Source organism: Macrotis lagotis, chromosome 3 (genome assembly GCF_037893015.1).
Source record: "Macrotis lagotis isolate mMagLag1 chromosome 3, bilby.v1.9.chrom.fasta, whole genome shotgun sequence".
Taxonomy (NCBI): domain Eukaryota; kingdom Metazoa; phylum Chordata; class Mammalia; order Peramelemorphia; family Peramelidae; genus Macrotis; species Macrotis lagotis.
Genome location: NC_133660.1, coordinates 286,303,269 through 286,373,220, shown reverse-complemented (window position 1 = coordinate 286,373,220; position 69,952 = coordinate 286,303,269). Strand labels below are relative to the sequence as shown.

The window sequence follows — 69,952 nt, the reverse complement described above, 5'->3', positions numbered from 1 at the left end:
AAAGAACCACTCTAAGGCTTCCTTAGGAGTGTTTCCACCCTGGAAACTTTTAGGGAACTCAGTTTAAGAGAGGAGGGTTCTTTGTCCACACTTCAGAAATTCTAAATCTTTCAAGTGCAGAAGAATCCCAGGAGTCCCAAAGAAACTTCCTGAGGAGGCTAGATTATGAAACATATCTCCCTCATTTTGGTAGAGAGGTAGGAGCAGGAGTGTACCTATAAATGCCTCCCTGGGGGGAAATGTCCATATGGCACACTTTTAAATTCAATCCTCATCAGGAACATTTTCTCCATTACTTTCTTATATCTAGAGACAATGCACAGAATGATCAGTTGAATTCCAGTGTATAACCTTTGCCAACTGGAGGTGTGAAAGTTCACTGAAACCGTTAACAATGGAGCTGGTTAGAGCTGGCTCCAGCACAGCCCTGGCTAGGGATCAATGAGAATAGAAGCCCTTGCCTCGTCCTTCTGACAGTGCCATTGGATCTGCTGTTTATAGTTAGCTAATTTTTTTATGTAAAAGAAAAATGCGATGGCAGAGTGGCAGATAGGAGGAAAGGTGTATTCAAAACTGAGAATTTATTTGTAAAAAACCAAAGATTTCAATAAAACATTTTTTTTAGGTTTATTTGGGTAAACACGGTTGTTTTCCTTTTCTGAACTCCCATATGGCTTAGAGTCAGTCCCACACAGTTCAACCTATAATTGGTCTTTAATTGCTTTCTTGTGAATTAAACTAACCTTGTCTCCCCAACTAGACTATGTCTGAGTTTTATGAGGTGAAAAGTCGTCTATTACCATCCCCCAACACACACACACACACACACACACACACACACACACACACACACACACAGGCACATTCACTTCATTGACTGCTCTAAAGACACTTGTTCAATGATTAAACTACCAAGAAATATTGAACAATCTCAATTTCTAAAAAACTGATAACAGAAAGCAAGAACATTGGTTCTTGACTCTCACTTCTGCTACTTACTAGTTGTGTGACCTTGGCTAGGTTATTTGACCTCTTGGAGACTTAGTTTCCTCCACTGTAGATGAGGTAGTTGGACTGGATTTCTTCTGAGGTCCCTTCTAGCTCTGTCTTTTAATTCACCCCTCAAATCATAGAGTAGTGTACATACTCAGAGCCTAATGATAACTGGTTCACATCATCCAAGCCCTGTGGCTTCTTTGAATCTCAGCTGTCTCATCTGTAAAGTGAGGGGCTTGGACTTTATGGTCCCTGAAGTCCCCTACCAGGTGCCTTGGTCACTGAATACTTCAAACACCTTCCCTACCCATTCCTCTCTAAAACAAATAAAAGAATGAATCTTGGATCTAGAGGCTAACTTTCAGACAGAGGGACAACCAAAAACTTTTGAATGAAAGTCATTTCATAGAATGAAAATTCCATTCAAGCAATGGCAGAAACAGGAGGGTCCAGACTGTTCACCATATGTGAGCTCTCCAGAGAGAGGGCCCTTAGCATCTTTCCATTCCTCAGCCCACAGAATCATAGAAGGGAAGCTGGGAAGAACTCAGCTCTTTAGTTTTTAAGCTGAAACAAGAAGCTTGTTAGAGATGGGAGGTGAATGGAGAAACCATCAAGGAATTTGAGATCTTTCTCTTCAATACTGACAATATCCTAATCCTTCTATGTTTTCCTTCCTGCCGCCATCACTACTGGGCAAGCCCAGTAGGCACCATCTCTAGGAGCACAAATCTTATTACTGGGTGACTATATTGTGGCACTGGTGGATGTTTTTCCCAGAGGGCCCTGGACTGAGACAAATTCTGTCTCAACTCGAGAGCTTTGAAAAACTCTAGGGTGTAGCTTCTATAGAAGGGAGATTGAGGAAATGAGGTTGAAGAGGGTCTAACCAGTGTACTAACTGCTTGGGCTCCTAGATTCAGAGCTAAATGGGACCTGGGAGGTCAGCTAAGCCAAACTTCTCATTTTACAGATGAGGAAACTGAGCTCCCCTCTGAATCCAACGTCTGTCAGTAGTTGGGTGTGTGACTCAGCATGTCACCCCTTTTCTTTGGGACTCCCCATATGTAAAATGAAGGGCTCAGACTAGGTTTTTTTCAACTCTTAAAAAAAAAACACTCCCCTTCCCCCAGCCCCCACCCCACATGCAGAAAAAAAATTCCCCCCAAAGCAAACAACAAAGAAGAGACACTCTGAGCTATCCAAGGACACAGGTATTTATTTGGTCCTTGCAGCCTCTCACACATCAGCTCACCTGCATAATGGTTGCCATGGGCAGCCTTCCAATTGTGAGGCGGGGGCTGCTGCCACTGCAGCCGCCTCACAAGCCACAGCTCGGATTCTGTTTCCTTGGCAACGAAGCCACACTGCAGATTTACCATCGATTTACATTTTCTTTCTAAGCAGCTGCTCAGTCAATTAGGGGCAACGCCCAAACCTCTCCCTAAGGAGAGGCCATCTCCCACTTTGTTAAGGAGCCCAGAAAGCCCAGAGAGCCCCAGGATTGGGAAAGGCCAAGGGGCTAGGATCCCCAGTCACTTTAACAAGGGGCCTCCCCCAGGAGATGCAGCACCCCATTTTCCCGCCCTGCCTTGGTTTTATCAAGGAACTAGAGACCTATCTTGTATCCTAGCCTTGGGTGACTAAACCTCAGCCCCCCCCCCCCCCCCGTTTGATCCCCTAGAAGATGCTTGGGGATTACTGGAGGCTTGGATTCACCTCCCTGCTTCACTAACAGTGCCTGGCCTCTGCCCGTTGTGTCTGGCAGATGTCGGTAAAATTCAATGAGATCTTTGGAAAATAGTAATAATAGAAAGCATTGATATATTTAAGATTAGCAACCGCTTTAAAGATAATGTTTGATCCTCACAAGAACCCTATAAAATGGTCCTGGGTATTATCCTCATTTTACAGATAAAGAGACGGAGGCGTGGACATTTATAGAGCATCAGATCCAAATTCCAATCCAGCCATGAGCGCTAGCTGTGTGACTGCCGGCATTAGATGGCCTCAATTTCCTTCCCTCTAAAATGGGAGGATTACAAGTTTATAAAGCACTTTTCCTATATAAATACTCTCTGTAATGACCTATAATATCCCATGACCTAGGATTTACTTCAAATATGTGTCTTCATATACATACATATATGCATATATGTATGTGTCTCTCATGTCTATATGTTGACCCTCCTAGCCTTTGGCTTTCTTGAGAACAAAAACGGTTTCATTTTTTTTCTTTTTTAGATTTTTGCAAGGCAATGGGGTTAAGTGACTTGCCCAAGGCCACACAGCTAGGTAATTATTAAGTGTCTGAGGCCAGATTTGAACCCAGGTACTCCTGACTCCAGGGCCAGTGCTCTATCCATTGTGCTACCCAGCTGTCCTATTATGACTCAGTGACTTCTGAAAGCACATCCAGGTCTAGGATATGGGAGAAAGTTTTATGTGGGATGAGACTTCCTCTGGAAGCAATTTGAGGCCAAGGGATTCTTTTCCTTCCCTCCTTTTGTATCCCAAGCTCTTGGCCTGGGTTCACCATGGCTCCCTTCTCTCTCCTGGATCATCTTTTTTGTAGATAAAGGATCCCTTAAAGGAAAAAGCATAGCCCAGAATTAAGAAAGGCTGGGAGGGGCGGATCATTGACTTTATTTTCTCACCCCAGAAGGCTTCTGTTCTGGCCAGACTGGTTCAGATAGCATCTGGCATCTTCAGACCCGGGCAAAATGAGCCAGAGCTGGAGGCAGCTTTGGAGCTCATTTAATACAACCTTCCCCTCTCCTTCAACCCAAGGAACTTGATAAAGTCCCCAATGGGGCGGTGACTTGTAACTATAGCGGCATCAGGGTGGAAATCCAGGGCTCCTGGCTCCTCTTTTCAAGGACCGTAGAGTTGGAGCCAGAGAAAACCTTAGAAGCCTCCAAAGTCTAGTCTTCTCATTTACAGATGAGGAAACTGAGGCAGGGAGAAGTTGAGTCTCTAGAGCAGAGTTACAAGTTAGCAATTATTTAAGGTGAATTTGAACTTAAGCCTAGCTGACTCCACCAAATCTAGGACTTTGCCTAATTCAAGGTTTTTTGGTGTATATTTTTCATGGCTCTACCTCCACAAAGAAAAGCCCCCTATCCTGAAAGGGAATAGAGCACTGGCATTACCAGGGGTCAAGACCCGCCCCCCAAATAGCCAAGCTATAGCCCTTAGGTCCAAAGAAAATCTCTACTACATCACCTGGAGTGGGTGTCACCTACTATTGAAGAAATGACTAGCAGGTCATCTGTGACCCACATTTCCCAACCACAGATATCATCAGTGACACATCAACCCTTGCTCCCTGTCCTGTTTGTGTCCAACCTGGACACTGGGCTCCTCCTTGCTTCCATCAACTGAGTCAGCTCCAGGGAGACAATGACAGAATAGAAGGATGAAGGTGAGACCCTCATTCCAATTCTGGCTCACACCCTTGATAGCTCCATCACCAGGGGCAAGCCATTGAATCCTCCTCTAAAATCTGTCAACTGGGTCCTAAGAATGCTTAGGAAACCTAGTCCCAAGTGGTGAATACCGTCTTTTCCTTCTCTGCCCACCTCCCCCATTACTGTCTTTCCTCATTTACCTACACTGCCAAAACTCTTCTCTTCGAACAATCAACAAACCTTTCTTGAGATCTGCACCAGGGCTGCCCGCCAGGCTAAGAAAAAGAAGCAGAAGACAGACCCTGCCCGTAGACTCTTTAATAAGCATATAGAAAGCAAGGGTAATTAGGAGATGACAACAAAAGGGAGGCGTTGGAACTTAGATTCCAATCTTCTAGAGGTAGAATTTAAGCTGGGACATAATGGAAGACAGGAGGATGAGAAGAGAGTGTTTCAGGCCTGGGGGGCAGGCAGAGAACATCTGGAGCCCACGGATGAGGTGTCTTGTTCTTGGAACAGCTAGGAGGCCCGTGGTCCTGAATCAGAGAGTATGTGGGGGAAGTAAGGTGTGAGGAGACCGGGAAGTTGGAAGGGGACTAAAGTATAAGAGTTTTGAATCCCAAACAGAACAAATTTGTTCCCAGAGCTTATTGAGTAGGGGGTGACATGGTCAGAGTTGGGTTTGAGGAAAATTACTTTATTGGGTGAATGGAGGATGGAGGGCAAGCAGACCCCTCCCACCTTGGCTCACCTCCCCCACATACACCATGTGCATAGGCTATTGAAATAGTCTAGGTAGGAGGTGATGAGGGCTGGTACCAGAGTGGGGTCAGGGGTCCAAGGAGGGAAGAGGGTGCATGGGAGAAATGTTGACAAGGTGAAATCACAGGCCTTGGCAACAGATTGAATAATGGGGGTGAGGGATAGTGAGGAGTCCAGGCTGATTCTGGGGTTGTGAATCCTGAGGACTGGGAGTGTGTGTGTGTGTGTATGTGTGTATGGAGGGGCAGCTAATGAATTCTGTTTTGAACATGTTGAGTTTAAGATGTCTATTGAACATTCAGACTGAGATGTCTGATAGGCAGATGGAGGTCAGGAGAGCAGGAGACAAGTTATGTGAATCCTAGCTGAAAATTCTTAGCAAAAGGATAATTAAATCCACGAGAGCTGATGAGATCACCAAGGAGAAGAGATGACCCAAAACAGAGCCATGAGGGTTCCTTTTGGTTAGAGGGCATGATCTGGAGGAAAACCTAGTGAAGGAGACAGAGAAGAGGTCAGAGAGGGAGGGTTACCATCCCTTCAATGGGGTGACCATCATTGCCCTACCCAGACCTCTCCCTGACTCAGTCCAATTACTTCCCCACCAAGACAGTCTTCTCTGTTTTCCCTACCAATTATTCTCTGCCTTACTGCCCCAATTCCCAGAGTAGAACCTGCCATTGAGATAATCAGATTTTCTTATATGACTAACCTAAGCTTACTTTGAACCCCAAGATCGCCTGGTATATTCCTCAAATTATGCCTAAAGGAACCCCTTCATTATAATTGCATAGAGACTGGTCTGTGATTCCATTGGCATTGGAACCTCCCAAGTGAAGAAACTCACAGGGAGGCACTTTCTCCAACTTGCAAAGTCTCAGAGATGCCTGGGGCAGAGAGGACATGGACAGTGGTTCAGAGACCCTCTATGGTCATCAGAGATGGGACTTGAACCCAGGTCTTCCAGATTCAGAAAGCAACTTTCTGTTCAAAATGCCAGGTTCTTTCTTTTTCAAAATCCCAAAGACATCTCCCAATTCCACCCTCTAAAGCAGATCTAATACCAGTCCTTACCCCACCCTTCCATAGCTCTAAAGCTTCCAGGGAAAGATATCTCATCTGTGTCTTCCAAGGAATCCAACTTAGACCTTATCTCTGGGTTTCTTCAGGGTAAATTCCACTACCACCCTCCCATTTTTTGGCCTGAACAGGTTCTGCAAACAATGTTAATGAAGATGATAGTGGTGGTGGTGTTTAGATCCTCCAAAGCAAGAAGAATGTCACTTTCCTTTTGACTTCCTTTGCAAGCTTCAATCATAGTCACATGCCACCCCCCCCCCTTCTGACTCTATCTGCTCCTTTTTCATTTCTTATGTCAACTTGGGCCCTCTTGACTTTTCTCATTCAGAAGCAATGGGGGAAGGTAGGGAAGAGGATGACTATCCCTTCCTTCCAGTACCATACCCCTGGTTTCTTTACCTGGTCCCCCCACCTTGCTCTCTTCAGGCTGTCCCACCCACCCAAAGTTTGGGAAGGGGGCAGGGTCAGTGGCCTGAAGGGAGAAAAGATAATTTCACAAAATCTCCACAAGAATGCTCCTATGGTGTAGCCTTTGGAAGAATTTTAGCGCCTTCTGGGAGGCCCCCAAACCCCAAAGAATGTAATCAACTCTGGAGGAATCCAAAGGATTCCATTAGAGACACCTGAGAAAAAGGTGGCCCTTTAAACAGATGAAGTTCTCTAGATTGCTGTCCCTAAGACAGGCAGGAGGGACACCCTTCATTTCTTATATGTTGAGATCTGTCTTCCAGCAACACTGAGATACCAAGTAATTGGTCTCCTAACAAAAGCCCATTTTCTGTTCCCTACCAGGAGACCTCTATTTCTCCTTGAATTTTCTCCTTGTCCCACCTTCTTGGAGGTTCTTTTTTCTCTTAGTTTCTTCTTTTAGGAGAGCTCCCTGGAACTGTTAAACTCACATGAACATTACATTGTCTTCTAGGAAAGCCCGGTCAAGGTGTGAGGCACCCACCTGGGAGATAGGACACACGGGTAAGGGCTCCTAGTCAATGTAGCTCCATCCTTAGAGCATGCCCAGAGTTAGGGGAAAGAAAAAAAGACTAGGGTAACCAGATGATCTCTGACTAATTTGATTTTTGGTAGTTAGTCCGAGGTCAGCCTAGGCTCTGTTTGGCTTGGTATTGTCCTGGACTACCCAGATGTCCAGAGGCATCTCTGACTGTCTCTCTGTCTCTCTTGTCTCTGTCTCTGAAGGCTTGGGCGAGGCTCCAGGATTCTTTGTTTGAGGTTAGGAAGCAGAGCTGAGCTAAATCCCAGCTACCCTCTTAGCAGTAGCCCGTACTTAAATGGCTCTGCCAAGTCACTCCACCATTGCAGACTACAACCCTTCTTTGCTCGCCCACCCTCTCTGATTCTTGTCCCTGTTATCTCCAGTGGCCTTCTGGAACCCCAGGTCCCCCTCTGGGCAAGTAGATTGTCCTGACTCTTGCCCCAACCCCATCGATTGGGGAATGACTAAACAAAATAGCTGTGTGTGAATGTAATTACTGTTTTTATGACTATTCTTAGAATGCAACTAAGCTGCTAACAAACATGAGGAATTCAGAAAAACAGAGAAAAATTTGGATGAACTGACACAGAGGAAGCATGAAACATCATGACGTCAGTAAATGAAATGAAAACAACCAGCATGAGCTAGAAGGAAGACTCCTAGTTCCAGAGAAAAGAAAACGGAACCCACGTTCCTCCTTGGGAGAGGGAGGCAGAAGATCGTAGGTGTCAGCCATAGTCAATGTTATTAGTCCAGCTTGTTTCGTTGGTGACTTGTGCTCAGTTGTTTTGCTTCCTTACAGGAAGGGTTTGATGTGGGAGGTGTGTGGCAAATAACTGGGATGTTTGAAAAAGAAGAAGGGTTTTGTTTACAAAATATTTCCCAGCTGTTGGAGGGATCCAGAAAAAAGATGTTGTTCTAAAGGGAAACAGCTGTAATAGAAATAACGAGGCCATGGATGAAGAGTCTATAGCTTTGGTTTTTAAAAACTGGTTGGAATTTGGAATCTGGATGCTTTCTCATACTTCTTTCCCCAAGATTGGGCTTCACCAGAGTTTAATGATTTACAAGTTCATGGCGAAATAACAGTTTCATGTGTAGTTTAGCTGATGATTAAACCCCGTCAGTTCGGACTTTCAGGGATCCTGTGTTTATACTACTCAGAGAATCGATGCTCTTGGTACTCTGGGGCACTAAGGCAGGTCATCTGTCTGGATGGTCAGACCTTTGGAAATGTCACAGGCTAGAAGAAACTACTTCCCCCCATCACTGCTCTGGGAGCTACCACCATATCCAGGATACCATTCCTGCCCTAAAGGGATCTCACATTTCACTAATATTTTCCAACACACCCAGTTTTACCTACTACTCTGATTTCTTATAGCCTCAAGCCAACATTATAAGAATAAAAGTCACATTTATTCTGCAAGAAACCATTGGATAGGCCACATCTTATACCATGCTAACGTCTATTGGCAGCACTGAATTCAGAACTATCGATAAAAAGTAAATAAACATTCATGACTTTAAAATGTCAAAACCTCTTTTATGTTCAGTGGTATCCAACTCTTTGTGAACCTATTTGGGGTTTTCTTGGCAAAGATACTGGAGTGATTTGCTATTTCCTCCTCCACCTCATTTCACAGATGAGGAAACTGGCCATCAAGGTGAAGGGACTTGCCCAACATCACACAGCTCCTGAGTGTCTATGGAAGAATTTGAACTCAGGTCTTCTTATCTGCCTGAAAGCTACTTGTTTAAACCAAAATTTGGCCTGTGGTTCAACACAGTTTGAGAAAAATGGTCAGCCAAGGCACAAACATTCTAAATCTACAATCTTGTCCTACATTAAAACAAGTTTGATGCTTCTGCTTATTCATTCAAAAAAGGTAGACTGCTTCAGTATCCCAAGTCCTTGGAAATGGTAGGCACTTAATAAGTGATTGTTGAATGAATGAATAAATGAATGGTCCATGATCAGGCTCTGAGGACGTAGCATTGTTCCTGTTCTTTAGGTCTACTGGGTTATACAAAGGGGTCGACTTTAGTCTTATTTGCATTTGGTAGCCAATTCTACTCATTTCTTCTTTTATCAAATATAAGTTATATTCCCTTGATGTGTCCCAGACACCGAGGTACAAAGATATAAGACACAAAGTTCCTGCCTTCAAGGAATTCACACTGCTTGTACTCAGGGAAATAGAATCCAAATTGGAAGTGAGGGCAAAGTCCTAAGGGGTCAGGTGAGCAGTAACGTACTTTTAAGAACAAATAAAACCAGCATGGAGATTACATTTTTCTAGGCAACTCGGTGGATGCTCCCAATGTGGGCCCAAGCCCAGACCAAATGGCCAGCTTCCAAGGCAGGAGGAGCAAGCAAGCCTAGGAATTGTGACCCAACTTTCTGGCTAAAGGGGCTAGAGGCAGTACCGCCCTATTTAATACTGAACTTGGACTGGCAGACTTCTGTCCTTATCTTGTTTATGTAAATATACATAAAATACTTTAGGATTTTCAACGTTCTTTATAAATCTAAGTCACAAGATTTTTCACAACAGCCTTAGGAGGTAGGTTCTATTATTATCATTTAACAGATGTTAAAAACTGAGGCAAACTGGATTAAAGGACTTGCCCAGGGTAATCTAAGGTTGGATTTGAACTCAGGTCTGCCTGATTCCAGGCCCAGAGTTCTATCGACTGTGTCCCTTGTTGGCTGATGGAAAGACCTCTGAGTAGTCAGGTAATCTGGGTTGCTTCAGTTCTGTCACTAGCTAGTTGTGTAATCTTAGATAATAGAGCTAACAATCTGTAACTCTACTTCTTTTGAAAAATGAAACAAAATAAAACAAAACTGGGACAATCTTTTATCCTTTCAATCCATTCTTATCTGTTCTTCCTTGGTTGCCTAGAAACCTGCTCAGGTCAACCACCATCCTTGATCCTTCCACGGTCCTGGGTAGCATTCTCTAGCTCTCCTCCACTTTAACATTAACTCTCACTTAAAAACCATCTGTGTTCATCATTTTCATTTATTCAAATAGACTCATTTTGCAACCCCCATTGCCTTCACTCATCCAATACCAGCAGTTGACTGAAATTTCTCTAAAGAATAACAGTTTTGGGGGCGGCTAGGTGGCTTAGTGGATAAAGCACCGGCCCTGGAGTCAGGAGTACCTGGGTTCAAATATGGTCTCAGACACTTAATAATTACCTAGCTATGTGGCCTTGGGCAAGCCACTTAACCCCATTTGCCTTGCAAAAATCTAAAAAAAAAAAAAAAAAAAGAATAACAGTTTTGTGACTGTTGTGGTGGCAAAGAATTCGAAATCAAGGGAATACCCATCAATCAGGGAATGGCTAAGCAAGTAATGGTATATGAATATTATGGAGTACTATTGTTCTATAAGAAACTATGAATGGTTGGACTCTAGAGAAGCTTGGGATGAATTATGAACTGAATGAAGGGAGCAGAAGCAAGAGAACAATGTACACACTAACAACAATATTGTGAGTTGATCAGCCTTGATGGATGCAACTCCTCTCAGCAGTTCAGAGAACTAGGAGAAGCCTAGGAGACCGACTATGAACAATGCTATCCCCATCCAGAGGAAGATAAGCAAAAAAAAAAATCCTTTAGAACCTAAATGAACACTACATTCATTTTTTAAAAATTTCTCTTATGTATTTCTTTCTTATCTCATGGTTTTCTTCCCCCTCATCCTAAATCCTCAGACCAAAAATGAGTAATCTGTAAATATGTCAAACACAAATATATTATATTCACCTGACTGTTTGCCGCTGAAGGAGGGGAGTGGGAAGGAAGGGTGGAAAGAAATTATGTAACTTATAAAAATATGCATGTGCATGTGGATGAATGTTGGAAAGACTTTCATAACATGTAATTGGAAAAAAGAAAATATCAAATAAAAAAGAATCTTGTAACTGCTCTATTTCAGTGACTTACTCTTAGTTCTCATCTTTGTTGCTTTTATATTGTTACCCACCCCTCTCCCCTGGTTTCAGTAATGCCATTTTCCTCATTCTCCTCCTAATTGTCCAGTGGCTCCTACCCTACAAATCAGAAAAAAAAGGAAGAGTGTTCTGGTCTAAGGAGAGGAGGAGATTGGACCAGAACACTCTTCCTTCTTTCTGTTTTTTTCTTCTTCTTGTGATGTATAGAATCAATCAGATCACAACCCCCATAAGATTTCCCTTGCTTTCCCTGGCTGTGCCTGCTCCCCTCCTTCCTCCCCTCCCCACTATATTTATTTCTCTGTCCCTCCAATAAAGTTCCACCAATAAAAATGTAAACCCTCCAAGAAGAGAAATTTTTTCATTTTTGCTTTTCTACTCTCATCTTGAGAGACCAGTAGATAGAGAAGTGACCTTGAAATCTTGCACCCCAATAACACACTTGTTGGGTGACCTCTGGGCACCCCCTCAGAGTTCTTAAGACTATAAATTGCACAGAAGGGTCCAATTGCACTTAGAAATGTCCTCAGCCAGGAATACTGATGGTCTAAGGGGTTTGCATTAAAAATCCTTTAATGGTGCCTTAAGCTGTAAACAAATACCCAGTGATGTTACAATTAGATTTGGGCTCCAAGAGAAGAAGCAGGTAAAAACAGTCCAGGATTTGGGGGGCAAAAGTAAACACTTAATAATATTATGAGGAGTGTATTAAATTAGCCTAAGAATTCACTACCCTTTTGTTGTTGTTAATGTTCAAAGAACACAGAATGTTGGGAACCACTTCCTTTGGACCTCTGAAATCACCAAGCCAATGGGCATTGGTACCAACCCGGCGGACCCTGGTACAGATCCTAATGAATGTGTGCTGAAATAAAGTCCCCATTCTGGGAGAGAGAGAAGGGGAAGTGTTGTAAGGACCCCGAGAATCTGAAAGCCACAGTCCATTTCCTACTGTCTGGTTTGTGGCTTTTTTGTGATTTGTGTGAGGATTTGTCTGTCTTAAAGGATGTTGTAATTGAGAGTCAGCCTTTCCCACTAGGGAATACAAATCAATTGATTTTACCAGAAAATATGAAAAGGCACACACCACTTAGGCTAGTCTATGGAGGTCTTCCCCATCCCCCTTCCTCCAAGTTCTGCACAAATAGGGAAAGCTGGGAAGTCATTTTGGTCCCAGCCACCCCAAGACCCCCTCCTCTGCCCCTAGCCTCCTAAGATCTAGGCTACTGGACAAAGCATCCTTTTAAGAAATCTCTTCTGCATGGGTGGATCTCAGATTCCGGGCTTGCTCCTTTTCCCTTTGCTAGAGCTGAAGTCCGCCTCATCCATCACTTGTGTGGAGGCAAGCAAATTTGGATCTGAAATGGGTGGGAGGGGGAGAGAAGATACCTTCTGGTTCTTCATTTAAAAACTCTTCCATGTGATCACTTGCAGGTGTGAAGGAATTACCTGTAGCAATGTTTAAAAATAAATGATTGGGCAAGAACCCTTTTGGTGAAGTATGGATAGCACTGCAAGACTGGTTACAAGTCTGCCATTGCTTTGGGCCATTGTTCCATCTGGTATCTTTGCATACTATCTAAGCCGAGAATATTTGTCTTATCGGTTCCACAATGGCATCCACAACATTACAACCTCTAAGGATATGGGACCATGTGAAATCTCAGACTGGAGGATGATGGTGCTAGGAGCTTTAGAGGTAGCTTACCTACCATCCATAGATTTTAAAAGAAATTTATTACAGAGAGTAATAAGTTTTTTCAGGAAAAAAAAATCCACATTTCTGCATTTCCTCAGGTAACTAAATAGTTCCACCACCTCACAGGTGTGACCTTAACATAACTAAAGTGTTTCTTTGCTTTGATTTAAAAGAAATTGGGAGTCAAGATTAATAAGGTATTATCCAAATTTTGCTTAGGTATTTATATATTTAATTTTTTTCTATTCTATTTACTAAATATGAAGTTTAAAAAGCACTAAACAAATTACTAATTGGGCATCAGATTGGTTTGGAATTTTAGTTTGTTCTGGTAAATTCTCATCTCTCAAAAGATTAAGGCAGAAAAAAGTGGTGGGAAATTACATTTTATTCGTTCTTTCATTACATTGAATTCCTTCATGTACCAGCTTATGTTAGAAGAATGGGCTAATATTTGAATTTAGCTTCACATGTATGTAAAGCATTAGTGTAAAGGAGTATTTCAGTAAGTTTTAACTGGACATAAGGAAAGCAATTTCTCAAGATGAGACAGATTTAGAGTGAGAGGACAATAGATGTTATAGTCATTAAGCCCTTAATATCATTGTGTGGCAAAAGAAAGACCTAAAATGACTGCAGTCTAGAGAAATGAAACTGTAGATATTTTTCAGTAATTTCATTTGAAAGTTTACATTTTTTATGCTTGCTGTAACTGGGTAATTTTGGTATTTTTGGTGGCTAGTTTTTGTCTATAAATCTTGGGGAACATTGCTTACTGTTTTTATTTTAGGATAGTGAAGCCTGTATTTGATGTTTCACCAATTATTATTATATGCTTGTAATAAGAACAAAAGAAAAAGCTCACCAAAAAAAGAAATAAATAAAACTAAAAGCTCTTCGATTTCACAGAGAGAGCCCAGCTCATTCAGATGGATGCCGGAGTGGCCCTAATTTAGAAAGAGAAGAAAAAGTGGGGGGATGGATGATGTGAAAGGTCCTTAGCATGCAGTTCCATGCTTTTTCACTAGCAGGAGTGAGTGGGGGGGGTGGAGGGAGGAGATGGAGATGGCTTAGTGGAGGCCATTTGAGAGGGGTCGGTTTTCTTAAGGTAGCAATCTACAGAGCAGCCAGGATGCTGAGGCTTAGCTCGGGATGCAGGCAGCCTTTTCCTAATTGAGCTCTGCCAAAGACCCAGGGGGCCCATCTCCCAGCCAATGCAATTCCTCCCCTCCCCGACCGGTAGCAGAGCATTAGGATTATCGAATTGAGGATGGGCTGGGGGCCCCGGACAATGGCAGCTGGGAGGCAGTGGTCCTCACTCCACTGCGATGGAGAGCAGACCTTTGAAGGAGAGGGAATGAGAGCGTGTGGAGACCTAGGAAAGGAAGGGAGAAAAGGAAGTCAGGAAAGGAGAGAAGGAATAAAAAAGAAAGAAAAGAGAATGGGAGAAAGAGGAAGAAAAGGAGGTAGGAAGGAAGGAAGGAAGGAAGGAAGAGAGAGAAAGGGGGAGGGAAGGAAGGATGAAAAGAAGGAAAAAAAAGATAAAAAAGAGAAAGAAGGAAAGAGAGAAAGAAACTAAGAAAGAAAGGAAGGAAGGGAAAAAGAAGGAAGAGATATTTAATAGATAACTATAAAATAGATAAATATCCATATTTTTTTTTTTGCCCCAGACCTGGTCATTTTATAAAATGTGAATGTTCCCTTCCCCAAAGCAGAGGCAGCCTGGTATACAGGAAGGAGTGCTAGATCAGGAAGCAGGACAACTCAGGGTTCAGACTGAGCCTCCTATATTTACCAGCTTCTGCCATTTGGACTTGCTGTATATCCTGTATAATCCACATAACTCTAAATCTCAATCTAATTCTGCAACATGAGGATGATTAGAGCATCAATTTCATAGGATTCTTTTCTATAAAATGGGGATAGCAACATATAAGTCATTGTATTTTTGTGGGGAGCCAAGATCTTAAGGGCAACATTTATTATTATTATTAATGTATTATATACATTTTGTCTTTATCATTATTAACAACTCATCTGTGGTCAAAGCTGTCATATAATATTTTTTAGGTCTTTGCAAGGCAATGGGGTTAAGTGGCTTGCCCAAGGCCACACGGCTAGGTGATTATTAAGTGTCTGATTTCGGATTTGAACTCAGGTCCTCCCGACTCCAGGGCCAGTGCTCTATCCACTGCACCACCTAGCTGCCCCTGTCATATAATTTAAAGAACTGTTTGGGGAGACATTAAATGATTTAACTAGGATTACACAGTCAGGGTACAATAAAGGTAGGATTTGAATTCCAAGGCCAGACTCCCATCCTCTATGCCACATTGTCTCTCTTAGATAATCTAAGAAATATTACCTGGGTAACGAGAGTCCTTTAAACACAATGCTTTTTAAATATAGTATAGTAGACATCTCATCGGCACAATCTTGTTTGGTTTTATCCTGAATTCTCTCACTCCTTATGCTGGTGACTAATGAGATCACTAAATTTCAACACCATTAGCAGGACTACCATGTTCTTTGTTCCCCCAAGGGAGGAGAAGGACAGTAAGCCCACCCACTAGGGCCAGGTGCAGAGCCAATTAATTAACCTTCCCTGACATCCCCCCTTTGGTGTCCTCTGGACACGCACCCCAGATTATCCTTGCCTGAAAATCTATCACCATCCAATTTACAGGAGCACCTTCCATCCCTCCACCCCCTCTTGCTCTCCCCAGGATTATAGCTTTACGAGTGGATCAATATATCAGAGTCTGGGCCCACACTCATGCTCTTTACTCTCATTGCCCCAGGTTTTGTGAGAACGGAACTAATTGGCCTCTCTCGAGCTGATGGTTGAATGCTGCCTTCTCATCAGAGCAGGTCTTAACTTGGAGGATAATTAGCTATAATAGGACCCCCCTGCTGACTCCTCCCCTGCTGACTCCTCCCCATCCCAGCTTCGATCCTGCCCACCCCATCCTGCTCCCCTCTCTTCCAGGGGAGGCCTAGTTACAGTCCAACAGGATTAACCAAAATGGCTCTGGTTTCCATAGACTCAGCTCACTACATTAAGTAGAGCACCTCTGCCCAGAAGCCAACTAACCCTTCCTCAAGCTCAAAGTCCAGTGGACATGGTAGTGGAGAAAGAGGAATTTGAATGTCTCACCCAAAAGGCAGCTATAGAGTTGTTCTATTCAGTCAGTGAATAAGTATTTAGTGAAAATCAAGGGGGTTGGGGTGGCTAGGTGGCGAAGTGGATAAAGCACCGGCCTTGGAGTCAGGAGTACCTGGGTTCAAATCCAGTCTCAGACACTTAATAATTGCCTAGCTGTGTGGCCTTGGGCAAGCCACTTAACCCCATTTGCTTTGCAAAAACCTAAAAAAAAAAAATCAAGGGGGCAAAGTGGCTAGAGTATCACCTGGAGTCAGAAGCACCTGAGTTCAAAATAGGCTCAGACATTTGATAATTACCTAGCTAAGTGACCTTGGGCCAGTCATTTAATCCCATTGCCTTGCAAAAACAAACAAAAAAAAATCAACACCAAAAACTCCACCCCTAAGACACTTACCAAAGAGTTTGGAAAATAGGGGAAAATTAGCTAATTTGCAGGCAGCAGAAGAAAATTCAATCAATCAAGAGGAATTTGTTAATATATTAATTTACAAAGAAATGCCAAAAACCTTGTCCCTGCCCTCAAGGAGCTGACATTCTGACAGGGAAGGGTATATGAACTACATATAGAGAATGAATGGTATAATAAGTTCTGTAGGAGGTCAGAGAAGGGAAGACCCCGGTGTGGTAAGGGGAGGCTTTAGAAAGGAGGCAGGACTTGAGAAAAGTCTTGAAGAAGGGGGGGGGGGGTTGGATACTTGAGAGAAAAGAGGTTCTAGGCCTCAACAAGACTTGGGCAGAAATGCTTAAGATAGGAGGTATAGAAATGAAACAGTCTCTTCAATAGACCAGCCTTCAGGATCTGTTTAGGAAATGAAAAATAAATCTAGAAAAGGGGGTGAGTTGAGGGCTAAACTGAGGTCCTGAGTGCCAGGAGAAGGACCTTGGCCTGTATCTGAGAGGCAATGGGGAATCCCTGAAGTTAACTGAGCAGGAGGAGAGGTCACTCCTCCTAGGGGATGGGGCACTGGAAGAATTAGAAAGAGCTAGGTTCAGATTCTACCCCCCAGACCCTCACTAGCTTAACCTTTCTGGACCTCATCTTTTTCTCATCATAAAATGAGATTGGATTTCATGGATTCTAAGGCTCTTTCTAGTTTAAAATCTCTCATCTTAATTTGGCAGAGGGAGAAATACCATAGAGAGAGAACCAATCAATATCCAACTTCATCCAAGGCTGATCCAAACAGCCAGCTTCTTTCTAGAGTTGTCACTGATGCTTGCTTTGCCCCCCTCTCCCCAACCCCACCTCCCCATGATCTAGGTGATTCGATATTTCTATAAATAAGAGAGTCAACAAGATTCAAGCAGAGGATAATCCAGATCCATCATGATGCCAAAGAAAACACAACTGTGCACTACTGTAGTTGGTGAACTGAACTAGTTGGTGCTGATGTGTGTCTCAGCCTCAGAGGGATCACCATTCCAAAGCCTTGGTCCTGAGCTGACCCCTAGCTGATGTGCCCCAACTTCCAACATTTTTGTTCCTGCCCGCCCTGATGCCAGCTAATTCCAGGAGGCCTGAAAGAGCTTCCATGGCTGTGACCTTATCCACATTCATGTTGCTCCCTCCGTCATATCCAGTCTTGCACAGTTCTCATTCAGTTGTTTTCTCCACAAATCCCCCCAAAGGACCTATCCCGTGCTGACACAAGAATTATGACTTGAGAGCTGGAAGGGACTTTAGAAATCAAGCTCAACCCTGCACATTTTAGCACAGCACCCCTCACACAAAACCAATTCACATGCAAGTTATGGCATCACCTCCCTGATGTCAGGGTCTTCTTCCGGAATGAAGGACAAATAACACCAACAACAAAATTAACTCTAATTATAATCCCATAGACCTCTGCCATATGCACATTATTGCTATTAGAAGTTTACTTCCAACCTAGAACCCACCCAGTTCACAAGCAACACTGGGAATAGGTGCTGGGCCTTCTCCAAACTCAGCCATAATAATAATGAGGTAGAAGGGCAATACATGGGAGGTATATATCAAGAAGGAAGAGAGGGTCTTCTTAGCCATGAACAGCCAAGAGGACAGATCTTAGGAGCCTAGATCACTCTAGAGCTGGAAGGGCTATCTTAGTCGAACCCCCTTATTTACAGAGGAAGAAACTGAGACCCAGAGAGTTTGGGGGATGAAGTGACCATTTGGAAATACAAGTCATTTATGGCTTGGCTCATGAGATCATAGTTCCTTTTCCATTCTGTGCCAGAACTACCACTAAACCTTACAAGGGGAAACCAAAAAAAATCAACAATTTATTTGAAGGTGGACTTGATGTTCTGCCAGGAGGATGGTCAGATTGTCCAGGGGCCAGCTGGGGAGGACCAAGACTGAAGAAACACCATGTTGGTCAGTCAATGACCTGTGTGAAAAAGGAGGCAGAAGAACATCAATTTAATTAGAAAAAGATGTTCCACAATGCAAGGATACATTATTAACTTGGAGGAACCCAGGTTGAAAAAAATAGTATAATCCTGCAAGGAGGCACCTTGAGGAAGTCAAGACAAACCTTCCTGAAGATGGGTTGAATTTGTTAGGTAGATAACAAGACAGGACCGATCTGAGTAGCTGGAAAATCAGTGAGAATTCAATTGCCTTTCTCTAATTTCCCACTCACCCTCCGCCCAAACATTAAGCTTTAACATAATAAGATAATCCTTTGGGAGTGTCTTTTATAGTCACTGATGAAATTTTCCCATTAAAACTGAAGTTGATCTCAACAAGAGCTCTTAGAGGGCCTTTTTGGAGTCCTTAGAGATGGTGTTTCTTGGTGTGTGGTCTAGGGTGAGTCTGGATCAGTGACCCGGGGAACCCCTCATGTAGAATTGTCTCCACCATTGCAGATTGGTACCTCAATTGCAATTTATGTTTAGAGATTGCCTGGAAACCGAGGAGTTAAAAGATTTGCCCCACCTCCACCCCCTCCAACCCCAAGAATTTATCTGAAGCAGAATTTGAATCCACTTCTCCATTCTCTTTCCCCCTCATCCCACCCTCCTGATTTTCCTATATCTGTGGAGGGGGCCAACTTTGAACCCCAAATTCTTTGGCAATTCTTAACCACTTACCTCTAGATGAGATTAGTTATCAAATCTCCCCATTCTTCCTCCTCAGTAACCCTCCCATTCATCCTTCTTCTCCTCATACCAAAGCTAACTTAGGTCCAGGCTCCATCATCTCTTACTAGACCATTCACTGCAAAAACCCCCAGCTTAGGCTCCCTCCAAGTAATCTTTCCTGCAGGTTTTCCAAAGGATTTTCCTAAACGCAGCTCGTCCGATACATGACCTCCACCTCTCAGCTTCTGGGCTTCCTTCAAGTCCCTGCTAAAATCCCCCTTCCCATTCCCCACCAATCTCAACATCTTCCTTCTGTTGATTATTCCCATGTTATCTTGTATGGAGCTGGTTTGTACAGTTATTCACAGGCTGTCTCCTCCATTAGACTAGGTCTCTAGGAGGACAGAGAGCGTCTTATCTTCCTTTGTGTTTCCAGCTCTGTGACCTGGCACTGACCCACCATCTTGCCTCCTCTCGGTTGTGGGTCTCTATTGTCTCTGGGATAAGTGTTGCTTTTCCTGGCCTCCACCTCTTGGACTCCTGACTCCTTTCAAAACTCAGCTTATTCTCTGTCTCCACTATTTCCATCATCTTTCCTTATTGCTCCATTTGTGAGTGCACCCCCCCCCCAAATAACTTGTCTTGTATATTATCTCATATACACTGGCTTGCTGCCTCCCCAGGAAAATGAAATCTCCTTGGGGTAAGGGCTACTACCTTTTTTTGTCTTTCTGTCCCCAGCATGGTGGCCAGCTCATAGTAACCTATGCCAGGCCAACGATCATCTCTCATTGCCCTCCACCCACCCAACTGCTGTCCCCCTCTTTGATAGGCAGAAACCTAGACTTTTCAACCAGAAAAAGACCTTAGGAATCTTCACTATTACCGCACCAATTCCAATGGGAGATTCCACTCGAGCAGGAAGGAGGCTATTTTCTTTGTTGACTACTGTCAGTTCTGCCTGGACGATGTTGGATTTGAAAAGAAAAGCTTGGGAGCCCTGGCAGATATTAGCCTTTCTGGGAACTGCATGTAACAGAGAAGCTATTCCAGCAACACAATAGCTGAACCACACCTCTCTCCGAGGTGCTTTTAATAAAAATGGTCGATTCTTGGCATCTCGGGTTGGCTTTTCTCCCCTATTACTTTGTAAAACTCTTGAAGGAAGCTTGAAGGAAGCTGACATACTGTTCTGTGATATAATGATGAAAATAATAATAATAATAATAATCAAGCTACTGAAGTTCAAATTTGCCCCTGGGCTTTGGGGACACCTTGGAGCATGCATGAGATCTGCAAACCACTTTAGGTTTGTTTTTATTTTGCAAGGCAAACGGGGTGAAGTGGCTTGCCCAAGGCCACACAGCTAGGTCATTATGAAGTATCTGAGGCTGCATTTGAACCCAGGGACTCCTGACTCCAGGGCCAGGGCTCTATCCACTGTACCACCTAGCTGCCCCTATTATCTGCATTTGAAAGATGGAGAAACTGAGGCTCAGAGTAGTTCTGTGCTTTGCAGAGGATCACACAGCTAGGGAGGGTTCCAGCCCCTAGGTTCCCTCATAGCTGGCATCATTCTTAAAATTTTCACAAACAGATTCGTCCCCTTCGTGTTGCCTCCATATTAGTCTGGTTTTTTCCCCTGCTATTTTATGAAGGACTTAGAGGAAGATGGTGATTGAGAATCTGCAAGTGCTGTTAATACTGGGCTATCGATCCTGCTTAAGTCAACTAGATTTTTAAAAATAGATAAAAGCCAGATTAATTAATAAGATACATATTTAGAAATCAAAACCACCAACCCAAGCAGGGCTGAGCAGTCTGGCTTCTCCATTCAAAATGGAGGCTGGGGTCTCTTTACGGAAGAAGCCAGTGAGCTGGGAGGCTTCTGACAGAGCGAGCCCTTTGTCTCCACCCTCCTCCAAAGCAGCTGAGAGTCTTCCCTTCTGAAATCTAGAGACTGAAAAATTAAATCCGTCCTCTGAGCCTTGAACCCCAGGGAATAGGGCTTTATCAGCTCAGGACTGAAAATGGAACACCTCTCCTGGTCCGCCACCTACCCCCACTTGCCTGATCCCTGACTTTGGCACCTCCGTATCTACTCAGTCTGTTTATTTCTTGCGACTTTTGGAACCCTGCCAAAACAGCTCTTCCTATCTTATAAGTTAATTTAGAAATTCTGATAGGTGCCATTTTCAGAGTCCTTTGTCAGATAAAAAAGGAGACAGTAGTAGGAGAACTGGAGAACTAGGGTTCAAATCTCACCCTCTGCTGCTTATATACAAATGTGATAGACAGGAGGCTTTGCCTCAGTTTCCTAATAATGATAATAAAATAATAACATTCAAAGTGCTTTAAACCGTGTCTCTGACTCCTTCAACAACCCAGTGATTCTGAGGAGCCGATCAGTCCCATGCCACCTGGGAAGGGTCGGGGAGGGCCTGCGCCATCTCAGGCAGCTTTGATCATTGGAGCTAAAAGCAAGGTCCTTGGCCAAGATGGCTGCTGGCAGAGCCTTCCCTGATTCCGACACTGGCACCATTGCCGCAGTCATTTCCCTGGGCATGGGAGGTGGTGGAGGAGGAGGAGGAGGTGGCAGTGATGGCGGCAGAGCGGAGAGGAGCGTGGCCTCCGTCAATCAATACAGTTTCCACGTGTCATGGCCCTTGGGAGCCGACCCGTTGTGCTCCAGCGCCACCGTGTGGGAGTCCAGGGGCCCCAACATGGCGCCATCCCAGAAGGCTGGCGCTATGGAGAGGACCTCCAAACCCTTGGTATGGACCCGTCCCATCAGCTTGGAAACTGTTCTTTGGCCTCTGACCGATTCCCACTAAGTGAAGGTCTTAGATTTTTAAAATGATGCAGATCCTTGTTGGGAAAGTATTTCCATTCTAGTCTCTTTTGGGCATTGCTTTGCTTCTTGGTCAAAGCGACTGTTGGGAAGAACAAAGGCCGTTTGCAGGTTTTCTAACAGATGTGAGTCGCTTGCTATTCGCATCTAGAGCAGCATGCCGTGTCTTGCCCTAGGGTTCCTCACAAAGCAGCAAGGGAGAAAGCCAGGCTAATATGGCGGCAACACAAAGAGGAGGAATCTGTCTGAAAATGATAAGAATGATGCTGGCCAAGAGTGCCTGGAGGGTGGCAAATGGCTTCTTGAGAATGATTGTGAGCTGCCGAGACCATAGCAACAAGACAGTTCACCCCAGGGTTGCCAGGGACCCCCCACCTCCTCCTATCTTCCTTTAAGATGCAGCTCAGACACCATCTTGTGCATGAAGTGCCTCTTCAGCCCTGCACCCTCCCTTCCAAACCGCCTTGTAATTTAACTCTTTTGTTATATGCATAAATATACATGTATACATAAACTCGATGCAGTTAATAACAATATACTTATTCATATATTTATGCTATGTGTGTGAAACAGAGATAGGGAGAGAGACACAGAGAGAGAGAAGGAAGAAAGAGAAGGAAGGGAGAAAGGATAGACTGAGAACAAAGAGAAGGTAAGACGGAAGATAAAGAAGGAAAAGAGAGAGAGAAGAGAGAGGAAAGACACAGAGGGAAGGAAAAGGGAGAGAGAGAGAAATAGAGAAAAGGAAAAGAAAGATAAGGGGAGAAAATAAAAAGAGAGAAAGAAGAGAGAGCAGAGACAGTGATAAAGAGAAAGTGAAGGAAAAGAAAGAGAGAAGGGAGGGAGAGGAAAAGAGGAGAGAGAGAGAGGGAGAGGAGGGAGAGAGGAGAAACAGAGGGGAAGCAAAGGAAAAGGGAGAAGGAAGAGAGAAAAAGAAGAGAGCTAGAGAAGTGAGAAAGAGGGAGAGAAAAGGGAGAGGAGAGATAGAGAGACAAGAGAGAGACAGAGTAATAATGGGAAAGTGAAGGAAAAAGGAGAAGGGAGAGAGAAAACAAGAAGAGAGACAGAGAGAAGGGAGAAAAAGAGATGACAAAGAGAGAGAAGGGAGAGAGGAGAGACAGAGACATGACAGAGAGACAGAGTGATAAAGAGAAAGTGAAGGAAAAGAAAGAGAGAAGGAAGGGAGAGGAAAAGAGAAGAGAGAGAGAAGGGAGAAAGAGAATGCAGAGAGAAAGGAAAGAAAAGGGAGAGAGGAGAGACAGAGACATGAGAAACAGAAAGTGAAGGAAAAGAAAGAGAAGGAAGGAAGAGGAAAACAGGAGAGAGAGAGAAGTTTAAATAGAGTTCTTCTCTCTCCCATTAGAATGTCAGCTACTCCTGATTGTTTCCTTCTCTGCTGAGAAGCTCTACACTGCCTTTCTGGGTGCTGCTGAGCCCTGGGAAACATTTGCTAACCCTGAATCCAAATTGGCATCTTTGCAGTTTCTCCCCATTGTTCCTAATTCTTTAAAACACAAGGATCAAGGGCAGCTAGGTGGCACAGTGGATAAAGCACCGGCCCTGGAGTCAGGAGGACCTGGGTTCAAATCCCATCTCAGACACTTAATAATGACCTAGCTGTGTGGCCTTGGGCAAGCCACTTAACCCCGTTTACTTTACCAAAAAAACCTAAAAAAAAAAAAACACAAGAATCAGTTTTGCAGACACAAACACAGATCTCGTCTCTCTCCACCCTCCCACCCAGACTTTTCCTTTTCAGGTTAAACCTCCCCAGCTCATTCAATCATTTTTCACTTGACATGGACTCAAGGTCCTTCCTCACCCGGCAGCCATCCTGGCGGGCATTCTGCCACTCAACTGCGGAAAGATTTTCCCTAAAGCTCACATCAGATCATATCACCCCTACTCAAAAAACTCCAGTGACTTCCAATTTTCTCCAGGAGCAGATCCAAAATGCAATTTGACCTTCCTAGCCCTTCCTCACCTCCCCCTTTTTGGCTCACCAGCTGGCTTACACTTCACTGGTCCACAGGCACTCTGGCCTTCTGGATGTTCCATGCTCTCTTGTCTATCCCCCAGGCCTGGAATGCTATCTTTTCTCTCCATCCATTGACTTCCCTGGCTCCCTTTAAGTGTCAACTAAAATCCTACCTTCTATAGGAAGCCACTCCACCCTGTCTTCATTCTAGTGCCTTCCCTTGTTTCATAATCTCAAACCACCCACCTCTGAAAGTTGCAGATTGTCTACCCCCAAGACTGGGGTCTCCTTCAGTACAGGGACCATCTTCTGTTTTTCTTTATGTCCATGATTTAGCAGTCAGGTATACAGCATCAGACTCATAGACGCTTAAGAAATATTTGTTGTCTCGGGACTCACTCCATTCTTGGAATCCTTTTTAAACTATAGCACTCAGAGCCAAGTAAATGGTGATCCAAGGCACCATAGATTGTCCCCACCCAGTTGAATGCCAGACCTTTCTTAAACCCAATATCACATGAGCATTTATAGGCCATCACATCTCACTGATGATTTAGATTGAGCCTGTGGTCCCCTGAGAAGCTTATACCTTTTTCAGACAAACTGCTGTCCCACCATGCCACCCCTACTGTATAATTATGGAGTAGCAGCTGGAGCACTGATCCTGGAATCAGGCAGACTTGAGTTCAAATGTGCCCTCATTTACTAGATGTGTCACCCTGAGAGAAGATGGTACTGATGATGTGCCCAGGCATGAGAGGGAAAGGCAGTCACCCGAACCTTGCCTCACCCAATCATTGGACTGAACTGGGATACCAGCAACCTTTGAGAGGAGAAGGAATGAACCTTTGTTTATGGGCAGGGAGGGCTCTTTGAAGGATTCTTGGGGAACTCTTGAGAGTCACTAAGAACAGTGTTCATCAATGTAGAACCTTGGGAGTTAGAAGGAAGAAGAAACAAGTTATGTGACTCACTCTGGGTCACACAGCTAATAAGGATACAAGGCTGAATTTGAACTCAGGTCTTCTTGACTCCAACCCACCAGCTGATCTTTCCACCTAGATGTCTGGGATGGAGGTGAGAGACCTCCATGGAGGCAGAGGTCAGAAGCAGCAAGAAGGAGATGATGAGATGAGGGATTAGGCAGGAGGAGTGACCTGGAGATCCATATTGGGAGAAGAGGAGAGGGCAGAGGGAGCATCTGATGGAGGATCAATTGAGTCCTCCTTCTGGTCCTATATGTGGAGAGCAGGGAGAGGAGGTGATGTGGTGCTATCTTGCCATGAGAACCAGAAAGAGAAAGCACATGGAAGGAAGTGACCTCAGTTTGGAGGATCCAAGATCTAGAGCTGGGAGGGATCCCAGGAGCCATGCTGATACAATCCTCTCCTTTGACAAATGAGGAAACAGAGGCATAGATCAGGAGAGTGACTCCCCTGAGGTCCCCTGGCTAGCAAGGAACAAAGCCATAATGGAATCAGGTCTTCTGGTTCTAAGGTCAAGCCTAAAGGTTAAGGAGGCCAGGGTGAAGGGGTACTGAGGAGACCGTGGCAGACACACAAGGGGTCCTTCATTTCATCGCATCGTTGTATCTTGCTGCCTTCATCTGGGCCATCAGTTCCACCCCATATCTCACTGCAGAATTAAACTTCTCCCTGGCACCTTCTTGAGTTTTAAGAAGCCAGAGATGGATTCATCACACGCAGCCCCACTCCCATCCCTTAGAAGCCATCATGCCCCTTTAGAATCTAAGCTCCTTGAGGGCAGGAACTATCTATTTGCATCCTCAATGTCCTACATAGGAGCCTGGTACATGGTAATCACTTAATAAATATTTTATTTTCTCCATTTTTAGAATCTCTATGATCCTCCTCATTATGTGGATAAGGCTATATTTGCTTCTCAGAATTTTGTATTTGTAGGCGTTGTCCTTTCTCACTCAGAAGAATGTAAACAATTGATAATGCTTAATAGAAAATTGATATTTAGCTATATTAATAACGAAGGCCTCTCTTTTCTTACTAGCTGTGTGACCCTGGGCAACTCACTTGAACCTTGCCTGAAACTAGAGAAGGAAATGGCAAACGATTCCATTATCTTTGCCAAGAAAACCCCACAGGACAGTTCATCCAGAAGGTTATAAAGATTCAGACATGAACAAACAACTGAACAATTGCAAAAAAAATTCTTCACTTGTGAGAATCTTTGTGAATCTGTTGTCCTACAGAAGCTGAACATTTCTATGGTAGAATCACAAAAGAAAAAGGTTCATAAGCAGCTTCCTAAGACCATGGAGCCCATGGCCAATTTCCTGACAATGACCAGGCCATTTGAGAGGCACAAACCCCTGAGAATTGTGTCTCCACTCTGCATTTCTCTTCTACTAGGCTTCAATTCCATGGAATAAGAGGCCTCTGCATCAGATATCCTGTGGTCTCCCTCTCCCTTTCCTGCCTCCTTTTGTGTACTATCTCCCCATCTCACCCCTCATTAGAATGCAAACTCCTTGAGGTCAGGGACTGTTTTTCTTTTTATTAATTGTATTCCCCGTGCTTAAAAATGGGCTTGATCTGACCTAGAGTGGGTGCTTAATAACAGTTGATTGGATTGCACTGGATTGGATGATTGGATTGGATTGGATTGGGAAGATTTGTGACCCTATTAATGGGCCAATATTCTGTGTTCTTGTGTTTAGAGTCAATGCTTGACTTATTGGTTGATGCTGGTTGTCCAGCTCTGATAGCTTCCCATCCACCTCCAACAACTTCATTTTCTCCCCCTTCAATCACTGGCCACCCTTTAATCAGAAATGGAGAGACAGACGGACAGACAAGAAAGAGGGGAGCAAGCAGTCTAGATTCTGCCAAGGCAAGATGGCCTCAAAGGAATTATCTCCCAAGCGTAGAGGGCCTTTCAAAGCCTACACCTTTGAACTATAGGCTCCTTGGCAGGACATGCAGAAAGTTTTTGAATGTCTGGGAATACGTTAACAGAGGAAAACCGTAGCCTGGGATCCAGACATCAGCTCACCTTCCCGCCTGGAAAATAAGATGAGAAAATCTGTCCATGGCAAGGTAAGATGAGCTCAAAGACTTCCCTGTTCTCAGTCTTGGTCTTTTTCCAGGTTTCTGTAAGTTAATTTTGTTCGGAAACAAGAAGGTTCTCATGTCAGAGGCCACCCTCCCAAACTCTCCCAGGGCTACTCCTCAGCTAAAGATGCCACTCTCATCTGCCCTGGGTCAACAGGGAAAGTCTCAATGAGCCTAGAAAGCAATGACTAGCAGGGAAGGTGAAAGTTGTCTGTGCAAGCTCCTCCTAACCTTTGCTGCTCTGTTCAATTTTCTTCTATTTTATTACCCATCCACTAGGATCCATCTACATGGACTACTTGTACATAAAGCCAACTGTGGACTATATCCCATTCAATTGTTTTTTTTTAAGGTTTTTGCAAGGCAATGAGGTTACGTGGCTTGCCCAAGGCCACACAGCTAGGTCATTATTAAGTGTCTGAGACTGGGTTTGAACCCAGGTACTCCTGACTCCAAGGCCTGTGCTTTATCCATTACACCACCTAGCCACCCCACCCCCCCCATTCAATTTCATATATATCAAGATATATCTGTAGCCTCTTCCTCCAACAAAACAAACTATAAACTCCATGAGTACGATATTCCCCAATATTTGGAATAGAGTCTGGCACATGGGGAGACTGCCATCCAATCTTGGCTGACTGACTCTGAAGAACCATATTCACATTAATGTTTGCAAGTCTTGGTAACCTCAGCACTTAGCACAAGGCTTAATAAAGACTCAGTAAATGCCTGTTGACTTGGTTGGAGGGATCTACAAGACTGAATTGTAATTTCTCTGTGGTAAAATACCGTCAGTCATAGAGGAACAGAATGTCCTAAGATGTCAAGAAGTGACAAATGATAGAAATGAGATAGGAGAAGAATGCTCATTGACAGAGAATAAAGTTGGAGTCTTTGGAGAGAGATAGAGTATGGTGAGAACTTAGAATAGCAAGGTCAAAACCTCAAGGGCAGATGAGAGCTGGTTATGGTATGAGGTTTTTTTTTCATGACTATGCTTATTTGTTACAAAAACTGTATTTTTATTTTGGTAGGACATTGTGGGGATGTGCTTAGTGATAATGTTGCACAAAAGAAAAGATCACTGAAAAAGCTTTTTAAATAAATAGACTAGAAGGAAGACCAAGAGAAAACACAGGGCATCTTTGAAAATAACATATTAAATTGATTATATTCTTTAAAGATACATAGTTTCACAGATAACTTTTATATGGAAAGGTGTCTTTTTTATGGTGTTTAAATTTCAACTTTTTAAAAAATTTAAACTGAAAACAGAGTAAACTCCAAGTCAGTGAATGAGGTCCCTGAGCATCTAGCAGTTTCTTTAGACAGTTCCTTTTCCTCCTCATCAGAACAGTTTCTCCTTGCTCCCACTTGAGTTTCCCATGACTCCCAGGCTGACTCTATTATAGAATTTTAGCCCATAGGATGTTGCCTGGCAATTATCCCTCATGCCTGCCCAAGCAGTCCTGGATGAGTCTGTAGCTTCCTAACTTCTACTTCAGTGATAGCACTTTCTGGGAAGAAAAGTGAATGGGGAACAAGGGTTATGTTTTTCATTTGCTGGTGTGTTTTTGTGCAAGCATTAATATTTTCTTCAGTTCCTATCATTCTAATTAACGATTAATCTGTATTTATTCATTTATTTCCAATTACATGTAAAGATAGTTTTTTTAATTTTTGATTTTAGGGGTTTGTTTGTTTTTTTTGTAAGGCAATGGGGTTAAGTGGCTTGCCAAGGCCACACAGCTAGGTAATTATAAAGTGTCTGAGGCCAGATTTGAACTCAGGTACTCCTGACTCCAGGGCCAGTGTTCTATCCACTGTGCCACCGAGCCACCCCTAAGGATAGTATTTAACTTTCAATTTTGTAAAGTTTTCTCCCACCCACTTTCCCCAACCCCTCCCTAAGGTAACAAGTAATCTAATTTATACATGCACAATGGTATTAAACATATTTCCATATTAGTCATGCTGTGAAAGAAAAATCAGAAAAGGCAAAACCATGAGGAAGAAATAACAAAAGGAAAAATAGTATGCTTTGCTCTGTATTCAAACTCCATAATTCTTTCTCTGAATGTGGACCAATTAATAATCAAACATCAAAAATCATTAAGTACAGATGATGCCAAAAGAAGACACTGTGCCCACTCCAGAAAGGATAGTGGCTCTTTAGGATCCTTCTCTGCCTTGCTCCTGCCCATCTGAGGAATTTGGGTATGGCATCTTGAAGTGTCTGTGTTTCTGCTTCAGCTTTGTGGAAACAATCTGCTCTTGTCCACTGTCTATGGGTTGGTGGCAGCAGTCTCTTTTCTGGTCCTGGAGACTGGGTGGACAAATATGAGAAACCCACAGTGGTCCAGATGTCTCTGGTTGTACAGAATTTTTGGATCAGAGCTATACCTAGATGATGGTTTTCCTACATGAGTTTCTGACTATGTACAATGAGAGGATTCTTTTTTCCAGTTATGTCCTGGTCATTGTTATCATACATGTTGCAACTTTGGCTAACATTTCACAATTCAAAGAAACTGGATTGTTATTGCTGCAGAAGACAGAAGCAAGTGAGCAGATATATTCAATTTCTCATGTGGACAACTGGCCAGCTAACTAAAATATTGGTCCCTTTGGCTATTGGCCAGAAAGGGACATTCGGCTCCCCCCGATAGATGCTGGCTTTGTTCAGAAAAGAGCTTGATGTCTATGTTTGCAGGTTACTTTTCACTCCAAGAGATTTATCTGAAAACCCCGGTTCTCACTTTGAAAGTTTCTACTCAAGAAGTAGACATGAAATGGCTGAATTTACGGAAAGATATTGAGGCAAGATCCCAGGAGGAATTCCTTCTATTGGATGAGAAAGATCCCTCAATGTTTAAGCATGAGCACAAGGAAGAGACTGCTATCCGACCCAGATGTCTGAGCCTTTTTGTGCTTTTGGGATAGACGGTGTTTCTCACAGTAACTAGCCAGTGTTTCTGGCTGGAGTGGCTCTTGTGTTCTCCTGTGTGACTGTCCTGAGCCTTATCCATACCCCACCCCCACCATGTACAGACACTCAGGGACTGAGGGACTCGAGGCTCACCCTCCTGATTGGAGCCTCAGCCATAACAGAATTGTGGGAACTATAGTCTCACCCCCAGCTCAGTCCAATAGGTGTCCTGGTTCTGGTTTCTGGTACAGCCTCTTCGATCTCATGTTTGAAAGTTCTTCAGATGTGTCTGTCTTAAACCCTTTCAGGACATCCATATCAGTTATCCAAAGATAGATTTTTCCTGTGAATATATCTACAGAATTCTATCATAACTGGAATGCAACAGGTCTAATCTTGCAGACAGAGAGGAGCCCTAACTCTGTACTTTTGATCTTTGTGGGGTTATGGGTTTTCTAGCATCTCATCTATTATCTGGACCCCTGCCATGGCCTAACTGGCCTCTCTGCCTCCAAATCATCCTTCACACACCTGCCAAAACAATCAGTCTAAAACCCAGATCTGATGATGTCATTTCCCAATTCAAAATCCTCCTCTTTTCCTCTAGGGTAAGAAACAGACTCTTCATCCTGGGATTTAGCAGGAAACTGAATCACTTCCATTTGAATTGCCTTGGGAAGATTCTGAAGGTCACCTAGCAAGAGAAGGTAGCAGACACTGAGCTCCTTTCTCTTGATTGAATTTTTTCTTCAGGTTTTTACAAGGCAATAGGGGTTAAGTGGCTTGCCCAAGGCCACACAGCTAGGTGATTATTAAGTGTCTGAGGCCGGATTTGAACTCAGGTACTCCTGACTCCAGGGCCAGTGCTCTTTTTGCTGTGCCACCTAGCCGCCCCGACGAGCTCCTTTCTCAAGGTAAACTGCCAAGCATCCAAAGTCTGCTACAGAGAGTGCAATGGACTGGTGACGTTGTTTGAATGCTAAGTGGATGCTTGCCAAAAAGACTATTTTATGGAAAACTCAAACAGGGCCAGTGCTAACATAGTGTAAAAGCAATTCAAAGATACTCTCAGGGTCTCTCAACTTTAGAACTGATTATGCAACATGGGAGACCCTGACACAGGACTGCCTAGCCTCAAAGAGGATGCTGGGCTCTATGAGCAAGGCCCAGCTCTAAAGAAACATGAGATGAGCAAGTTTAGAGAACCCACCCGAGGTGTTCACATAGACTATTTGTGCCCGACCTGTTGTAGAGCATCCCAAGCTTGTACTGATTGAGCAGCCACAGTTGGACATGCAGTATCATTTTGATTCTCTTCAAGAATGAAAAACAATGACCTATGTAAAATAAGGGGACTGGTTGAACTTGGTCACCTCCAAGGTTCCTTTCAGCCCCAAATCTAGGAGTCTCTACAAGAAATGAGATGGAAATTTTCTCACTTAACTGTTGAGAAAAGGAGGCAGTGTGGTTCAATGGAAAGGGTCCAGGATTTAGAGTCAGAGGACCTACGATTGAGTCCCTGCGCTGTGACCTTGGGAAAGTCACAGAGATACCTCCTCTAGGCCTTACTTCCTCATTTGACATAATTTCCATCATTATAATCTTCTTAGCAAATGCTGCCACTCCATCCCTTCCTGTAACTCCTTCTCTGCAATGACTTGACCACAGAGACAGTTATGGGGAGAAAAAGAGCACTCAGGAAATGCAGGAAAATTTTTCAAAAGAAGAGAGACATTTATTCCAAAGCACAATGCTGGGGAAACCAACAGCTTCTCCCTCTACTGATTCCCTGGATGCCACCTCCTTTTATGGGACAGCATGAGGTGATTCCTTAAAAGCCAGTAAGTCTTAAGTGGTGAGCTCCCATCCCAGGTTATCCATCATCTCAGATATGCAGTTTTCTCTTCTGTAAAATAAGCAGCTTGGGGAAAAAATGGCCTGGAACCTCTGCAAGCTCCAAAGCTAGAATACACATTCCTACACTTAAAAATAGCCTCTAAGTCTCTAGGAATTTAACTGCCTCATTCTGGAACTCTGCTAAGAGAGCTGACCATCATATTCTGCATCCTTTGGTTCACAACAAGCAGGGAGGCCCAGCTTGGAAATGGGCTTATTCCTTTACCCTCAGCACATAAATCTGATGAAGCTCTGACGAGGACCTGCCCACCTACCTCTTTCTAACTTGGTCTCCTGATTTCAGTCTCTTTCCTTTCTCCTAGACCTGTTCAGCAAGAGTGTTTTGGGCATGAGTGCCGGCTCCTAATTAGAGATCCTCATTATGTGACTTACAAAATTATCCCAGGACATTCTTCATTGGCCCAGCCTATGGGTCACTCTCTTCAGATCTGAAGATTCTCCCACCACTCAACCTTTCTAGATGAACAGCAGGAGGATCCAGGAACAGAAGCTGTTAATATGGCAAACAGATCCAGATTAGAGGAAATGGGCTCAGTTCCCACATGTCACTCAACACCTCTGTGACTTCAGGCAAATTATTAAATATCTCTGGGTTATAGGTTCTTCATCTGTAAGATAGGTGACTTGGGCTGGACTTTAAGACCTCTTTCAAGTATAATCTTAAATCATACTTTTGACCCTATGCCATAGTTTCCCCATCTCTAAAGTCCCTTCTCCTCCAATTAGCCTATCAATCTATCCTTATAATAGTCATCAACCCTGGGAAGGATTTAATTTGTGATCATAACAATAACAAAGAATTAGAGCCCTTTAAGGTTTGAAAAGTATTTTTACATTTTACATAATCTCATTTGATCCTCACAGTGATTCTGGCAGGTAAGAACCATTATTAGTTCAATTTTATAAAGAAACTTAGACAGAAATGAAATGATTTGGCCAGGATCACGTAGCTAGTGTCTGAGGTCATGTTCCTCACCCCAAGCCTAGTACCTGCCACCCAAGATGCCACTATTTTCTGTGCTCCTTGATCTGAGTTTTCAAGTTTTTGATGTGATAGAATCAGCCCACTTAGGGAGTCAATTTTCTTTTTTTATTTTCTTTCTTTTTTTTTTTTTTAGGTTTTTTGCAAGGCAAATGGGGTTAAGTGGCTTGCCCAAGGCCACACAGCTAGGTCATTATTAAGTGTCTGAGACCGGATTTGAACCCAGGTACTCCTGACTCCAGGGCCGGTGCTTTATCCACTGCGCCACCTGGCTGCCCCAGGGAGTCAATTTTCAAGCACTATTTCTCTCTCTCTCTCTCTCTCTCTCTCACTCTTATTCTATTTCCATTTCACAGAATTATCTAAATCTGAGTTAAGGCAAATGATGGATAGGAACTGGATCTGCACTTGAATCCTGACTAGGTCACTTAGTGACTGTGTGCCCTTGATCAAGTCACATCACTGTTAATAACCTCCTATTCCTCCTTTGCAAAATGAGAGGGTGTCTTGGTCCAAACACCCTCTAAAATTCCATCTAGGGAGCAGCCAGGTGGCGCAGTGGATAAAGCACTGGCCCTGGAGTCAGGAGTACCTGGGTTCAAATACGGTCTCAGACACTTAATAATGACCTAGCTGTGTGGCCTTGGGCAAGCCTCTTAACCCCGTTTGCCTTGCAAAAAACTAAAAAAAAATAAATACAAAAATAAAAAAATAAAATCCCATCCAGTTCTGCATGGGAACATGTCTGCACTGGCTGTCTTCCTATGGCTTTGCCCTAGAGCAGCCCAGCATTTAGGGCACGAGAAAGGGCTGGACCAGGTCACTCACCAACTCACCAACTATGAGAAGGGAGGTGCCACCAATGGACAAAAGATGTCTTTGTGAGACTGCTCGCCTCACCATGGAAGGAAACCCTACTGTGAAACCCTACTGCCCCCTGGTGGAAATTGTCAAAAATAGTAATCATACCAGTGAGACCATTAGGGACACCTGGATATCCAAGGGCAAGAAACCCAGCTAAGGAATCAGGCTCCTGGGTAGTACCCTCACTTAGAATCTCTCAAGGCTCAGCTCAACAGCCACCTCTTACATGAAGCCTTTCCCCTTTTCCCCAAATTACACTATAGAAACACATCCATCTATAGGCACTTTCCTGATGGACAGATTAAGATACTCTTTGAAGATGGGTGATTTCATTTTTGTTGACATATGCTCAGGATCTGGCACAGCTTAGGTCACCTCCTTCCCTGCAAGTCTTGGTCTTAGATGCCAGAGAACAGAAAGTGATTTGCCTTGGGTCATAGCCATAGATGCCTGAGGCAATTAGACCCTGATCCTTCTGGCTTCTTGGCCAGTTCTCTCTTTACTAGGGCATTCTGCCCTTTCTTTGAGCCCTGGCATAAAGAATTGATTGATTGATGTGCCCAATCAAAGAAATCCTACTGGCTGAATTTTCCATTTTAAGGAAATTCAATTCAATCCCACAAATGTGTATTAAAGTTTCACTACAAATTAAGATTCATGACTATATCCTCAAAGAGCCCACAATCTAATGGTAGATGTGGCATTAGGGACATAGAAAAGTAAATGTGATCTAAAGCAGAATGGGCGAGGGGCAAAGGAGAAATTGGGAAAAGCACCATGAGAAATTCAATTAATTGATTGGTGATCAGCTGGTGAGATGGAAGGCCTTTCCTTCCCAGAGAAGGTAGAATGGAGCAGGGCCCTGAAGAAAGATAACAATTTTCATAGAGAAGAGAAGAAGGAGTCAATTCCAGGCTTGATGGGGAATGATCTACTTCCTGTGCATAAAAGACCACCACAATGGAGAAGGATCAGTCAGTAGACAGTCAACTCATCCCCATATAATTAAAATTCCTTGATAATAATGACTAGAATTCAGATCATGCTTAAGGTTTACAAAGCATTTTACAAAAATCATCTCATTTGATTCCCTCAAAAACCCTGGGAGGGAAGTGCTTTTGTTTTCCTTATTTTATAGTTGAAGAAACTGAGGCAAACAAGAAGCAAGTATCTAAGTCTGGATTTGAACTCCTGACTCTAGGTCCAGAGCTCTCATCCCTGTGCCACCCATCTGCCTCCAGGAAAGGCTTCAAGAGTTGAATATGAGATCGTTTTTGATTACATCTAAGCACCTAGAGCATGGATTAAGCTAGTCTAGGGGAGAGAGTAACTAGAGACCTATTTCTCGCAATCCAACATTTACTAGTTGTTAGGCCTAAAATTTAACCCTTGCCAGCCTCAGCTTCCTCATCTGTGACACAAGGGGGTGGTGTGTGCTATGTGGTGACCACGGAAGTTTCATGTGACTACATGGCTCTGTCTGGACGTGGCTTGAAGGGAGGTAGATTAGGCATCTCCTGCACTCCTCTTCCTCATCCATCCTTCTCCAAGGGAGACTTTAATTCCTGCCAGGAGGGGAAGCCAAAAGCCAGGCCAAAGGTTCAGCCATGTTCTCACCTGAAAGAGGGGCACCGGGTGAGACATCTAACCACTCCCCCAAAATAGTGTTCATAGAGGCAGCTAGTCCCGGACTCAGAAGACCTGGATTAAAATCACTTAATTGGGTAGCTGGGTGCCCTTGGGCAAGTCACAACCCCACTGTCTTGCAAAAACAAAAGCCCCAGATGTAAGCCCCCAGCACTGTGGGCGCTGACTTCAAATACTCTAGTTTGGTGTAAACATAGTGAAGTTGGGGGCCCGGCGGACGTGCTCCAATGCCTGCCGGCTCCTCCGGGCCTCGGTTTCTCCATCGCTGCCACCGCTCCCCGAGGGCTGTGGTCAAGGAGAGCCCTGTGCCTTGCCAAGGGAAGGTGATGCCAGCGGCTGAGCCCGCCGTAACCACCCCCGAGTCCTGTTCCCTCGGCAGGCCTTTCCGTCGGTGTCCGCTGTTCGGTCGTGCCCGACTCCTCACGCTCACACGGGGCTGCTCTGGGTGGGCCCTGCCCTCCCTCACTTGGCAGCAGGCGGGGGGAGGTGGCGCGTCCGGGCTCAGCCTCGGGTGGGGGAGGGGCTGGAGGCCCGAGGGCCTGGGTTTGCCGCCGGGGGCCGCGCGGGCGGGCCCTGGTCCTGACGTCATCACGCAGCGCCCAATGGCCTTTCTTCAGACTGCCGCGGTCGCATGTTGGCTCGCCTCGGGCCTCAGTTTCCCCGGCTGTAACCGGAAGGGGAGGTCCAAGGCCGCCCGGGATTCCAAGGGGGCTGAGCGCATGTCACAGGGAAACTGAGGCCCGCAGGGGCTGGGGGAGCCGAGCTCCGGCCTAGCGCTCCGCGCTGTTAGACGCGCCCGGTGCCGGAGAGGACGGAGGGGCCAAGATGGCGTCGGGGCCGTCTGCGCCTGCGCCGCCTTTTAAAGCCCAGAAGTCCCTCCGCCGCCTACAGGTCTCTAGCGGCCGCGAGCGGAAGTCTGGAGGGCGTGCCGGAAGAGGGCGCCAGTGCGGCCGGAAGTCGCGCGGGCAGGCTAGAGAGGGGCGGCCGGCCGGAGACCCGCGCTGGGCCCGGTTCGAATGTAGGCCCGCTGCCCGGTGACCCTGTTCCGGCCGCTCCAGCCTCGGCCCCTCAGCGAACAAGCACTCATTAACGCCTGCTGTCTACAGCCAGGCGCGGTGTAGGCACCGGGGACACCGGAAGAGGCCGGGCCGGGCTCACGGCGCGACCCCCGCCGCGCCCCCGGAGCCGGCTCCGGCCCACCCGGACCGAGGGCCCGCCGCGGGGCTCGGGGACCCTCGGGGGTTAGGGGCGGGCCCACCACCCCAGCACCCGCCGGGCCTAGGCTTTCCCCAGAAGCCACTCCCGCCCGGCTCTCCGGTGCCCGGCTCTCCGGTGCCCGTCCCAGGCTGGCGGCCCCCCGCCTCCCCAAAGACGCAGTGAGGGATCAGCCTGCGTCTGGTTGCTTTGGGCAGCGACTCCTCTGCCACGTACGGCCCCTAGAAACCAAGGGATTTGCCCGTGGTCGGAAGGGGACCGAAGAGGCCGCAGGAACCACAGCCACTTCCCGACATGTTTGCTCATGATTATTTTTCCATTTTCCATATTTAAGGAAAAAATCACAAATTTTTTATCTTTCATATTTAAATAAAATGTTTCCTGCAGGGAAAGACGATCTTGGTGCCTCAGAACTTTATTAAGACAGGAGTATACAAAGACAGCACAGGAGTGCGGCCAATGTTGAGGGATGTCTGAAACAATAAAAGGGGCGAGAGAAGACTACCCTGGGAGAGAAGGAAAGGGGCAGATAGAATGGAGATTATGTCCAATAAAAGAGGCAGGAAAAATCCTTTTACTCTGGGGGGGGAAGAAAGGGGAGGTGAGAGGGAGAGAGAAAACCCTACTCTGATCAGAATTGACTCAGGGGCAATGACATGCACACTCAATTGAGTATAGAAATCTAATGGGGAGGTGATGCCATGACAAGCACATGAATTGGTTTTGAGGGGGCGCTGTGCTAAATCTCCAGCCTCACTTTCTCCTCCAGAGTCTTCTAAGTTCAATGACCAGATATGGATCAGGACAACTGGAGATGCAAGGCAATCAGGGTCACACAGGAAAGAGTCCGGTGTCTGAGGTGGGATTCGAAGTCCCGCCCTCCTGACTCCAAGACCAGGGCTCTATCCACTGCTGCCCAATAGAAATCTTACACTAAAGGAAAATTGGAGGGAAAGGGAATTTAAAAAGGGGGTGGGGGGTGGGGAGAGAGTTGATAGAAGACAGGGCAGATTGGGGAAGGGGAAGATTGGAAGAAGCAAAACATGTTTGGGGGGGAACAAGGTGAAAGAATAGAATGAACATAGGATGGAGGAAAAAGTATATAAGACTGAAAAAAGTTTTTGAAGCACGTTTCTCTTATAAAAGGCCTCATTTCGCAAACAGAATTTATTCAGATTTGTAAAATTAAAAGCCACTGTCCAACTGATAAATGATCAAGAGATACAGTTTTCAGGTTAAGTAAAATATGTCAAAATATTAAAAACATTAAAATAATTCTGAGGTGCTACCTCATACCTATTAGATTTGCTAATAGAAGTAGTAACAAATGTTGGAGAGGGGAGAGAAATGGATTGTTGGTGGAGTTGTGAAGGGATTCAACCCTTCTGCATAGCAATGTGGAACTATACTCAAAGAGCTATTAAGCCATACATCCTCATTGCCTGAGCAATACCATTGTCTATATTCCAAAAGAGACCAAAATAACCCAAAACAAAACCACACAAAACACAAAAAAGGAAAAGAACCTACATGTACAAAAATACTTATAGCTGCTCTTTTCTAGTGACAAATTGGAAATTGAGGGGATTCCCAACAGTTGGGCTGAAAAATTGTGGAGCGTGATAATGGAATACCATCTTGTTATAAGAAATGAGAAGAATGCTCTCAGAAAAACAAGACACGAGCTAATGCAAAGCAAAATTCCTGGATGATAACCTTGTGAATGACTTCTCAGCAATGACCCAAGAGAACACTGAAGGACTAATGATTAAAAATGCTCTTCATCCCCTGAGCAAGAAATGGTGTTGGAATACCTGTTGAAGCATACTTTTTCTTTATCTTTTCTTTATCTTTCAAAGTATAACTACTATGGAGGATAGCTAGATGACACAGAGCACTGGCCTTGGAGACAGGAGGACAGGAGTTCAAATCCAGCCTCAGACACCTGACACTACTAGCTCTGTGACCTTGGGCAAGTCACTTAACCCTGACTGCCTCGAATCCACGGTCATCTCCAGTTGTCCTGATCCATATCTGGCCACCAGACCCAGGTGATTCTGGAGGAGAAAGTGAGACTGGTGACTTAGCCCCCTCACTCCAATCCAATTCACCTGCTGGTCATGGCAGCACCTCCCAGATGTTGTGGCCTTTGAGAAGGCAGGCTAAGCATCAACTAATTTGGAAATGTTTGGCATTACTATCCATATATAATTTATATTGAATTGCCTTTCTCAATGAAAGGTGGTAAGAGAATTTGGAACTGAGTTTTAAAAATGAATGTTACATTTTTTTACATTTGAGGAAAAATAAACTTTTTAAAAAAATTTGAATTCCAAATCATCTCTTCCTCCCCTCCCCCTCTCATCCAGAAGGCAAGCAATCTGATAGAGGCTTATACATGTGCACTCATGTGCATTTACATGTGCAAGAAAAAAAAAAGGGAAAAAGCCCCCAAGAAAAATGAGATGGTATGGGGTTATCTTCATGCAGATTCATCAGTTGTTTCTTTGTAGGTAGCATTTTTCATCATGAGTCCTTGTCTTGGATCATTGTATTGCTGAGAATAGGTAAGTTATTCACAGATGATCATCATATAATATTGCCATTGCTATATATAATCTCTTGGTTCAGCTTATTTTACTTTTGCAACAGTTCACCTTTCCAGATTTTTCTAAGAGCATCTTCTCATTTCCCAGTAATAAACCATCACAACCATATACCACAAATGGTCTAGCCACTCCCCAATTGATGAGCATTCCCTCAGTTTTCTATTCTTTGCCACCACAGAAAGAGCTACTTACTATATTTTTGTGCATATAGTTCCCTTTCATTTTCCTTTTTTATAAAAATCTCTTTGGGATACAGACCCACAAGTGGTATTGCTGAGTCAGAGTATGCACACATTCATTGCCCTTTGGGCATAGTTCATAATTGGATAGGTTCACAACTTCACCAACAATGCATTAGTGTCCCAGTTTTCCCACATTCCTTTCATTAGGTCATTTTCCTTTTGTCATAGTAGTCAATTTGAGAGCTGTGAAGTAGTTCAGAGTTCGTTTTAATTGGCATTTTTTTCTTTAGGTTTTTGCAAAGCAATGGGGTCAAATGACTTGCCCAAGGTCACACTAGGTAATTATTAAGTGTCTGAGGTCAGATTTAAACTCAGGTCCTCCTGACTCCAGGGCCAGTGCTCTATTTACTGTGCCACCTAGCTGCCCCAAATTTGCATTTTTGTAATGAAGTCAGTTAATTTTTATATGCATATAGATAGCTTTAATTTCTTCATCTGTAAACTGCCAGTTCAGGTCTTTTGACCATGTATCTTTTGACTTCTATTCTTTTTAGATTTGATTCAGCTCTCTATATTTGAGAAATGAGGCTTATATCACACATAAAAATTGTTTTCATCTTTCTCCTTTCCTTCTAATCTTGGCCAGATTGGTTTTGTTTAAAAGCTCTTTAATGTAATAATTATCCATTTTACATCCCATAATGCTCCCTTGTATTTGGTTATAAATTCTTCCCTTATCCATAGATCTGACAGTCATACTAGTCCATGTTTCTCTAATTTGCTAATGGTAACACCCTTATGTCTAACACATATCCATTTTAACCTCATCTAGGTAAACTGGGATGTTGACCTTTACCTAATTTCTGTCAAACTTTTTTCCTGCAATTTTTGTCAAATAGTGAATTGGGGTCCCCAAAATCTAGGTCTTTATTTGAATATCAAATACCAGATTACTATAGTCATTTGCTACTGTGCATTGTGTACCTAATACATTCTATTCACCCACTGCTCCAGGACCCCTGTTAGAATTGGTTTTGATAATTGCTGATTTACAATAGTTTGAGACCTGGTCCCTCGAGACCACCCTTACATTTTTTCAGTGATTCTGTAGTGGATAGAGCACTGGCTTTGAAGTCAGGTGGATGGGAGTTCAAATGTGACCTTAAGGCACTCGACTCTGTGTGACCTTGGGCAAGTCACTTGCATCCAGGGCCACCTCCAATTTGTCCAATCCATATCTGAACAGTGACTGGATCCAAATGGCTCTGAAAGTGAGGCTGAGGACTTAGCACAGCTCCCCCTCAAATTCAATTCATGTGCTTGTCAAGGCATCACCCCCCTGATGTCATGGTCTTTTGAGAACAAAAGAAAAAAAAATTGGGGGGGGTTCTCGAGGCAAATGGGGTTAAGTGGCTTGCCCAGGGTCACACAGCTAGGTAATTATTAAATGTCTGAGGTTGGATTTGAACTCCTGTCTCCAGGGCTGGTGCTGTATCCACTGTGCCACCTAGCTGCCTCATCCCCTCAATTTTTGTCACCACAAAAAGTGACTATTTTTGAACATGAGACTTTTCCTGTTTATGATTTGGGATATAGGCCTAGTATATGATTGCTGGATCAAAGTGTATGATCAGTTTTATTGCTCTTTAGGCACAGTTCAATTGTTCTCCAGAATGGCTAGATCAGTTCACTCAACAGTGGAGTTAATCTCCCAATTTTTCCACTTTCTCTCATTGATCATTTTCCTTTTCTGTCATCTTAGCCAATCTGATTTCCTCTTTATAGCCTTTGACTATCAATTGGGGAATGATATAAATTTGATTGCATTCTCTATTTCAGGAATGACTCCTTTATTAGAAACACAAGATGTGAAAGTTTTTTTCCCCAGCTTTCTGCATACCTTCTAAACTTGGCTGCATTGGTTTTGTGCCGATTTAATAGTCAAAATCATCCATTTTTTTATAATTTGTTCTCTATCCCTTGTTTGATCACAAATTTCTCCCCTTTCCATAGATCTAAGAGTATTTCTTGTTCTCTTATCTCTGCTATTACTTTATGCCTAAATCCTGTCCCCAGTTTTCACCTTATTTTCGTACTGGGTGTGAGGTGCAGGTCTAGGTCTAGCTTTTGTAATACTGTTTTCCCAGCAGTTGAGTGAGGAGTTTTTGTTCCAGAATTCGTCAAACAGATTACCAAGCCATGTATCTCTGGACTGTAATATAGTTTTAGATCTGGTACAACTAGACCAACTTCCTCTGTGTTTCTATCAGTTCCCTTGATATTCCTGCCCTTTGGTTGCTCCAGGGAATTTTACCGTTTTTTTTTTCCTAGCTCCATAATTTGTGAAGTGATTTGATTTGGGTAGAATTGTCTTTGGCTCAGCCTAACCTCATTGTATTCCTAGGCCAGGAGGCCCGGCCCTCTGCAGTTGCTTTGCATGGATTTCTCTCCATGCTGGACTTTATTGGCAATAGGTATATAGAGATAAATGCTGAGGATTTGTGCCCATTTCACTACCTTTTTTTTTTAGGTTTTTTTTACAAGGCAAATGGGGTTGAGTGGCTTGCCCAAGGCCACACAGCTAGGTCATTATTAAGTGTCTGAGGCCGGTTTTGAACCCAGCCGGCCCTCATTTCACTACCTTTAGATGAGCTTGATGAGCCCCCCCCCACTTAGTGCCCTAGCCTCAGCCCCAGTGCTTCTAGTGTCCAGTCCCTGGGTCAGGCCTCCTCTGGGCCCCGGCCTTGGGCGGCCCATGCTCGCCCACCGGTCTGTTCCTTTTCCTTCCTCGCCGACCCCCCTTCTGCCCCCCCCCCCCCCCCCCCCGCCTTGCCTTGGGCCGGCTCGAGGGCCCCACGCTTTACTCATCCGGGTCCCAGGCCCCGGGGAGGATTCTTTCAATGAACTAGACCAGAGAACCGAACGAATGAATGAAGGGCAGGAAAGTAAACAAAAGTCCGGCTCCGCTCCCACGCCGGGACTCGTAGTCTTCCGGGCCGCCGCCCCCGCCCGCTCAAAGCGGAAGCCAGCGGCTTTTGCGAGGGCCCCGCCTCCGCCGAGCTCGGATTGCCAGCCGCGTCGGCCAATAGACGCTCGAGAGGGAGCCCGCCGCGCCACTACTGGCCGGCTTCTCGGCGGCGGCCCGCCCCCGTCTCTCCCATGATTGGCCGCGTCTGCTGGTTTGAAAATCGTCGCTTTCACCCGCGCTTCACCGGCCGCGGCTGCGGAGCCCGCGGGGGAGACGCCGCGGGACTCGGGACGCGGGGCCGGGCCGGAACGAGCCAGGTGAGACGAGCCAGGTGAGGCTGCGGCCGCGTCCCCTCCCCCCGTGACAGCCCGCGCGCTGCGGGGAGCCTGAGGCGGGGCCCGCGCCCCCAAACGTGGCCCCGCCCTGCCTGACAGCGCTGGGGCCCCCGGGGGCCTGCGGGCCCGCCCGCCCCTCTTCACTGGGGGCTCCCGCTGCAGGGCTGGGGCTGGGGGAGCGCAGGCCCCCGGGGGCAGCTCCCTCTTCAGCATCTACACTGGCGGGGAGCCCAGGGGACCCCCGGCCCAAGCGTGCAGGCGGGCTGGCTCGGAAGCGGGGCCCCCTGGCGTGGCCCGTTTTGGTTTGGGGGCCGGGGAGAGATGCGCCCCAAGCCGAGGGGAGCTCCAGGGGAGGGTCTCCCACGCATTTCTTCCTTCCCCCTCACCCACCCACCGAGAGCCCGCTAGGTTAAAGCGGAGCAGACCCCAGACCCACCCCGCGGCCGGGCCCCACCAGCCCTGCTTCCTGGCAGACGCTGCAGAAACCCGCCTGGGCCTGGGCCTGGCCTCAGGCTTCTGCCCTCACGGGGTGGGGGGCTCCCTCCCCCCTCCTCCTGGGAGTCACGGGCCGGCCCCCCATCGCCCCCTGCAGATGGGGATCAGAGCCGTGGTGGCTTCCGATGAGCCGGCTCCGTGCCCCCGGGGCCAACCCTCACTGCCAGGCCGCCCTTCCCCTTCTCTAGAGCGGGGATTTCAAAGAATTTGAGTCCAGATTTGCCAGGATGGTTGAGACTAACTCTGCAAGGGGCATCCCTTCTGTCAGAGGCCCCAGACCTCTGGCTCTTCTCCGCTGCCAACAGCAGGGCTCAGGCTAAGCCCACTTGGTCACTGGGGGCTCTTACTGGTTGAGAGTGAATGCAAAGCAGATTTTTCTGCTTTGGGCAGAAATCCCGAGGCTCTTGCCCTTCCAGATGCAGCTCTCTGTGGTTCCAGACAGAAGAGGCTCTTTGCTTCCCCCCCCCTTTAAGAGCCTTCTTAAGACCCTGAGGGTCTCGTCCTCCCAGTCTAAATAATTTATCTCAGAAGTGGTCACACTTGGCCTCCTCCCTCTTACCTACCCTTAACCACCGGCTGGGCATCATCTCAATTGGGATCTGGGCATAACCTTAACTTAAGAAGGCCAAGGTCTCCCCTGCATCCACAGCCACCTCCGGTCGTCCCGATCCATAGCTGGCCGCTGGACCCAGATGACTGGAAGAGAAAGAGAGGCTGCGGACAGCCCAGCCCTCCCCTGCACCCCCCCACCGAAATCCAGTTCACCAGCTTGCCATGGCATCACCTCCCTGACATTACGGTCGTGTCTTCTCCGAGAATGTGAAGGACTAACATCAATCACTTTGGTCGGACTCAGTCCCAGACTGATACTTCTAAAATCATTTGGGAGCCTAAGAGGGGAAAGCCATGTTGGCTTTTGGGGACAGTCTCCTCCATCTGAGGAAAGAGGAGTGAGGATCTGAGTGTTGTTAGAGCAGAAGGGTACACCCCCCCCCCCCCATCTTATAGGCCTAAGGAGAGGCAGGTGACTTGCCTGGGTTCATGAGTAGTCAGTGTTAGAACGGGTCAGATCAATGCCCTGGTCTTCCAGCTCCAAGGCCCTCTCTTCATGGCCAGCCCTTCATGGCTTGCCATCATGATGCCATCTATCTCTCCTGCGGCTCTCCCCTACCGGTCCTTCTCTCACCAACTCCCACAGAATTCTGGAACTCCCAACAGTTCACCTGAGTCCTAACAGGACAGTTGGTTAGAAAGTTCCTTGTTGGCTCTAAGTGGCCAAGAAATGGCCAAAAAATGGGGCCTGGGAGCACAAGGGATAATAAGGCATCCCTCGTGTGGCCACAGGCCCATTGGTGAGCATGAGTGGTGCCAGGATGTGTTGGGGTCTGGGGTGAGGGGGAGCAGCCGGTGTCTGACTGGGTTTGGATCCCTGAAGGAGGCCAGCAGTGTTTGGGGGTTGTTGTCTTATTTTTCTGTCCCTGGAAGACACTTGGACATTTGTTGTCCTGGGGTCCCTGAAGAGGCCCGGTTTGATGAGAGAACCCCAAAGCTGAGAGAAATCTGCCCCTTCAGTCTCCCTGAATTGCTTGGCCTGGCTCCTTATACTCTTGTGTTACACTGACATGTGTGTGAGGCAGCTCCCCAGTAGACTCCCCAAGCTCTGGAAGGGCAAGAGTTGGAGTGTTTATCTTCTGTGTCCCTTTGGGCCTCTACCATTGGCCCCTCATCCGATGCACAACTGACCTTCCACAACAGCCATCAAAGTGTTTGTGGCCCTCAGTTGGGGGAGAGTGGGGTTCCCATGTTGGTGCTGTCTCCTTTGGGGGGGGCCCAATGCCATGCTCTCAGCTGGTGGCACCGTGGATAGGGCTTTGGTCCTGGAGTAAACAGGACCTCAGTTTAGACACTTACCAGTTGTGTGACCCTAGGCAAGTCACTTCTCCCAGTCTGCCTCAGTCCCTCAGCTGTCAAGAGGGGACAATAAAAGCCCCTCTCTCCCAGAGTTTCTGTGAGGATCAAATGAGATGACATGTGTAAAGGGCTTTGCAAACCTTGAAGTTGTTATTAGTAACAGTAATGGGCCTGAGATCCAGATCCATTGTGTGTGTGGACCTGACTGTGTCCCTCTGTCCAGCTGCCCCTTACCTCTGGAATTGAAGGCTCCTTTCACTGGGGAGACCTGACCTCCTCCAGTTGGGGCTTGTGGTGCTGTGAGTCACCAGGGAAGAATCTGAGCAGCGGCATCTACCTTCACCCTCTTGGTTGCTTTGCTCTGGGTGGGTTGGTGATGGCCTTGGGGGATGGATCAGCAGGACCTGTGTCCCCCTCAGGATGCTGAATGGAAAGGATCAATTAGAATGAAGAGGGGGCATTTTGACCTTAACTGGTGGAAGGGAGGGAGGAAGGAAGGAAGGAAGGCTGGCTGCTGCTTTTCAGCAGAAATGAGAATGTTGAGTTCCTGGGGATTCTGGATGGGCTGGACAGCAGCTGAAATGACCTCCCGACACTCCAAGGCCCTCCCCAAGGTGGGGCTGCCTGAGTTCCCAAGTCACTCCTTGCTGAACAAAGCTGCCTTTTGGGGGCTTAAGCAGGTGAGGGAGAAGAATGGTGTCTGACCCCCACCTGCCTTAGTGAGCAGGGCTATTCATCCCTAGAGTTCCTGGGTCAGGGCTAGAAGGGCCCTCAGCTGCCAGTGATTTCTGGCCCCTCTATGAGGGAGAGCTGAGGTCTGCCCCCTGAGCCTCAATCAGAGCTTCTGGGATCCCAGATGCAGTTCACTGGCTCTTGTGGTCATTCAGTCAATCACCAGGCCTCCGATTAAGTGGCTTCTCCCTGCCAGGCATCTTCCTGGGTCCTGGGTGGCTGACCTTCCCACTTCCCACCCAGACACAAACCGAACAGCTTAACAATTAGGGATGACAAATAGGGAGGGAGGGAGTGCTTTCTCTGGGCCAACTTCTGGGTTTAACCCTGCGAACCCAAGCTAGCAGAGCTGGTGCCTGTCTTTGGGGGAGATAACCTACAGGGAGAGGTTAGCAGGCTAGGGTGACTGATGGGCACCTCCTTCCTAGAATGATTTCATAACCAGTGGTTTGGTCCCTGACATACATTCCACCTTTCTGAGTGAGATTTCTGGTCTACAGGGAGGGTGGGGGGAAGATAGTATGGCCCAAGCCGAGAAGCAGACTTCCTACTTGGAGTGGAAAAAGGGAAATTCACTGAGGGATTTGATCTCAATATCAGCAAGCACCCACATCAAGCAAGGCATGGTGGTCTCTGCTTTTGGGGATGCCAGGATTTCTTGGCATCCCAGGCAACTGCCAATGAGTAGTGGGTTCAGGGTGGAAGACCTTAATGACTGAGCCTGGGGGCCCTTCCCCTTCTCTGAGCATTGCCAGAAGCTGCTCAGACTGGCTTCCCTAGCAGGTGATCTGCGTTTAAAACCCTGAACATTATAGTGATTGCCTTCCCTTCTGCTCTGGTGTGTAGGTGGAACCATGGGGACCCCCACCATGGGCTCTGCAAGCATCCTGGAGGTCTGCAGCACCAAACTGATGGATTTTATTTGCAATGTGGACAACAAGGACATGGTGTGGCTGCAGGAGATTAAGGAGGAAGCCCTGAAGATGTTCTCCAGGTAAATCTGGGCAAAGGGGCCCATGTGATGCCCTTTGTGGTGACAAAGGACTGGGGGTCCAGGACACTGAACTTGAAGGATCGTAGACAAAAACAGTTCCAAGGCCGGAGCCTTAGGGAAGCCTTTGTCCCATCCAGGCAGAGGCAAAGCACCTGAGAAATCGGTTTGTGCTTCATTCTCTACCTGTCCAAGTTCTGCCAGTTTGGGGGGGTTTTCTCCTCTTCTTTCTCTCCCGTCCTCTCTCTTTTATTTATTGACTTTTACTTTTCTCTTTCCTTCTCTGCTGTTTTTTTCTTTGCTTCCTTTCTTTTTCCCTTTTTCTTCTTTCCCTCCCTCCCTTCTTCCTTCCTCTCTCCTTCCCTCTTTCCTTCCTCCCTTCTTCTTTCTTTCCTTCCTTCTTTCTTTCCTTTCTCCTTTCCTTCCTTCCTTCCCTCCCTTTCTCTTCCTTCTTCCCTCTTCTTTTTTCCTTCTTCCCTTCTTCCCCTCCTCCCTTCCTTTTCTCCTTCTTTCCCTCCTACCTTCTTCTTCCTCCCTCCCTTCTTCTTTCTTTACTTTTCCCTTCCTTCCCTCTCTCCCTTCTTTCTCCCTCCCTTCTTCCCTCTTTCCTTTCTCCCTTTCTTCTTCTCTCCTTCCTTCCCTTTTTCCTTCTTCCCTTCCCCCTTTCCTCTCCTCTTCTCATGCAGGCTTTGTTCAAAACTCAGAGAAGAAGATGCTTCCTTCTCTGTGGAACGGCTCTAGAATTCCTAGGGATGTGCACAGAGCTGGGTCCCCCCCCTGCCCCAGCTTCAGATGTTGGCCTCCCCCGGGCAGTGCTGATCATTAAGCTCACGGCCTCTTCCATGTATCCTAGTGGCCATTTGCAATCGGGCGTCCTGGCCTCTCCAATACTAAGATTCACCAATTCCTTGCTCCCTTCCTCTTCTCAGTCTCTTCTCATGCTCTAGCTTCTCCCTCCCCACCACCTCCAGCCCCCATCCTCGGGGCTCTGCCTCCATGTCCTTGAGTTAGTACCTGTCACCTGGTGTGGTGAGTGAGGAGGGGTGATCTCTGCAGCTGGATGGCTGGAGGCTGAGTGGGGCTCCTCTGGGCTGATCCTCTCATTCTGCTGTAATTGTAAACATGAGATCTGAAGCAGTGTGGGTAGTAGGGATCCTGGATCTGTTGCCAGAGCTAAAGCGGCAGGGAAAGAGGCTGCCTGAACTGGGCCACCTTGGGGAACCTAAGGATAAAGGCTAAATGAACTTTCCAGCCTTGGCATGGCATAGAACCTGCTGTGCCAAAGTGCAAGGTTGGCAGAGTGCTTGACTATTGTGAGCTCTAGCCCTGGGACAGGCACTGAGATGATCCCCTTCTTATGGGGTTACCTCAGGGCTCCCTGACTCCCAGGCCACTTTGCTGCCCTCTCTGAGCCTGCATCTGGGGCGGGGGGAGAATGGGTCCCCAATCCCATCAAGCCTCCTCAGAGCTTGAGGCAATCGATGACCTCTCTGGGCCTCTTGGGGGGCCCCGCTGGGGTCCAGGTCTCATCTTCTCTGAATGCTGTGGAGATGGGGTGGGGCCCAGCAACACCTCTGGGCAAGGATGGCCCAGAGGGCCAGGCAGGCCCAGGTGGTGCCGCCTGTTGGAGCAGCTGCCAGAGCCATGCCGCTCCTCCTTTCTCTTCTGCCCCTCAGTGACTTCAGTGTGGAGCCTGAGCTGATGCCCAAGACTCCATCTCAGAGGAACCACCGGAAGAAGAAACGGTTTTCTTCCATCCAGGATGAGAACATGCCCCCGACCAGGAAAAGGTAGGTAGATGCTGGACCCTGGGGCCAAGCAGGCCAGGCAGGACAGCGGACCCCAGCCCTTTCACTGGGTCAGCCTTGTTGGCTGGTGCAGAAGGCCTTTCCAGTCGTGGCCTTGTAATGATGTAGAGCGCTCAGCTCTGCGAGTGAGTGTGTGTGTGTGGGGGGGGCAGAGCAGAAGCTGGGGTTGGGCAGGTGCCCTCAGGGGTCTAGGACCATGGATTTGAACCAGGGGTTTTGGAGGCCCTTGATTCCAAAACCCTCATTTTACAGATGAGGAAATTGAGCAAGCTGGTACAGTGACTTGTCCAGGGTCGCCCAGCTGCCAAGCATCTGAGATGGCATTCGAACTTGGGCCTTCCTGGCTCCAAGTCTAGCATTCTCTCTGCTCCCAGCTCATTGAGGGCAGGGATTCCACCTTTGCCTTTCTCGAAGCCTGATGCCGTGGTAGGCTGACAGACCTACTTAGCTTGGCTCCAATCTCAGCACCTGCCTCAACTTCTCCTCTCACATAGGTTGTCCCGACGTGCTAGCCACAGAAGCAGCCAGCAGAGCCGTCGGCTGCTTCGGAGCAAAGACAAGCTGGAAAGGCTGGTCCTGGTGGCAGCCGAGAATGGCTCAATCCCCCGGGTGACTCGCACCCAGGCGGCAACTGCCGCCTCACCCCCAGAGTCCCCCACAGTGCTCACTAAAGAGCCCACCAACCTGCCACTGGGGGATGGACTCCTGCCCTTCGTGGAGATCAGTGTCAATGAGCAACGGAGTGCCAAGAAGTGGCTGGCAGCCAACCAGGCCAGGATGGCCAACCAGAACCTCTCCTTTGTCATAAGTTTGGGCTGCGAAGACAAAGTGATGCCCAACGAGCCAGCGGAAAGCCTCCCCGAGCCGACATCTGGGGCCTCCGTGGGGCTGGCCCGGTCTGTGACCAAGCTGCAAATAGCCCGGCCGGCGGCTCCTGAAGATGAGGTGCCCACAATGTCTGAGTCAGATGGGACACCCTCTACTTCAGGAACACAGCCGGAGGCTGGGGACATGCCGGAAAGCCCCCGGACCCCAACGGGCTCCCGCCGTGACCGGCGATCGGTGCGTCGGAGCCTGGTGCGCAAATCCAGCAAGGCTCACAGGATCTCCTTGATTCATAAGTATTCCATGGTCCCCAAGAGGTTCAGCTCTTCTCGAAGGTCCTCCAGGAAACTGCCCCAGGAGCCTGCAGCCCCTGGCCGCATCATCTGTAAGTTGGGCAGCATTTCCTGGGACCTAGAGCTTGGCCCCTTTGTCTCTCTCAGGCCATCTGCCCTCCTCTGCCTTGTGTGGCTATGATGGGAGGGGGAGGGTCCTAGGATGTCCGCCCTGGGAAGAAATTCCAGAATCGAGGAAGGTGGAACGATCTAGAAATCGGGGGACTTGTCTGAGACCCCTCTTTAATGAAGGACGAGGGCTGTAGGAGGGATTGGAGTTGCCTCTGGCTCCTGGTCTCTACCCTCGTCTAGGGGACCTGGACGAGCTCGTGTCCGGGGGACCTGGGGGAGCCCCAACCCAGGAGACCTTAGCTGCTGGTGACCTCTGGGCAGAGCCGCCTGTCTTGGACCCATTTGCCCATCTGTGACATAGTGGCATCTGTCCGATCAAGCCATTGATGGGCTTCTTGGGCGGAGGGCTGTGGGGCCCCCTCCCCTACTGGATTCCAGAGGGCATGGGCTGGTCAGTGGTCTGGGGCCACAGCCTACAGGGAAGAACAAAGGGCTGGCAGAGCCCTGGAGCCTTCCCTGAACGACCTGCCTGGGCTGGCCAGGTTAGGTTTAGTATTGAGAAGCCCCCTTGGGGTTTTCTTAGTAGAGGTACCGGCATAGTTTGGTTTCTTTCTCCAGATCATTTTACAGATGAGAAAACTGAGGCAGGCAGGGTTCAGGGACTTGCCCAGGGTCACACAGCTCCCAAGAGTCTGAGGCTGGATTTGAATGCAAAAAATGAGTCTTCCTGACTCCAGGAACTCATTCTGGCCATTCTGACACTCCCTTCCAGCCGTGAGTAGTCCTGGGGACATCCAAATCCCAAGTGTTCTAGAACCTGGGCTTGAAGTGAGGAGGGGAGAAGCAAGGGAAGTATGGTCCCTGCAGAGTAACTTAAGTTGAAGCCAACCCTTGGCAAAAGCTCAGGGTCCCAAGAAAAGCATCTTTGTGGTCAAGGAGGCTTTGACTGGGCTTGGGGAGGAGGTGGGGCATCAGGCCAATCAGTGCCCTTTAGGATTCTGGATTTTGGGAGCTGAGCCAGATAAAGGGGAAGGAGGTCTGGATGGGCCACTTCTCCAGTGGGGGCTTTCCCCTTTCTAACATGGGAAGGCTAGACTGGATGAACTGGCAGGCCTAGCTGTGTCCTGACTCAGTGATTCTAAGGGGAGGCAGGGAGAGAGGTTTGGGGAAGCTCTCACCCAGGGACCCCCTCGTCTGGCTCTCCTCATTGCTTCATGGCAGGGGAGTTTGGTCAGATACCACAATTCAGGGAACGATGGGCTTGAAAAGTTCCCTGCTTCCCCCACTCTGGCTCTTCCTTGCCCAAGCTGGTAGGAGACCTTTCACTTCAGGTGGGATGAACCAGGCAGGGCCTCCTCTCACCCCAGCCTGGGCCATGCCCTGCAGCCTTAGGTTGATGTGGCAGCAGAGGATGGAGAGGCCCAGAAGGACCTGTGCCTCGATTTCTCCCTTTCTTGGGTCAAAGACCCAGGAGTCACCAGACACTGATCTCACTAGGATGAAGGGTCTGCCAGTCAGGTGGGGGATTTGAACCCCAGTTTTTCTCCCAAGTCTCATCCTCCTGGGACACTGTCCTCCTGACTGCCCACTCTGTCGTTGATTCTTCCTTTCAGGCCACAGCTACCTGGAGAAGCTCCTGGACATAGAAGTGCCCCAGAAATCCAGGTGAGACCCCTTTATCCCTGACCTGTCCCTCCTCCTCTTCCTCCTCCTGACATCCAGGGCTAGAAACCAAGATCTCCAAAGCTTCCAGACCCTTCAAGAAGAAGCCGGAACGCAGGCCAGACTGGCTCGAGCCACTGCGTGTTCCCTGGCTTTTCCACCACAGCCTGCAAGAGTGGGCATTGGGGATTGCCTCTGGTCACTTCCCCATCTGGCACTCTCTGCTGAATCGGGACCCCTCTCTATGGTTCTGACCACCCCATGGATGCTTAATTAGCAATCTGCAGTTCTGTGGAGCTGAGGGGGCCGGGGTGGGGGCAGGATGCTTAGACCCCTTTGCCTCAGGCCCTGGAAGCCTCCCCAAGAGGACAGCTTCCCTCGTGCCCCAGAGTCACCTGGTCCTTATTCTGGGGTCCTTGAGGGAGGCCCAGGGATACCTCTCATAGCCAAACCTCCAGATTTGTCGGAGGTCACAGTGGGAAAGCGTCTGACTGGCCTACTGGGCAGGGTCTGGCTTGGGTTAGATCAAGGGTGGGGCACAAGCAGACTGGGATACTCTGCACCCCTCAAGGATTGTGGTTGGAGGCTAGGCTGAGGACTAGGGTCTCCTGGTTCCTAGATCATTGCATTTCATCTCCCTACCCCCCAGTTCATGGGATTGTGTGCCCAGCAGGGAGGGCCACTAGTAGTGGATGGGGGCCCCCCTGGGCTGGGGGGGGTGGACAGGTCACCCTGCCAGAGGCAGGGTGCTGCTCTTCTCTGCCCGGCATCCTCATTGGCCTCCTCATTGTTCTCCTTCAAGCCACCTGATCTCTCACTCCCAGGCTCCCAAGGCTTCCTGCCTCCTGTTTGTCCTTGAAAGCTTGGCGCCCTCTGGCTTTGCACCCTCTTTTCAGAGATACTTTCCTGCCACTCCCCTCCAAATGGTGCCTTGTCCCCTATTCCCACCTCTCCTTGAAGTTGCCCCCTGCCTGCTGCCAGTTTTTCCTAGGCCCAGAGATGGGTGGAGACCATGGAGCTTCAGGGGTAGGGGGGCAGAAGCACCAGCCCTGCAGGGTTCTTCCCCCACCCTGGTGTTTGGGGGTCAGGCTGTCATTCTCCAAGCTTTCTCTCTTTCCTTTTAGCTCAGAGAAAGAGATGGAGAGTGTGCCCGAAGCCAAGCAGGAGGTAAGTGGGGCTCCAGGGAGAGGGACTGGTCCTCGGGTTGGAGGGGCCTCTGGCCACCTGCTCTGGGGCTGTCCCAGAGCAGGGAGGAGGACCGGGCCAGGATGAAGCCCAACACTCTGCACTTGCCCACAGGTGCCAGAGGGCACCAGGAGGACCCTGCGCCCTCGGAATGCCAACAAGATCGCCATCAGCACCCCGAGGGCCCAGCCAGAGTCTGGGAGCCAAGTGGATGGCAATGATGGTGAGGCTTTCTCTGGGGCAGGAGGCCAAAATGCCCGGAGTTCCAGCCCAGGGATTCTTGGCAGCCTCTGTGCCGGGGACCCAGGATGTGTCCCTGCTGCCTTGTCAACCCCCACCCCCAGTCCTCATTTCTAAAGTGAGGGTCATCAGAACAGCTACTCCTGAGAGGCTGTCCTCCAGGCTCAACCACGAGGAGCTCATCATGGGGAGACCTGCTGACAGGGCAGGAGAAACCCAGTGGTGTCTCAGGCCCCTTGGGAAAAGCTTAGTTTTGGCAATTGTGATATCAGGAGGGCAAGGGGGGGAAGTGGAGGAGGAGGAGGATGGCAATGCTAACCCCAACACTGGGGACGGGCTGGCAGCCTGGGCTGAGCAACTGACTGCCAGGCTCCATGGGCCCCGCCCAGGGGAAGCTCCAGGTTGTCACTACAGCATTGGGGGCAGATGAGGAAAGATCCCTAGGCCAAGGAAGGTGTGGGTTGGATCTGAGCGGGAGGTGACCACTAGGGGTGCTGCAACTGGGTTAGGAGGGTGGAATGGTGTTTAAGGGAGCTCTGCCTTGGGAGGAAATGGGGAATGGCCCCTGAGGACGGAGCAGCCCTGTGGTCAGCCCAGGCTGGCCGCCTCACTGACTGGGAGGTTTGTCTATGCCTTGGCTCCAGAGGGTGACTGCTCCCTGTCTCATGGGGTCCTGCGGGTGGATCCTTGGGCCATTCATCTCCTTGGACCTGTTTCTTCCTTGGCCATCTCCGTGTCAGCTTCCTTTGTGTCCTAATCTGTGGCAAGGATCTGAAGAGGGCAGGAGAGGCCCTGAGTGAGGCCGGCCTCATTTGTCCCCTTCCCTCCTCAGAGATCAAGGTGGAGCAGATGGAAGAGCCTAAGGAACCGCCTCAGAGTGTCAGGTAGGAGACAGGGAACCCGAGGGCACCCCAAACCCTAAAGCTCCAGCAGGTATCCCAGTCAGGCTGAGATCCCGGATCTCTTAGCCCTGCCTGGCCCGATCTGACAGACACAGGGTCTTGCCCATCCAAAATCTCTGCTGAGTGGGGCTGGGGCAAGGACAGTGGTGGTGTTGACTTCTGGGCTTTGGTTTCCTTATCAGTAAAATGGCTGATTGGAGGCACTCCCTTCCTGAGACTGGGGGTGGCCAAGGGGAGTCACTGAGTGAGCCCCCCATGCTCAGTGGTTTCCTGACTTAGCTTCATGTTCTCTCCTGGGTGGAATGTGAGCCCATCGAGGGGGTAGAGCTGGGAAGATGGTCATGAGCCCCATGAGGGCAGGCCAAAGCCATTCTGCTTTGTCCCTGGGCTGAGCCCAGAGCTAGAGGCCCCACAAGGTGTGGAAAGCAGTGGGGAGGAAGCCAGAGCCTCCTCCCTTGGCAGGGCCTGAGAATGAGGGGCGCCCATGGGCTCTGCTTCTGCTCCTCGCAGGCGGAAGAGGAGCTACAAGCAGGCGGTCAATGAGCTGGATGAGAACGGGGACCATGTGGATGCGGAGACGCTCACCCCTCCCAGAAACAAGACTCCTTCCCCCGTCTGCCCACCCAGCAAGGTAAGGCAGGGAGGCGCTCTGTTCCCCACACCTACCGCCACCTCCACCTGCAGCCCTCACCCTTGGATCTCCCTCGGCAGGTGGTACGGCCCTTACGGACCTTCCTGCATACGGTGCAGAAGAACCAGATGCTCATGACGCCAACCTCGGCGGGCCGCAGCGTGATGAAGTCTTTCATCAAGCGCAACACGCCACACCACATGGATGCCAAGGTCAGGGTTGGGGTCGGAGTGGAGGCTGGGATGGGCGCCAGTGAGGGTGGGCAAGCCTGACTCTCAGGCCCAGGTGAAGAACGGAGGAAATTGGCTTAATTGAACAACAGTGTGAGGGACTCTGCTTAGCTTGGAGTGGGGGCGGAGGTCAGGGAGGCAGGTGGACCCTGCCCTGGATCAGCCCTCCAGGGACCAACCCTTGGTCAGGGCAGCCAGAGGCCTCAGGGAGGGGTCACTTATAGCTGGGGAGGAGGAGATGGAGGAGTTAATGCAGGTTTTCCTCTTGTCTCCTTTACACAGGGCAGTTTTGTCGTAAGTAGCCCACCCATCCCTCCCATTTTAGTACCATAGTCACCCCCACCCCCATCTTAGTACCGTAGCCATGCAACCTCACCCTCCTAGTGGACCACGCTTCCTGACCTGCTAGCATCACTTGTTCACACACTAACTTTGGGTCTGTGCCAGCAGATTAACTCCCTGGGGGAAGGGGTCCCAAGAGGTCGAGGTGCTCTTCAGGGACCCCAGTCAGTCCGTGCAGGCCCAGCAGAGCAGTCGACGGGGACACACCCTTTGCACTGTCAGCCCCCACGACACACTCCCGACCCCCCTGGATCTCCAGGCCCCAATCCTAGGCTTTTGCCAAGAAAGAAACAAATTGACCTCCAGCCTGTGGCTCAGTGGGGGCTGACAGTGCCCCCCCCCCCCACTTGATGGTAGAACTGACCTAGTGTCATTAGCAGGAAAGACTATTTTCAAAGGAAACTTCCTGATTCCCAGAGTCTCCAAGATGAAAGAGATCAGACCCCCCCACTTGTAGTTCAGCCTTTGAATACGCTCTCTGGCTCCATGAGATGGGGGGGAGGGGACCAAAGGGGCAGAGGGAAGGAAAAGGAAACCTGGTTTTAGAAATCTAGCTGACCTGAGTCTCGGGCAGAGAATGGTCCAGTGATTGTCATCAACCTCTGGGAGTCAGGAAAGTAGCCTAGGAAGTAGGCGGGTGGTCCAGCTGCCTCCCTAACTTTGTGCTGGGGGTTACACTGCGGCCATGCCTTCCCCGGGGTACTGGGAGCTTGGTATCGGAGGGCTGAAATCAGGGTCTCCTTGAGAAAGTTCAGGGTCATCACTCATGTCCAGGAAAGAGAGCCAGGTCTGCCTTGGAGTGTTTGGGAGAACATGAAGAAGCCTGGAGGGAGGGGAGCAATGGAATCAGGGGGATGTCCTGGCCCTTTGTCCCCATAACAGCCCAGTGAGCTTCAGGCCCAGAGGAGAGGGGAGCCAGGTCTTGTGGCCGAGGGTCTCCCTCTGCATCTGAAGGCCTTGGCCTCCCAGGGAAGACCCTTCACCCCTCACAGGCAGGTCACGGTCATTGTAGAGGCTTGAGCAGCTTGCTGAGACTGGGACCCAGACGTCATTGGTACAGATGGGACACCCGCCTCTTTTGTGCCTCCCCCCAAGTCTGTCATTTAAATGAGCTGTCAGGAGCCACAGCCTAGAGCAGTCCAGTGTCGAATCCTTTCAGAAAAGCCTTTTGGTTTATATATTTGAAGGGGGTTTGAGAAATTCGATTTGATGAGAACTGGCCAAATCTGAATTTTAAAGGAAATTGTTTTATCGATCATCCCTAAAATGCTTCCTCTCTGCCAAAAATCCCAAGGCTCTTCCCCTCCCAGATGCATATTTTTTTGAGACTGTGTACAAGAGGTCCCTTGCTGCTGTTTTTTTAGGGGGGGTTGTTTTTGGGGTTTTTTGTTTTTGTTTTTGGGGTTTTTTGTTTTTGCGTAGGGTGAAGTGGCTTGCCCAAGGCCACACAGCTAGGTCATTATTATGTGTCTGAGACAGGATTTGAACTTAGGTCCTCCTGACTCCAGGGCTGGTGCTCTATCCACTGCACCACCTAGCTGCTCCACTGCTTCTCTTTCTAAAGAGCTTTACTGCGGAGAATCCCTGAGGGCCACGCCCCCAGCTTAGTTTTTTCTTGGCAGTGGTCATTCTTGGCCTCTTCCTCATCTCTCTCTCCCCTAACCTCGTCACTGGATTGGGGGGGGGGGTCTCCATCAAACTGTGACCTGGAAAGACCTGGCCTTAAAAGACCAAGATCTCCACTGCCTCTAGGCTATGTCTGGCCATGGACCTAGATGCTCTGGAGGAGAAACTGAGGCCAGGGACTTAGCACAGCCCCCGCACTCCATCCAGTTCACCTGCTTGTCATGGCAGGACATCCTCGATGTCCTGGTCCTCTTCAAGATTGAAGGACAGACTCAGTTAATCAATTGTACCCCAAACCCGCCAGTTGGCACAGTCGAGCTGGGAGGGCAATGGCAAGCTCCTCTCCTGAGCTCAGGTGCTTCTGGTGGCCTGAGGCCGAGCCCAACCCGCCATCACCTGGGGGGTTGTCATTTCCTAAAGAGGGCTTTCTGCCTGGAGAAGTGGTGGTCTGTAGATGTCCCAGAATGGTTTCTGTACAACCGCTGCGGGGGGGATATAGGTAAAGGACAAGGAGCCCATGTTACAGATGACAAGCGGGGAGGCAGTGGTCTGAGGCCATGCTGGCAGGAGGTGGGGCATCCACTGATGGGAGCATGGGCCACACGTGTCTGTGTCGGTGATGTTCATTCCAGCACATGGAAAGGCAGCTGGGGCTGACCCTAGGGAGGGGGAAACATCCACACCTCTGCCTCACCTGGCCAGCTCTTATGTCTTCAGGAGAAAGAGCGGCAGCGGCTGGAGAACCTGAAGAAGAAGGAGGAGGCTGAGCTGCTGAGAAAGCAGAAGGTGGACGAGGACAAGCGGCGGCGCCTGGAGGAGGTGAAGATGTGAGTGTTTGGCCTCTACCCGCCTCCATCACCCCGGCCTCTGGGGGGGCACCCCTAGAGGGGGCGGGAGGAGGAAGAGGATGGGGAAGCTCAACAAGTCCGCTGACACGGTCATTCCTCCTCGTGCCTCCCAGGAAACGAGAAGAGCGCCTCCGAAAGGTCCTGCAGGCCCGCGAGCGGGCAGAGCAATTAGAGGTAGAAAAGAAGAAGCGCATTGAACAGAAGCTGGCTCAGCTGGAGAAGAATGAGAAGGTCAGTGGTGGCCTCTGGTCCTGGGAGTTGGGGAGGGATCCCTGGTCAGAATGAGTGGGCCCAAGCCCTGACCTGAGGTGACCCAGCCAGCTTGGGTGGGGGTCCTCACAGGCAAAGGAGGAACGACTAGCAGAGGAAAAGGCCCGGAAGGCAGCAGCTAAGAAGCTGGAGGAGGCTGAGTGGAGGCGGAAGCAGGAAGAGGAAGCAAAGAGGCAGAAGAGGCTCCAGCAGGTGAGGGGGGCTGGCCGTGGGGCCTAGCCGCTGTTGAGCCCAGAATGGTTAGCGAGGAAAAGGTAGAGAACTTGAGCCAAGCAACTATTGTTGTCATCCTCATTCCTTCTTGGTATTGGGGGGGGGGACCAGGGAGAAAGACCCCCTGCCTTGGGTACCAGGAAGAGGAGGCCTCCTTCTGGGGTGCACGTTCTCTCTCCCTGGCTGTGGCTTTCTGGGTGGGGGCTGAGCCCAAGGGCTCTTTGGCCTGGCAGTCAAACATGTGGGCAGCTTGCCTGTCCCCTTTGGGATTCAGCAAGGACAGTTTTGAGATGGAAGGGCCATTGAGGGCAGCCTCTCATTTTACAGAGGGGGATCTGAGGCTGAGAGGCCTGCCAGGTCCGGATCCAGACCAGCCCTCTGGCTGCTCCTCAGACGGCAAGACCCCAACAGTGCTCTAGCCTGCCCACCCCCTGACTGGCACCCCTTCCGTCCTGCCTCCAGGAAGAAGAAGAGCGCAGGTACCAGGAGCAGCTGCAGAAGAAGAAGGAGGAGGAACAGGAGCGTCTGCGCAAGATGGCTGAGGCGCGCAGGATTGTGGAGCAGCAGAAGCAGCGGGAGCAGCAGCTGGCCCTGGAGAGGGAGATGGAGAAGAAGCGGGAGCAGGAGAGGCTGCAGGCTGAGCGGTGAGGCGGGGGTGTGTGTCCGTAGATACTGTACACTCACTACATGAGTATGTGTCTTTGTGTCTCATATGAGTGTGTGTGTGTGTGTCTGTGAGTAGGAGCTTTGCTTGGGCAGTGGGGGCAGGGGTCTGCTCTGAGGTGCAGGGAGCCCCAGGCCTCCATCATTCACTCTCTTTCCCCCTCCAAGACTCAGCTTCTTCTGGGGGGGGGTCTTTGGGCAGCCATGTGGGAATAGTGCTTGCCGTGGGGGGCGGAGGGGATCAGAGAATCTGTGCCCCAGACAGACCCTATTCAGCTTCACTCTTCCCTGTCCTGGGTCTTGCCCCCCATCTTCCCCCCATCAGGCTGCCATCCTCAGCTTTTGACAGGTGAGTGAGGATCCCGCTCTCTCCCACTTGGCACAGTGCCTTCCTGGGGTGACTGGCACATCTTGGTCTGCTCTCCCTGGCACAGGCAGCTCAACCAATCTCTTTATGGTCTCTTGGCACTTTTCAGAGGGTGCATTGGCAGATAAGGAAACCAAGGTTCAGGCACCTTGGTGCTCAGAACACAGGTTGCCACTATTGGCAGCAGGATTCAAGCTCCAGCAAGGGCCGGGTTCTATTTATGTATCCTGTCTCAGACAGATGGGCTCCTCACCTGCTGCCCCAGCCCCCAGGGGCACCACTTTCCTCAACCTGGTCCTTGAATCCTGGTCATTTCTTGGTTTGTTTTTTGTTGTTTGCAAGGCAATGGGGTTAAGTGGCTTGCCCAAGGCCACACAGCTAGGTAATTACTAAGTGTCTGAGGTCAGATTTGAACTCAGGTCCTCCTGACTCCAGGGCCACTGCTCTATCCACTGTACCACCTAGCTGCCCCAACCTGGTTGTTTCTTGCCTCCTGCGCTCAGTCAGTGTTTCCTCTTTGGTAGAGATGCATCTGCCACATGTGAGGAGCTTCCAGCTCCCTCTTGTGGTTGGGCCTCTCCACTTTCACCTGCTCCAGCTGCAGATCAGGGCCAGGGAAGGTGAAGTTTCTGTCTTTTCACCAATTTGGGGTCCTGGTCCTTGCTTCAGATGTCCCCTTGGGTTCTCCAGCCACATTCGCTCACTCGCTTTTCTGCTCTGTGCCGAGACCACCCTGCTCTAATTAACCTTCTCTCTGCCCTGCCACCCCCCCCCCCCCAGGTCCTCCAGGAGATTGGGCAGGTCACTGTGTCCTTAGCTGGCAACACTCCACATGGGCATAAGATCTTGTGTTGCCCGGGCCCTGGAGTAGGATGAGGCTGGTCCTGGCCACTGCCCCTCCACTTCTCACTTGAGTCATTTATTGGAATGAGGATTGATCCTGTGTGCCCCTTAGTCCTGACCTTGCCGGGGCTGAGGGGTCTGACTGCCCAGCTGGCAGAGACCTTGGTGCCCTTCACACAGGGTTCTCATCCTTCTAGGTTTCTGTGTCCGCATTTCAAAGTTTCCCCTCACTCTGGCTTTTCATCAGGAATAGTTGAAAGTCCTCTCTGCTCTTAAAGGCCCTCCAGTCTGTGCCTGATCCTTTGGTTCCTTGAGGAGACCCCACAGCATTCTGGGAGGGGCAGCAGCTATAGAGCTGAACTGTCAGAGGTGGAGACAGAGGCTCTAGGGAACGGAGGGGGATGTGGCAAAGGGGGCTCCTTCGACTGACTTCATATAACATAGGATCCCACCTACATTGGATGGGGCAGTTCCCATGCCAGGATCCTCTCCAGTGAAATTCCTGGTGTGGTCCAGATAGGGAATGGCCCCCAGGTGCCCACATGTGTATTTATGCTTCTCTTATTTTGACCATGTCATTTGGTTTCAAAACTGTCTCCTGAGGTCAAACACTGCTTGAGGCCTGGGGAGGGGTCTTCTGGGGGGAGCTCGGTGCTAGAGAGAGGCCTGCATCCCCCTTTCCTCCTGGCAGGAGGAGGGTTGGGGACATCCTTGGAAGCAGAGTTCAGATCGTTGAGCTTTTAGCCCTGCCCTCGGGGGACTTCCTTCCTGATGGGGGGGCTCCTCCCCTTTACATTTCCTTGATCTGTTGCTGCCAGCATGTAGAGGAGTGTGTGTGAAGCCCAGGGGATGGTGGCCCAAGTGGCTGCAGGGGTGGGGTCAGCTTAGCCCTCTGGACCCCCTTCCTGCTGGTGACTGGCACTTGGTTTTTAGGGAACGCCAGGAGAAGGAGAAAGCCCTGCGGCTTCAGAAGGAGCGATTGCAGAGGGAGCTGGAGGAGAAGAGGAAGCGGGTAAGGTGCCGGGAAGCGGGTGAGGTGCCGGGCGGGAGCTGGACTGGACCTCAGGGGTGGGGTAGGGGGTGTTCAGGGCTCACCCACACATGCTGTGTTGGCCCCAGGAGGAGCGTCAGCGCCAAGAGCAAGAACGAAAGAAACTGCAGGAGGAGCAGGAGAAGAAACTGCAGGAGGAGCAGAAGAAGGCCAAGGGGGCCACCTTGGCTGCCCCCACAGCCAGTAACAAATTCTTGAATGTGACAGTGGACGTGCAGGTGAGCTCCACTGCCTGCCCCTCTTAGCCGGCAAGGCCATACGACCCGCCCAGAGCATAGAGAGATGGGATCCAAGCCCACCCTGGGTCCTTTTCCAATGCTCAGGACGAGTGGTCATTCAGCTTATGTTTGGACAGGGAGCCCATTGCTTGCTAAGCCGGTGGATTGCATTTTTTGGACAGCTCTCTATGAAGGTTCCCCCATTGTCCCTGGTTCTGCCAACCTCTTGTGACCTCTCCTGCTCCCCACCCTGATGGAGGTAGAGACAGACCCCAGGTGTTACCTTGGGCTTCTCTCCTGACTCCATGTCTCGGAGCAATGCTCGGCCAAGCCCCAGCACCTTCTCATATTTGTAAGCAGTCCATCTGCCTCTCCGGGGCATTCGCCCCTGGCTTCCTCAGGGGCCACATCATTCAGCTGACCCACACTGGGTCCTTCCCCCGGTGTGGCTGTCTTGCCACACCTTCCCCCTTGCAGAGTGGCAATTGAAAATTCCTCTTGATGAGCTGGCAGGCTCTGCACCAGGAGATGTCGAAATGGATGAGACCAGTGTGGGGGGGCTAATACAACTCTGAATGCCAGGTTAGGGTTCAGCAGTCAATGGGGAGCAGTCATTGGGTGACCTCTTAGCTTCTCTGGACCCCAAAATGGATGGGTGGAGGGACTCAAGGTCCCTGCCAGCTCTCAAACTCTGAACCTCCCCCCCATTCTGTGACCTCAGAGGAGAAGGAGCATCCAGGGCAGAGGGAAAGCCTTGGTCCTGTGCGAGCAGCAGCAGGACAGACCCCTGGTTTCTATTTACTGACATTGTCAGCAGACCACCCCTCAGAGGGGTTGAGCTAACAAATGGAGAGGAGACCTCTTCCTCTTCCCTCACTGTCCTCAGAAATCAGGCTCATGGTCCATGAGGAGTTAATGCTGACCCCTGACCTTGGGAGGAGAGGAGCCTTCGGGCTCTGCCAGGCACAGGACCCTGACCTCCTCTCCTCAACCTTGTGTTAGAGGCAGAGTGAAAGGTTCACCTTTTACTGAACCCAGCTCAGGGCAGCTAGGTGGCACAGTGGGTAGAGCACCGGCCCTGGAGTCAGGAGTACCTGAGTTCAAATCCGGCCTCAGACACTTAATAATTACCTAGCTGTGTGGCCTTGGGCAAAACACTTAACCCCATTGCCTTGCAAAAAAAAAAAAAGAAACCCAGCCCAGAGAGGCGGAGTCTGGGTCTCAGTCCACCGCCTTAGTCGGGTTGGGGTGGGGAGAGGGCTTGGACTGCATCATCGCTGGCAACCCAGAGCTAGGAACAGATCGAGTCTCCTTTCTTCTTCAGTCTCCAGTTTGCAACTCTTATGAAATGACTCCCCAGGGCCCCAAGGCAGGCCCTAAAATCAATCCAGACAACTACGGGATGGATCTGAATAGTGACGACTCCACAGATGATGAGACCCAGCCCCGAAAGCCGATTCCTTCTTGGGCCAATGGTAAATATGGAGCCCACCTCTTAAACAGTTATCGCCATCTTATCCATTGGAATGGCCTGTAGGGTCTGACCAGTCCAGAAAGGCCAGCAGGGGCAGATGATGAAGCTTGGGCTTTCTTGCAAGGCTGATCTAGAGCGCCCTAGGCTTGGTGGGTGGGAGTGGGGCAAGACTCAAGGCAGGGGTCAGAGAAGGTGGAAATGGAGTGAAGAGCCAGATAACAGAGCAAGGGGGATGGAGATGAGAGGAGAGGCTTGGGGGTGACTGATGGGGTCACCAGAGGAAAAAGAGAGTAAGAAGGGGGCCCAGGATCTAGCCCTGGGGTTCCCCTATGGGCTTTGGGCCTGGTCTGGACACCTCAAAAGAAGCAGAGAAGGACCAGAATTGAGGAAGGGGCCTAGGGCTGCCATCAGAAGGATGACCATTAGGAGATCACTGGGGACAGTCAGTGGTAGAATGTTGAGTTTGGAAGCCAGGTTCCAAGAGCTGAAGGCAGAGGGTAGGGCAGTAAGTCCAGATTTTTAAAGGTTTAGCAGAGGAAAGGGGAGGAGAGATGCAGCCAGGAAGTTGGGAGGGGAGGCTGCCCCTGGAGGAGACAGAAAGGGCTGAGATTGAGGCACCTGGGAAGTTTGGGAAGAGGAGGCAGAGGAGGAGGAGCTGAGTCAGCTGGGAGGGTGGTTGGGACGGGGTGGTAGGAGGCTTGAGGAAAGACGGGAAGGATTGGAGTGGCCTTGAGGGGGAGTCATCAGGACATGGGTGGCATTTCCTTGGGACCCCCCGTTCTGATGTCACCCCTGACTCTCCTGCCCTAGGGACACAGCTCAGCCAGGCCGTCATCCGCCAGTACTACCAACCACCTGACATCGACCAGCTCTTCGGGACCATCCTCAGTCCGAGGCTTGAGGACATTTTCAACAAGAGTAAACCGCGTTACCACAAGCGCACCAGCTCTGCTGTCTGGCATTCCCCGCCACTTCCAGGGTCCAGGCCCTTTGTGGGCCTGCCCTATGGCCTGAAGAAGACCTAAGTAGGGGGTAGGGCAACCCCCTTGGCTGTCCTATGGATTCAAAGTGACTGTATATGTTTTCTTTAAGAATGAGGTGTTTTGTTTTTTTTTTTTAGTGTAGGCAAACAAAAGGTGAGCTTGGAGCCAAAGGCCTTTCTGGAACCAGGGCTGCCTGGCCGCAGGGGGAGCTGGGCCTTGGGGCAGCAGAGACTGAGACCCTGAGTAGCTGTGGGTGAGCTCGAGGAAGAGCGAGGCTCAACAGTGCCCACCTGGCCAAGCCAGCAGCCCCCCTCCTGTCCTGAAATGCAAGATGGCTAGCTCCAGGCAGCCGTCGGAGGTTTTAAGGGTAGATTAATAAAATGTATTCCCTGGGGTGTGATGTGGACTTCTTGCTGTCGGGAAAGGGCTTGGGACTCAATCCAGGAGCTCTGAAGTCTGGCCTGGCTGGGACATGGGGTGAGACCACCGCCTCTGTCCAACTCTGCCTTTCTGATCTGTGTCCTAAGACCCCTCCCAACTCTGCTCTCCCTATCCTATGGTCTAAGGCTCCTCTGGCCCAAGCTGGGCTGTGTGTATGTCTGAGGGGCCTAGAATTGGCCACAGGGTAAGTGGGCACCCAGGTTCAGTGGGATGGGCAGAACCTCTTTGCATCTTGTCGAGAGCCTGGATCCCAAGGAGCCGGCATCTGGCTGCAGCATCTAAACTTAGCAGTGCCCTGTGTGCTGTCAGGGGAGGGGTAAATACCCCCAACCTCAATGACAGGAACACTTAGAGCAGCTCCAGTCTTTATGTTGCTGGCAAAGGTTGTCTCATTGTATCCTCACCACATCCTGGAGGAGTGGGAGCTGTCACGATCCCCTTGTTTCAGATGAGGAAACCAAGGCAGGCAGCAGTGAAGTGACCTGCCCAGAGCCACTTACACGAGTACATGGCTGAGGCAGGGTTGGAACGGAAGTCTAATGGACTCCAAGCTGCAGATGCACACTAGCTGGGTGACCCTGGGCAAGTCTCTTGATCTGAACCTCCACTTTTGTAAAATGGGCATCATAGCACCTAGCTTTTATCTGCCAAGTACCAGACCAGATGCTGCTGGCTGCCTATGTCTTGAGACATTAAATATCACCTCTTGGACTCAGTTTCCCCATATGTAAAATGAGGGGACCGGACCAGAGAACTTCTGAAGTCCCTTATAGCTCTGGTTCTGTGATCCCATTAAATTCTTTTTAATAGTTCTAAATATTTTTTGGTAAATGTTTATTTTTGCCAATTTTGTGTAACGGTTTTCAAAATTCATTTTGTATAAGATTTCGTGTTGCAGACTTGTTCATCTTCCCTTTCTCTCAGGCCCTCTGCCCAAGCAATCTGATAGAGGTTAGATGTGTGCAATCATGTAAACATTTCCACATTAGCTTGTTGTGGAAGAAGAAACAACAGAAGGGAAAAAATCACAAGAAATGAAAAATCCATGCAAATGGTATGCTTTGATCTGCATTCAGCCTCCATGGGCTGGGTGTGGTTGGCATTTCTCATCACAAGTCTTTTGGAATCATTGTATTGCTAAGGGGGGAAATCGAATAATTGGTCACAACATTGCTATCATGTGTACCGTGTTCTGGTGCTGCTCACTTCACTCGGCAGCAGTTCATGTGATGTCACATCTCATACCACGATGTGTTCAGTCATTCCTCAATTGGTGAGTGAATATCCCTTCGATGTCCAGTTCTTTGCCATTACAAAAAGTTCTGCTTTAAATGTTTTTGTACTTGTCTGTTTTTTCCCCCTTTTAACCTCTGGGTCACAGACCTGGATTAAAGGGTACGCACAGTTCTACTGTCTTTTGGGTGTTGGTCCAGATTGCTCTCCAGAAAGGATCAGTTCACACTCCCAGCAATGTAGTGTGATATACCAGTTGAACCACATCCCTTCCATTTCCCTTTTCTGAAATATTGGCCAATCGAGAGGTGTGAGGTGCCTTGGTTGTTTTAATTTGCATTTTTTCATATGTCTATAGATAGCTTTAATTTCTTCATCTGAAAACTGCTTTATACTCTTTGACTTGTCTTTCAGTTCTCTGCTTTAGAAATAAGGCCTTTATCAGAAACACCGGCTGAAAAAAATTGTTAACCATCTTACTTTGTCTTGGTGGCATTGTTTTTGTTGGTGCAAAAACTTCAGTTTAATCAAAATTATCTCATTTGGTTATAAATTCTCTCCATAGATCTGATAGATAAACTATTCTTTATGATCCTAATTGGCTTATGACATGACCTTTTATGTCTAAATCCTGTCCCCCGTTTAGTGATATCTCGGTATAGGGTGCAAGATGTGGGTCCTATCGGTTTTTGCCAAATTGTGATTATCCCAGAAGCTAGAGTCTTTGGGCCATTAAATCTTCAAGATCCTGATCTGAAAAGGCAGAAAGTTTTTGTGGAATATGGGACCTTCTTTGTTCTCATTCCATTCTTTTCTGATTTGTGTTTGGTATTCCATGCACAACCTCTTGTACAGTCTTGTCCAACTCTCCATGAGCCCAATTGGGGTTTTCTTGGCAAAGATACTAGAGGAGTTTGCTGTTTCCTTCTCCAGCTCATTTTATAAATGGAAGACTCTGAGGCAAACAGGGTGAAGTGACTTGCTCAGGGTCGCACAACTAATAAATGTATTAGGTTGAATCTGAGCTCGGGTCCTTTTGACCTGGGGTCTATCCACTGCTCCCCATCTGCTCTATCCATAGTGATAAGTTAGTTTAAAGAAAAATTTAAACCTCAGACATCAGTCAGTGTGTGTGCATGAGCAACAGTTCTGAAAACATGAGTAACTACTTCGACCTACTGGTAGAAAGACCTGCCCCACATAAATGAATAATTATTGATTGAGTTATCCACAGATACTGGGAGACTTAAAAATAGCAGATGTATATGAAATAGTTCAATAAATGTGTAGCTTGCTGAGTTTGTTCCTGATCATGCCTATATAAGTCTGTCTATCATACCCCAATAAAGAGCTAACCCTTCCTGGTTCCTGCTCCTCTCAGGACAGAAGTCATGGACCTGATCCTAGAATACGACTCAAGTTATCCCATCTGTAAGAGTAGCTTGGTCCAAATGACCACTCTCTTCTACATCTAGCATTCTTGGCCCTGGAGTCCCTCACTGCTCTGATGTTCTGGAATAAGGTGCCTCCAGCTTTTTGAGAATCACTGTCATCCCTTCCTGGACTTCAGCAAAACTTGTGACAAAGTTGCTTGTGTTATTCTTACACAAAACAGACAATTCTATCGGGTGGATTTAAAGTGGTCAATGGACTGCAAAGAATTTGGGTTGAATTGGGAATGCCATGTCCAGGAAAGTGTTGAAGGGAGTTGACCTGTGCATTGGTTACTTGCATCAAGACAAAGAGGGTTCACTCATCCATCGGCAGGTGAAGCCAGGGTAGGGACTGGGCAGCCTGATTTACCCACAAAGTGACTTCCTCGGCTTGACTGGCTCTCCCTGTCCGAGGGCTGACTTTCCCAATGGCTTCAGTATCACAACTGCCCACTAGAGAGAGCCCAACCCACATGCTTTTTAGCCTGGTCCTCCTATTGCCCTGAGTTTCCTCAGCTCCTGGCCCTTGGAACCTTCTGTGGGGGTTTAGCTTCTTCTTCTTGATCCTACACCCACAACCCATGAAATTGTCCGCTCTTTCACAAACCTCATTCATAAAACAAGGTTGAATTTTCAGGAATTAATGAATTACAGATTTGTTATCACTAAGATTGGTTCAGCAAATGATGTTTGTCCTCCATTCTGGAAGAAGAAAATTGACATCAGGGAAGTGATACCATGATAAACTCAGGAACTGGATTTGAGTGAGGGGGGGTTGTGTAAGTCTCCAGCTTCGCTTTGTCCTCCAGAACCATCTGGGTCCAGTGGCCAGACAGGAATCAACACAACTGGAGATAGTTCTGGATGCAAGGCAGTCAGGGGGAAGTGACTTGTCCAAGGTCACACAGCTGGTACTTGTCAAGTGTCTGAGATGGGATTTGAGTTCTCATCCTCCTGACTCTATTCACTGCACCACCTAGTTACCTAGATGAGAGAGAGAGAGAGAGAAAGTTTGGATGAGAGCTGATCAATTAATAGGTATATAGATTGATAGATGATAGAGTAATAGATAATGAGAGATAGATAAAAGATTGATGGATAAATCAGTGGAGGAATGGATAGATGATAGTGATGGATATATAAAGGGTTGTTGGAGATGAATGGATGGATAGACAGAACATTTATTAAGCCCTCACTGTCAGCTAGGCACTAGGGTGACAAATACATAAAAGACAATGGTCTCCAGGAGCATTCTAATAGAAGACACCCTATAAAGGGGAGGGCAGAAGAAGGGAGTGCCCTATAATGCTAAGGCTGTTAGTGAGGAAATGCGAAGAGAGATTTGAGTGAAAAGTCAAATAAATATATATAAATGGAAGTCCTCATGACATGGCAGTCCAGGCTAGGGACTCTTCAGTCAGAGGAGGACAATCTAGGATGGGAAGTTTGCTGAAGGTGAAAGAATATTGCACAAAGGCGAAAGGGAGAGCACTGGGAGCTAAAAAAAAATAATAATCAAAAGCCCTTTCCAAAGTGGTGGAGAAACATTCCAAAGAGGAGGGGGCTACCTGTCCTCTAAGGAAGCAGATGCCATTGGATGCGAGACCATCTGGTGTCAGCATTGGATGAAGAGACCAGATGTGCTGGTGAGTGATTCCCTGATGAGAGTTATCAAAGCAGCTATCCATGAACCCAATTACAATGGCAGAAATAGAAGCTATTTTCATGGAGCATGGAGCAAAGATATGACAAAAACCCTAGATTTGTCTAGGGTCACAGAGCTTGTAAGGGCCAGAAGTGAAATTCTAACCTCCAAATCCCAGACTCGTTCCACTATCTCACTCTTTCTCCTCCTGGATTAATTCTTTTTTTTTTAAGTTACAAAACCCCCTTGTTCTTGTTTTTACTTATTTTTTAATTTTTAAAAATATTTTTAAATTTTATTTTATACTTATTTTATTTTTTAATAAGTATTTCATTTATTTTACCAACTACACACAATGTTAGTTTTCATCCATCTTTTTTTGGTAAGGCTTTGAGTTTTACAATTTTTCTCCCTCCCTCCCTCCTTTCCTGCCCCCTCCCCCTGGCAGGAGACAACCTGATAAGGGTCTTACATTTGTAACCAAGCTAAACATCAAAATGGAATGTATTGCGAGAGAAGAATCATATTTAAAAGGAAGAAAGAAAACATTAGAGATAACAAAATGGCCCACTACATATGACAACTTTTAAAAACTGGAGTTAATAAGTGTTGGTCTTCATTTAACCTCTACACTTCCTTCTCTGGATGTGGATGCTTATCTTCCATCCCGAGTCTTTTAAAATTGGCTTTGATGATTGTTCTGCTGAAATGAGAGGTCCACAGTAGTTGACCATCACCCTATGCCGTTGTTCGTTGTATAAGCTTCTGGTTCTGCTCATCTTCTCCAGCATCAGTTCATGGAAGTCCCCTCCTGGATTAATTCTTTTTTTTCTTTAGATTTTTCAAGGCAATGGGGTTAAGTGGCTTGCCCAAGGCCACACAGCTAGGTCATTATGAAGTGTCTGAGGTCGGATTTGAACCCAGGTCCTCCTGACTCCAGGGCCTGGTGCTCTATCCACTGCGCCACCTAGCCGCCCATCCTGGATTAATTCTAAGAGAGACAGAGCCCATCCCACCTGGACAGGAAGAAGAGAGGAACTCTGAAGAAGAGACAGGCTGAGTTTTCAAAAAACAAAGTCAGACTCTGAAAAGAACCTGTGTTTCTATCATTGCCCAAACTTCTAGACTGCTTGCACCCTGAGGTTCCTTCCATTGGAGTCACACTCCCAATGGTCCAAATGGGTGATGGTCTAACAGAGAGGAGCAGGAACCAAGCTTCTTTCCTAAAGGTACAAGGGGAAGAACCCATTGAGATCATTTTGCTGGCCACAGAGTGACCAGCATTAATCAATATATTCATATTTTTATAGTCAAGATATTTGATCCACCCTTTATGAGCTGTCTGTTTTTCTAAAGGAAATACCTATCAATTCCATATTTGATATATTTTCTACATCAAATATCTTTTCTAGAAGAAACTGTTAATCACTTTCAGGGAATACCCTACATATGAGCCATCCCAAAGCTTTGCTGCATGAATTTTCCCCTCGAATTTTTTTCTGTTCCTGAGTGTGAGCATGAGAAGCCAGATATAAAGAAAAATCTTGTTTCTCTTCTCTTTGGGATCTGGAT

The 69,952-nt window shown here is 48.0% G+C and overlaps 2 protein-coding genes and 1 long non-coding RNA gene across 5 annotated transcripts; 2 read left to right on the top strand and 1 right to left on the bottom strand.

The window, feature by feature from the left end:
• The first annotated feature begins 4,230 nt into the window (after positions 1-4,230).
• Positions 4,231-8,771, top strand: LOC141518914 (uncharacterized). Its single transcript, XR_012477305.1, has 2 exons — positions 4,231-4,420; positions 7,758-8,771. It is a non-coding gene; the product is annotated as an uncharacterized LOC141518914 (long non-coding RNA).
• A 27,912-nt stretch (positions 8,772-36,683) lies between these two features.
• Positions 36,684-45,649, bottom strand: LOC141519411 (uncharacterized). The gene is made up of 3 exons (XM_074231658.1): positions 45,355-45,649; positions 42,240-45,215; positions 36,684-36,841 (listed from the first exon to the last, which is right to left on the bottom strand). Exons 2-3 carry the CDS (start codon positions 42,925-42,927, stop codon positions 36,684-36,686), a joined length of 846 nt encoding a protein of 281 aa, XP_074087759.1. The 5' UTR covers positions 42,928-45,215; positions 45,355-45,649.
• Positions 42,612-66,059, top strand: INCENP (inner centromere protein). 3 transcript variants are annotated; one of them, XM_074231311.1, is made up of 18 exons: positions 42,612-42,696; positions 46,699-46,846; positions 48,520-48,633; positions 49,146-49,861; positions 51,494-51,545; positions 52,667-52,709; positions 52,842-52,950; positions 53,800-53,851; positions 54,380-54,500; positions 54,581-54,712; positions 57,416-57,525; positions 57,660-57,777; positions 57,889-58,008; positions 58,492-58,673; positions 60,836-60,914; positions 61,022-61,171; positions 62,496-62,646; positions 63,456-66,056. In XM_074231311.1, the coding sequence occupies exons 2-18, from the start codon at positions 46,707-46,709 to the stop codon at positions 63,668-63,670; spliced, it is 2,604 nt and encodes an 867-aa protein (XP_074087412.1). In that variant the 5' UTR covers positions 42,612-42,696; positions 46,699-46,706; the 3' UTR covers positions 63,671-66,056. The 3 variants fall into 3 exon arrangements, with proteins under 3 accessions (XP_074087412.1, XP_074087409.1, XP_074087410.1); XM_074231308.1 differs by having other exon boundaries at positions 42,629-42,710; XM_074231309.1 differs by lacking the exons at positions 42,612-42,696; positions 57,889-58,008 and adding an exon at positions 43,372-44,561 and having other exon boundaries at positions 63,456-66,059.
• Positions 66,060-69,952: the final 3,893 nt, after the last annotated feature.

Excerpts from the sequence above, each read along its gene's own strand:
- LOC141519411 (XM_074231658.1), bottom strand. The coding sequence starts at position 42,927 with ATGCTGAAGAGGGAGCTGCCCCCGGGGGCCTGCGCTCCCCCAGCCCCA. Across the intron at positions 36,842-42,239 it reads TCGAGCCGGCCCAAGGCAAG|GGGCCGTACGTGGCAGAGGA; the intron begins GCGGGGGGGGGG and ends CTTGGTTTCTAG.
- INCENP (XM_074231311.1), top strand. The coding sequence starts at position 46,707 with ATGGGGACCCCCACCATGGGCTCTGCAAGCATCCTGGAGGTCTGCAGC. Across the intron at positions 52,951-53,799 it reads CCAAGTGGATGGCAATGATG|AGATCAAGGTGGAGCAGATG; the intron begins GTGAGGCTTTCT and ends TTCCCTCCTCAG. Across the intron at positions 62,647-63,455 it reads GATTCCTTCTTGGGCCAATG|GGACACAGCTCAGCCAGGCC; the intron begins GTAAATATGGAG and ends CTCCTGCCCTAG.